We start from the raw sequence: 66,110 nt of genomic DNA, 5'->3' as shown, positions 1-66,110 counted from the left end.
CGGATACGTCAATCCAAAATGGATCAGGCAGGTAGGGGTTTCCACATAAAACTTACAGCTTCAGCGCAGCAGGGTCCATGCCCGGTCAAGGACACTAGATGGTACCTTTACCTCACACTGCCCAGTCCTGGCCCACTCCTGGTTCACGAGGATGGGTCACCTTTGTTGAGACACCTATTCACAAGGGTACTCCGCAAAGCTATTGATGCCTGTGGTTTATCTTCCCAGGATTATGCTGCACACTCATTCAGGATTGGCGCCACCACAACAGCGGCGTGCTTGGGTCTGTCGGCGGATAGGATTAAAGAAATGGGCCGGTGGAAATCCGATGCTTATAAAGGTTACATTCGCTAGTATGCGCTCTGCTGCATTACCTCTACTTACCCGTCTTTCTCTTTCCTTTATTCTCAGCCGTTCTCAGAAAAAGTGTTTGGATTTGCGGCCACAGTATAGTCCATTGGGCCCGTGTCGGCTAGCTGCGGCCTCACCCCTAATCTTGGGTTGCCACCTGGAGTGCGAGTTTCCTGGTTTTCAAGACGAGGCATGCGTTGGGAAGAGCTTGTGCCATTGCTGAGGGAGAAAGTCGCCATGTTTGGCCCTCCCGACATCCTTATCCTTCAATTAGGGGAAAATGACCTTGTTAACAGAAGAAGTGTGGACTTGTCGTGGAACATAAAAAGAGATTTGGATGAGATTGCTGCCTTGTGTCCCGGAACAACGGTGTTCTGGTCCTCCTTCCTGAAGAGAGTTGTTTGGCGCGGTGCGCAGAACTATATGGCCATTGAAAAATCCAGGAAACTCTTAAATTGTGCAATAGCCCATTGGGTGCGCTTTATGAATGGCCGAGTCATTTCTCACGACCATATCCGGATTGGCGATCAGGCCTTGTACCGGAATGATGGGGTTCATCTTTCAGACCAAGGGAATGACATTTGCTTAAATAGCAGCAGCAGCAGCATCAGGGATTGGTTACAGCTGTGAGGGTATTGGCGGCGAGCCTTTTGGGCTCGGGTGGCAGTTAGGCATTGGAATAATGTGTTGTGGTGTGTCGAAGGGCTAGGTGTGGCCATCGCCTGCGCCTTCAATTTGGGGTATTCCATTAAAGGAATCCGGCGGTCGTGTATTCTGTCCGATGCCTGCGTGGCGGGAGGCCATGGCACGACCCTCGGTGACATCAGGGGAGAGCTTATAGTTGGATTAGCATCAACAGGCTCCACCTACTGGTGAATAAACCCCCCTGTTTTAGACTCACCCCTCTCTGAGGGGGTGGAGTCAGCTGACGTAATCCAATGCCTAAGCCAATACCTTTTCACTTGCTGTAATCAATAAAGTTGTGGCCTTTTCTTGCCCATTAACCTTATATCACGTGTCCTTGTGTTTTCATTCCACTACGCGGGGATCGGGTCCTCGAACCACAACTGAGAGCTACATTTGACCTGAGACTTAGGTTCCCCATACTAATATTTTGTAAAGCATATAAATAATACTGCATAAATATTTTAATAATAACAATAAATAATAGCAATAACAATAAAAGGGACATTCAGTAATTAGGCGCAGTGTCTTAAAAGAGATGTAACCATCCTTCAAGTTATGTGAAATGTGAATGAACTGTGGGTGAACTAAAGTCAAGTTCTGGACACAGGGAGCCTGGTCCTGTCAACTGAGTCCCACCAACTATTGACCACCATGCAAACAGGGCGGAGGGGGGATGTAGACTATTGAGGGAGGGAGTTGTAGCATTTTGTTAATGCATGATGTAACTTCAGAAGCCAGCAGGACACTGGGAAAACAATTTCCTTCCCTATCATTATCAAAATTATTGGTTTGCATTGTCTTATGCAAAAGATATCCAGAGATCAACAATGAACATCTGAAAAGAGATATTAGAGCCTTGTGTTGTTCAGAACTGGATCGAGGCATTGACAGAGCTCTATCGTATTGTTGTTTCAGCGTGTTTCCACCAGCTGACTCCACCATTATTTTTTAAACAAAAATATGTATACTGTGGGTATCTCTATTCTTCATTCCTTCTCCTGATGCTCTTATTAGACAAATGTTTTGTTCACTCTTCATCTGGTATCTCCATCATCAACTATTTTTTACAACAATTCTGATTTACAGAATTTGAGAATTCTGAAGGTAACTCTTGCATAGTACCACAAAGCTATTGATACCTGCAGCTGAATAGATAAAAACAAAGATATTGAAAATAGAAAAAGAGTACTAAAAGCTTATACTTCTCACTCATGCTTAGAGTATAAATCAGTGAATGTTCTGATCAGGGAAACTGACAAAAAAAGGAGCTATTACGTCAATGACCAAGATACTAATGCAGAGATTCCCTAACAGCAACAAAATCATCCGCCATTCAAGTGACTATGTAGCAAAACAGATAAAAGCCATATATAATGCTGTAGGTGGAAGCATGAAAATCTGTATTTGGAGGGCATCCTTTGTCAATGGGATTATACAGGTGGTGGTGTTGCTGCTCATACTGGTGTGTCATACTGTAGGCAATACACATTCTATTAACTGCAGTACACTTGACGATCCCCTCCCTATACCTCATAAACTTCACCAGCCAGGAGACCTTGTCATCGGTGAGATTGTTTCTCAAGTCTACTTTCACTATAATAGCCTGTCTTTCAAGGAACAGCCTATACATGTATTGATTGATGAACCTATGTAAGGAAACATTTCTTTCTTCGTCTGTAATAAGTTCATGTGACATTCACCATTATGCAGCTTTGTGATTAAGTAACTATTTTTACTTTGTGTGAAAAAGTGGTATCCCCACAGTATTTGGACTACTGTTTATTTTTGCTTTCTGCATTATGTTCCTGTTAAGTAATCACGAATAGCCTTTCCACCAGTCACTCCACAGAAATAAATAGATAGTGTACATTTCTGTAGGACTTCTGCAGAATAACAACATAGTAGGTTGTGCTCTTGTTATATTATGTTACTCCTGTTCTTTCCACATTTTGTTTCCTCTCATCCTTTGCCACTATATATACCCTCTTCCCTGCACTTCCAATCTTCTGATTCTTTCAATATTTGATTTCATATTATAATTTAGAAATGCCGCCATGTTTCATTCCTCCAATTGTTTCCAGCCTATTCCCATTTTACAAAAGGGCAAACCTGACTTTGTTTCTACAACTTAAAATGCTCTGGAGGGGAAACATGCAATCAAAAGCGACTTACTAATGGATGTGCAAACATGACCCCATTTGTTATTCATACTTTTAAATTTAAAAGTGCATTATTAAAGTGCTACTTTTTAGTTCATCTTGATGATATTGTTTCTGTGCCAAGGAAATTACTCCAATAGCTGCAGGGAGCAGTTTCCAAAGCACTTTTACTATTCCAAAATATTGCAAAAATTTAGTTCTTGCTATTTTAGATACAGTGTCTTACTTTCTTAATTTCACCAAGTTACATTTCTTCAAACTATAATACCTTATGGTTTTAAGCTGATACTTGAAAGCATGTAGATGAGTACAATATATTTGTTATTGTCATAGTTGTTTCATGGTTGTTTTTCTTTTTACTCTAAGTCTTATTTTATATTTGATGTTAGCCACCCTGAGCCCAGCCCGGGGAGGGCAGGGTATAAATAAATTATTATTATTATTATTATTATTATTATTATTATTATTATTATTATTATTATTACAGATCTGTGCCTAAGAACTTTCAGCACATCCTGGCCTTAGCATTTGCTGTCAAAGAGATCAATGAGAATCCCAACATTTTATCAAACATTTCCCTGGGATTTCACATCCTCAATAGCTACTACTCTACAAAGATGACCTACAAAGCCACTCTGAGCCTGCTTTCGTCACAACATAGGTTTGCCCCCAACTTCAATTGTCACAAGAAGAGCAATCTGATAGCTCTTATTGGAGGATGCATCTCTGAAATTTCTACCAATGTGGCCATAATTTCAGCCATTCACAAGACTCCACAGGTCAGCTGTGTGCATGGGGCATAAAGCTTTCATATTTGTTACACATCATCTTGATTTCAGTCAAACATTCCCTGTGATATTTTGCTTAGAAAGCTAATTGAATGCATACTAGAAGGCAGTACAATCAGGTGAATTCAATGCTTTTTGGATAACAGTCCCAGATCAGGCCAAAAATTAATGTTGGGGCCCCATATCATCAACCACAGTTAAATTTAATGAAGGCAAAATATTGTATCTAGGGGTGAGCTCCCATTGCTCTGTCCCAGCTCCTGCCAACCTAGCAGTTTGAAAGCTCGCCAGTGCAAGTAGATAAATAGGTACTGCTGCGGCAGGAAGGTAAATGGTGTTTCCTTGCACTCTGGCACTAATCACAGTCCTCCGTGCACCAGTAGCAGTTTAGTCATGAAGGCCACATGACCCGGAAAACTGAAAGCGAGATGAGCGCTGCACCCCATAGTCGCCTTTGACTGGACTTAACCATCCAGGGGTCCTTTACCTTTACCTTTTATGGTACCTGCTTTGGCAGCAGTAAATGTGAAAGGGATCTCCAGGTTAAAATTGATTTCAAGCTAAAATATATAGCCGAAGAAAGTCTCCAGCAGCAGTAAACAGAAACATAGTTTCTAATTCATAGAAAGTACCTTGAATTTGTCCCTGACAAATGCAGGGTGGATAAAACAGGTGCTGTTTCAGCTGTGATTTTACCCCACTACACACAGTATCTCACAAGTCTTTTCTCTAGGGGTGTGTGGCTTACTGTTTCCGGGTCTTGGTTCTGAACTATAAAATGGATGTAAACAAACTGGAAGCAGTGCAGGAAAGGTTGGCATTGCTCTCAGAAATAAGTACTTCAAGGAAAAAAATTCTATAGGAAGTCTGCAGAAAATTAGACTAAGGGAGAACATTATAGCATTCTTCAAATATTCGTAGTACCACAAAGGACAGAAAAAGAATATTGGGATGAATTTATTAATAGTAAAGTTAATCGATAGAATCAATTAGCAGAGGGAGGCCTTCAGACAGTGGCTATAGTTCTTGCATCAAACAGGGTGGCATAAAAGAACACCACACATTATGACTGTATGATTTGAAATATATATTTTTATTTCAGCTCACTTATGGATCATTTTTGACAACAGAGGATGACAAAAGACTATTCCCTTTTCTGTACCAGATGGTACCAAATGAAGCTCACCAGCACAAAGGAGTTGTGAAGTTACTTCAACATTTCAGATGGACATGGATTGGGCTCATGGCTGTGGATGATGACAAAGGGGACAAGTTTTTACAGAAAATAGTGCCAATGCTTTCTCAGAATGGTATCTGTTATGCCTTCATTGTAAGACTACCAAAATACTCTTACGTAGATGAGTATATTGATATGCTTATAAAGCAATGGGAAAGCTATTTAACTGTCATCGAAAGAAATGTCAATGTATTGCTCATATATGGAGAATATCCATCCTTTCGAGTTTTGAGAATATTGCTGTTTCTCGCACCCTTCTTGCCAATGCCTCCTATTAATAAAGTGTGGATTATTACATCCCAATGGGATTTTGCATCACTATCTGTTCAAAAGATATGGGATATACAAACTTTTCATGGTTCCATTTCCTTCACAATTCACTCAAATCAGCCCAAAGGATTCCAAAAGTTCATTCAGATGGTTAGACCTTCCTGGTTTAAAGGAGATGGTTTTATTCAGGACTTCTGGGAACAGGCATTCAGCTGTTCATTAAATGTGTCTAAATGGGAAGAGAAGGAAAAAATCTGCACTGGAGAGGAGAATCTACAGAACCTTTCTGGAATTCTGTTTGAAATGAAGATGACTGGCCACAGCTACAATGTCTACAATGCTGTCTATTCTGTGGCACATACTTTTCATGCTATGTATAAATCCCATTCCAAACACAGAAGATTGGAAGAAAGAGACAGACTTTTTTTTCAGAATGTGCAACCATGGCAGGTAATTGCAAATAAACACTTGTAAAAGAAGTCCAGCTTTTCCTGCAAAATGAAAGAGGATTTTAAGTCTACATAAAACAACTCCACCCAAACTGTTCAACGTTATCTTTTCTTTTTTGTAAATTCAAATAGAAATATTAAGTCGCCCCATGTATTAACCCCAAAATGAATAGGACTTCCTTTGTGAAGCTCCTTGAAATGATTTCAATGGCGTGTGTTTTTGTAGCTTTGTTTATAATCCCTTTTTATCTAGGTCCATCAACTTCTAAAGAGGGTCTCATTTAACAACAGTGCTGGAGACATTGTGCACTTTGATGACAATGGAGAACTAGTTTCAGGTTTTGATATTACAAACTGGCTAATGTTCCCTAATGGCTCAGTGGTTAGAGTAAAAATTGGAAGACTGGAACCTCAGGCTCCCCAGGGCACAAAGTTATCTATTAATGATGAACAAATTGTGTGGCATCATAGCTTTAATCAGGTGAGACTGCAGATGCTCAAACATTTTAAAAGTTCAATTTCAACCTATTCAACTTTCTAGATGTAGTTCCTTCCCTTTTTTGTAAAAATCCATATTATATTATATTATATTATATTATATTATATTATATATGTCATAATAAATTTGCCTAAAAGGGGGGGGGATATATGGAAATAATTCTTTTTTTGAAAGAGTGAGGTCAGTTTCTGTCAAACAAATATGCAAAAACAACAGTGTGTTAGTACAAACTGTGACTATACATCTAACTCATTTTACCTTGAGCCTGATGGTTAGGGCTCAGGCAGGATAAGAAAGAATTTTTTTTTAATGTACTGAACTGGTGAGGGAAATGTTGAGGGACTGCAGCTGAGCTGAGGAAGGGATTAGAGGACAAAATTAAAGACACATCATAGGCTGACATATGGGGTAAAAGATCTATGAGATCAGCCTAAGGGTGCTGAGAATTGTAGAGCTGTGAGGGGCAAATCAAGCTCCCCAGGATCCTTTAGGAGAAATTTTGTGATTAAAAGTATTTTAAATGTATGTTAAATGATGACTCCATGCAGCAGTATAATCTCAGGTCTGAGATGAGCCCTTTCATCCCAACCCATTAATCATGACCACATTGACCCTCCATCACCCTCTACATCTACATCCTGGGAGCTGACTACAGGTACACATCAGGATTCTGAATCATGTGGGGATCCAATACAGGTAGAGAAGGCTCCCCAATGCAGACATTCAGCCCTCAGCATGTGGAGAGTAGTAAGAAGTGAACGCTACAGAATGATTGAGTAGGAGTCTCCTGCCAAGCTATTCCAATCACATGGAGGTGAATTACTGAAGAGGCTAATGTTTTATTGCCAATTTATTATTCTTTGCAGGTGCTGCCCTTGTCTGTGTGCAACGAAAATTGCAATCCTGGCTACAGCAGGAAAAAGAAAGAAGGAGAGAAATTTTGCTGCTATGATTGTGCTCTGTGTCCAGAAGGGATGATCTCTCATGAGAAGGGTAGGAGATATAATGTAAAGATATGAAGAAATGTTCATAATTATTTGAGAATGATTATTCCTTGAATATATGTGAAGTGGTTTCACAACGGCATTTCAAAACAGAATCCACCTAAAAAAAATTAAAGTGTGTGTAACAGCATCAGATAGTCAATAGGACAAATCTGCTCCAAATGATAATGATGATGAGGGTGCTGTTAAATGTGAATAGTATTCCTATATCAGTGTAATATAGGTTATTATTATAACCACATTACAGATGAGGACTAAGACAGAATATCTGCTCACCTGGGGCCCTGGGTGGGCAGCCTTTGATACATTACACGGCCATAGTGGGTCCAGGGGCCCCACCATCTTTGGCACAGTCTTAGCCAAACCTACTCTTTCCTGTCATCAATAAAAGTTGTGGCCTAATTCAACCCAATACCAGCCTCAGTGTCCATTCTTGTGGCCCTTCCTACACCTGCCGTGGTTATCATTCACCTGTGACAGTAAAGACAAGAGTACAGGACAAACCACAAACACTTTTGGAAGCACAAAAGCTTATAATAATGAATTATTGCTTGTTCTATGCCAGTCGTTTCTCTTAGAGTTGGTCAAATAAAAGGAAAGGAAACAAAAGGAAACACTTTCACGTTATAGGATGACATTACTTCAGACTGGAGCCTATGAAGCCAGGAAGCTTACTGGCAGTGGTTCTCCAGGATGTCAAGCAGGAGTCTTTTCCAGGGTCCCTTTGCATACAAAGTAGATACTCTACCATTGAGTTTCAGCTCTCTCTCCCCACCCCCCATTTTACAAGTTTGAACTAAAAAAATCTAAGCAGCTTTTCCCTTTTCCCCCGCAGACATGGATGCCTGTGTCAAATGTCCAAAAGAACAGTATCCCAACAAGGACCAAAGTCAATGCACTCCCAAGGTTGTAAACTACCTCTGTTACAAAGAGGATTTAGGGATCATCTTAACTATATTGGCGATTTCTTTCTGTTTGATCACAAGTTTAGTACTTGGAATTTTTATGAAGTACAAGGACACTCCCATAGTCAAAGCCAACAACCGAATGCTCACCTACATCCTCCTCATCTCCCTTCTCCTTTGCTTCCTCTGTGCTTTGCTCTTCATTGGACAGCCTGGAAAGGTGACTTGTCTTCTCCGACAAACAGCTTTTGGCATTGTCTTCTCTGTGGCCCTTTCCTCTGTGTTGGCAAAGACTATCACTGTGGTTCTGGCATTCATGGCAACCAAACCAGGATCTAGAATGAGGAAATGGGTGGGGAAAGGACTAGCAAATTCTATTGTCCTTACCTGCTCCCTCATTCAATCAGGAATTTGTACTCTTTGGTTAAGTACATCTCCCCCATTTCCTGATAAAGACGTGCACTCACTGAAAGGGCAAATCATTGTGGAATGTAATGAGGGCTTACCTTCTATGTTTTATTGTGTTTTGAGCTATATGGGCATTCTGGCCATTGTCAGCTTTATTGTGGCTTTCTTAGCCAGGAAGTTACCCGATAGTTTCAATGAAGCCAAATTTATCACTTTCAGCATGTTGGTGTTTTGCAGTGTGTGGTTATCCTTTGTTCCAACCTACCTGAGCACCAAAGGAAAATACATGGTGGCCGTGGAGATCTTCTCCATCTTGTCTTCTGGTGCTGGATTACTGGGTTGCATCTTTTCCCCAAAATGCTACATTATTCTGCTGAGGCCTCAGCTGAACAACAAGGAGCAACTAATAATAAGAAAAGGTGATAGAATATAAGTCTGTGTCTTTATTCTTCATATATATTCAATTATATATATGTAATTGGGAATGCCGATGCTAGGGATCTTAACTAAGCATCCCTTCTCAGATTCCTATGAATAGAGTTATGCCGACATTTGGTTCCTCTATTGTACCTTCTACCATGGTTTTGCTCTAACACAGTATACAGTACTCCACTGACTCCTTCCTACCCCCATACCTCAGGAGAAATTGAGTCACAATGTGTGGCATTTACCAACTATGGGTGAAAAAAATGCTTTGCCTGTTCTCATTTTTCTGTGGCTATTTGTAAAGTGATGCTTCTGTAAGCATTCTGGCAGTGGTTTATATTTTTACCAGATATCATGTTCTTAAGAAGTTTCTGTCCATTTCCACATGCATAGAGTGAATTGGAAAAGTACTACAATATAATATAATGTAATGAGGGGTCCAATGCTACATCTTTTCTTTTGCTGTCTTTTGTCTTGTCTTGGGCTATATGAATTCCCTGGCTTCATCACGGTTTCCCTTCCTAGGAAATTCATTGCAATCAGATTGATCATTTTTCAGCTTATTGATCTTTTGTTGTGCTTGAATTTATATTCTTCCAATACTAGGTACACTCATTCTGTTTTGCATATTACACACATTCTAACAACAATGACTAGGCACGTCATTAATTGCAAACCTAGCTCCATGGTCACTTATTGAAAAAAATAGAAAACAAAGAGTATTATATTGATTTGAGTTCTTTGGAAGCTGGAAGTTGTATATAAATATGAAGTAATTACTATTATAAATTATTTCTTATTATAGTGAGGGAAGTTTCCCATTATGAAATATTGATGATGAATCTGGAAACAACTTACCTTCTACTCTGGGTCAAACTGCTAAAATATTAATTAATTGTGCTGTGTTTCAACTTTCCGCCTTCTCTCTTGAAATTAACATAAATGAATCTGCTGCTTTATGAGAATCTAGCAGCCTTACTAGACCATAAGCTTAACATGAGTCAACATTATAAAATTCAAAAGCAGAAATATAGTGTCCAGTGTAATAACATCACTCTATCACTTGGTCAGGCCCCATCTGCAGAACTGAGCCCAGTTCTGGGCACCACATTTTAAGAAGGATATTGTCAAGTTGAAAGGTGTGGAGAGGACAGGAACCAAGATGATAAAGTGTCGACCTCATGAATAGAAAGGGAAAGGAATATTGACATATATATACATAAATAAATTAGGATTGAGATAATAAGGAAATACAGAAAGATATAATGAGAATGAAATGAAGTGTTGTGAGGTCGGTGGAAGTCTTTGTTTTATCAACTTTGGTTATGTAACGATGAATACGGTGTTGGGAATATGTCTGTTTTTCTTCTTATTTCTTTGTCCTTTTTCTTCTTTTCATTTCTTTTTTCTTTTTCTTTTCTTTCATCCTTTGTTTCGTGTTTTAACCTGTAAGATTTGGAATTGTTTCTGTTTTGTTTTGGCGTATTGTTATAGTTTGTTAATATCAATAAATATTACTTTATTTTTTTTAAAAAAAAGATGATAAAGTGTCTGAAAACCAAACCTTATGAGGAACAATGGGAGTTGGGTATGCTTAGCCTAGAGAACAGAAGACTGAGAGGAGGATATGATAGCCACCTTTAAATATCTGAAAGGCTGTCTTGTGGATGATGGAGCAAACTTGTTTCCTGCTGCTCCAGAGGGCAGGACCTGAACCATTGGGTTCGAATTACAAGAAAGGAGAATTCAACCCAACATTAGAAAGAACCTTCTGACAGTAAGAGCTGTCTGATACTTTGTTCCACTATTGTGGAAAATGGTGGTCGTTCCTTCATTGGAGCTTCTTAAACAGAAATTGGATAGCCATCTGTGAGGGTTAATTTAACTGTGATTCCTGCCTTGAAGGGGCTTGGACCCTTGGAGTCTCTTCTACAATTCTATGATTCAACAATAATTTGGTTCTACCTGACTTTCCTCATTCAGAGAAAACCAATTGCCCATGACTGCAAGCTTTTAATCATACCAATATCATACCAAAATGATTTTATAGTAGTCCCACTTCCTTCATCCAGGAAACATAAGGATTGGTGCTAAAATTCACCAAGAGATTCCTGCATTACAGGCGGTTGGATTCTAGATGACCCTTGTGATCCCTTCCAACTCTACAGTTCTACAATTTCATTATTTTGTGCACCACTAACTGTTTATCATATGTCAAAGGAGAAAATAATAGTTGTAATATTCAGGGCAGTGGGACTCCTAGCAGTTTCAGAATGCACAAGGCAACTTGAAATGACAATAGCACACAAGGGAAATGATAATAATCCCTATCATTGTCAGAATTACTGGTAACTATCCTCTGACACAGCAGACATCCAGAGCCCAACCTGCATATGAAGAGAGGCATAAGAAACCATCAACAAAGTTGTATATTAGACATAAGCAGGACTCTGTCATTCTTTTGGGTTTTCATTTCCTCTTTACATGTTAGGATATTTTTTCAGCAGCTGATTAAGCCCTAGTTTTTTAAATAATAATAGTTTTTTAAATAATAATAATAATAAATAAATTCCATGAGTATCCTTGTCCAATTAACTTTCCAATTCAAAGTTTCTTACTGTAAAAAACCTCCTTGGCTAGATACAAAAACATATACATATGCAGGCATCCACACACATGTTGTTGAATCATAATATAGCTTATATTATTTAATATCTTATGCTGCTTTGGATAAGTGGATTGGAAAACTTTAAGAGTATACTTTTTTCCCCTTTGCAGACCAAAGCAAACTTATTGGTATACGTACCTGAACAGATGAGGGTTTAGAAATAAACATACTTCTCAGTGAGTCTTGGAGGATAAACTGAGTAGATAAAGAGAATACCTTGATCAGGGACACTGATGGACAAGGCACCGTTATTAGTTCTGAGAACAGGGTGCTGCTTCACAGATTCTCAAAGAAGTCCTTCTGCTTAATCAGCATAGAGACAGAAGTATCCATCATTCAAGGGAAGCTGTAGCAAAACAGATAACAGCTACATATAATGTTGTAAATGGAAACATGAGAACCTATGTTTGGAAGGAATGTTATGCTCACAAGCTCATGATGGTGATGCTTTTGCTACTTGTACTGCTGTGCCCTACTGTGTGCCAGGCACATTCTATTAATTGCAGCATCTATGATGATCCCTTACCTATACCTCATGCATTTTACCAGCCAGGTGAACTTGTTATCGGTGAAATTGTTTCCCAGGTCTTCTTCCTCTACAATAACCTCTCTTTCACAGAACCGCCAACACAGATCTTGATTGATGAACCAGTGTAAGGCAGCATTTATTTTCTCTTGCTTCTGTAATATATTAAGAGAATAATAGTAGAGAACACATAATTGTGCAATCCTGCATTTTTGTTATGCTTTCTATATTAAATTGTTGGGCAGAAACCACTAGTATGTTTTCCTCCACCATCACCATTGAAATGAATGACTACTGTGTATTTTTTTCTTTCTTTTAATATATCTTTATTGATTTTGAGAATATAGCTATAAAAAGTCAATAAGATGTACAAATCAATCAAAAGACTATTAAAAACCCCATAACCGTAACTGTGACTGTGTGAAGTACAGAGGTTGCTTACATCATATTCATCTTCAATATTAAAGGATTGATGAGTAAGAGCTTACATCAAAGTGAAATCAGATCAGAAGCCAGCAACAGTAACAGCAAAATCAGTTGAATGCCTACAATCCATTTCTATAGTGTTTGTGCAGGATAACAACACTGTATATTATATTTATTATTTAGTTACTGCCCCATTTCTCTTTTTTCCATATTTTGTTTCCTCGTTCTTAATCTCAAATGATGCACTCTCTTATGCCCTTCCAATCATCTGTTTTTAGAATCATTTATTTCAGATTATTATATTTTAGAAATAACAGCATGTTTCACTCTTCCTGTTGTTTTAACACTTTCATTTGAAAAGTAAAGCAGGCTGGACAGGGAACCACAACCTGACTCTAAAAAGGGTATGCATGTAATACCTGTATTTGTAAACATAGTTAATATTTATCATACTTTTCAATTCAAAAACACACAGGCACAACATTATAGGGGTCTACATTTTTTAAAAAAGTTATTTGTGAATTGGCTGCCAAGTACCATGCACTAGTTAGTCTGAGATATATAGTATATATAGTGATTTGCTTTCAAATATACGTTAGTTTTTTGAAGCCTGTAAAGCTCCCTTTTGTACTTTTCACTTGAAATATCTTCTCTGTTTTCATCTGTTTGTGACAGATGTTCTTCTATTGTATTTATGCATCACAGATAATAAAAATGCACTGTTGTCAGTTGCTTCAACAAGGTCCATATTACTGTATATTTCTTGCTTCACTGTATTGCATAAGATAACAAGAATATCACTGGAAATAAGAGTTTCACTCTCCTCTAGGTCCTGTTCTCTAAACTAGAACTAAAATCAGCTCTAAAACATTCTTTAAAGAAACTGTTAAAAACATTCTAAAAACAATTAAAATCATTCTCAGCCAGTGACCTCAGTATCTCCAGGAACAGTTTTTTTAAAGTCATGAAATGCTTGGGTAAACAGGAATGTTTTTCAGTTGTTGATGGAAGACAGTGATGGGAGAGAGAGAGATAGACCTCACTAGGAAGACATTCCACAGATGGGCAACCACCATGGAAAACCCTTGGTCAGGATCACTTCCAAATGCATTGCACTCAGTTTCATCACCACTAAAGCCACCATAGACTCTGAGATGGTTGAAGGAACTCTTTTTAGGTATTTGGGTTTCAAGCTATTTAGGGTTTCATATGATAATATGAACACATTGAATTTGGTCTAGTAGCTCACTGACAACCCATGTCCATTGGAAGGCTAGCAGTCACAAGTTGTTTGCAGGCTTTTTCAATGGTGTTTCAAATATACACAATCTCACTTTAATACACAGTGCCTTTGAATGTAACCCCCATGTAAATTGGGAATTGCCTGTACTGCTTGCTGGCAGTCACCTTACAGGAAGGAACAGAACCAATCAGGTATCTTAATTTTTACTTCAATATTTCACCTTCTTGAGTATTATGTTACAGCTCATTCTTGAAAGTGTATTGATGAAGACTATAAATCTGCTTTCATTATTGATGATTTGTTAAATAGCTGCAACTCTTTTTTACAGTTCAGTGCCCAAGAACTACCAGCACATCCTGGCCTTAGCATTTGCTGTCAAAGAGATCAATGAGAATCCAAACATCTTGTCAAATGCCTCGCTGGGGTTTCACATCCTCAATAGTTACTACACTGCAAAGATGACCTATAAGGCTGCCCTCAGCCTGCATTCCACACAACAGAGGTTTGTCCCCAACTTCAAGTGTCACAATCAGAACAAGCTGATCACCATCATTGGCGGATGCATCTCTGAAATCTCTGCCAATGTGGCCATCATCTCAGCAATTCACAAGACTCCACAGGTAAATAAGGTGGTACAGAAAATTCACAACTGTGGCACACCATCATGATTTCAGCAAATCCTTTGATAAATGATATTAAGGTTTTATAACAGTTAAATGACAAAAGAATCCAGAGGACTCACAGCACACTGAAAGACAAGAATAAAAGGTCCCCCCCTTTTTAAAGACACATAGTACAAATTATCAATACAGAGGCAAATGTGGAAGAATAAAATCTGAACACTAACTATTGTAGCACAACTGTGTTATACAAAGTTAATTCCTGTATCATTTAAACTGTAGAATTGTCAGCAGCAAAGGGGGGGGGGAGAAAAAGAAGGGAAAACTATATTTCCATTTAAAATTAGGACAATCATCTTAACTGTGTGCAATTAAGCAATTGAACCAGTGCAATTTTTCTCTAACAAAACTTTTACAATGAATTTACCCCAAAATAATGCACCTGTGTTTTATTTTCACCAATACATATGAATTCATTGATGCATTGAGTCCTTGTGTTTCAGCGTCCGGCATTGTGATGTATCACAGGGAACTGTTATGTTCATAATGCTATTTAGCATCTCTGTGAAACTTTTGGTAGAGCTTAGGATGTTTGGGGAAAGCTGTCAAAGAATCCTAGAATCTTATAGTTGGAATGGACCCCAAGGATCATCTAATTCAACCCCCTGCAACACAGGGATCTCAGCTAAAGCATCCATGACAGGTGGCCATCCAATCTCTGTTTTAAAAACCTCCAAGGAAGAAGGGTCCACAACCTTATGTGGGAGTCTGTTCCACTGCTGAACAGCTCTTACTGTCAGAAAGTTTTTTCCTAATGTTTGGTCGGAATCTCCCTTCTTGCAACTTGTAGCCATTGGTTCGAGCTTTACCCTCCAGAGCAGGAGAATGCTTCCCCCTCCATGCTCCCCCCTCCATGTGACAGCCCTTCAGATATTTGAAGATGGCTATCATATCTCCTCTCAGTCTCCTCCTTTCCAGACTAAACATACCCAGCTCCTTCAAGCACTCCTCATAAGGCTTTCCAGACCCTTGATCATCTTGGTTGCCTTCCTCTGCACATGTTCGAGCTTGTCAACATTCTTCTTAAATTTTGTTGCCCAGAATTGGACACAGTATTCCAAGTGTGGTCTGACTAAGGCAGAATTGACTGCTACTATTACCGGTACTTCCCTTGATCTGGACACTATTCTTCTGTTGATGCAGCCTAGAATTGCATTAGCTTTATTTCCTGCTGCATCACACTGTTGACTCATTTTAAGTTGTGATCCACCAAGACCCCTAGATTCTTTTCACATGTACTGCTAATAAGCTAGGTGTCCGCCATCTGGTTCTTCCTGCCTAAGTGCAGAACCTGACATTTGTCCCTATTGAAATTCATTTTGTTAGCTTGCATCCTGTTTTCCAATCTGTTAAGGTCATTTTGAATTCTGATTCTGTCCTCTGTGGCATTAGCTACCCCCCCCCCCCAGTTTGATTCAATGATTCAATGGCTCATAATTCTGAGATACAATATTCTCTTTTATTTAAAATGAGAAATGTTTACTTTTTTATTTCAGCTCACTTATGGATCATTTTCAGCATTACAGAATGACAAAATGCTATTCCCATTTTTGTACCAGATGGTCCCAAATGAGGCTCATCAGCACATAGGAGTTATCCGGCTATTTCAGCATTTCAAATGGACTTGGGTTGGACTGTTAGCTGTAGATGATGACAAAGGGGATAGGTTTTTACAAACAGTGGTCCCAATTCTTTCCCAAAATGGCAACTGTTATGCCTTCATAATAAGAGTACCAAAATGGAATTATGTGGATGAGATGATAGACTTGCTTATACAGCAGCAGAAAAACTATGAAATTCTCATGGAGAGAAAATGCAATGTAATGTATGTATATGGAGAACCTCCATCCTTTCAGATTTTGAGAATGTTGTTGTTTCTAGCACCCTTCTTAGCATTGCCACCTCTAGGAAAAGTTTGGGTTGTAACTTCCCACTGGGATTTTGCATCACACTCTGTACAAAAGGTATGGGATATACAGGCATTCCATGGCACCATATCTTTCACAGTTCACTCAAATCAGCCATTAGGATTCCAAACGTTCACAGACATGATACAACCTTCCTGGGCCAAAGGAGATGGTTTCATCCAGGACTTCTGGGAACAAGCATTCAGCTGTTCACTAATGATGTCTAAGCAGCAAGAGAAGGATGGGAAGAAAACCTGCACTGGGGAAGAGAATCTGGAAAGCCTTTCTGGAGTTCTGTTTGAAATGAATATGACTGGACACAGCTACAATGTCTACAATGCTGTCTATGCAATGGCACATGCTTTAAATAAAATCAGTTCCCAACATCGAAGCTTCAGAGGGAGTCTGAAACTTCAGGATGTGCAACCATGGCAGGTAATTTCAAGTCAACACTTAAAATAGAAAAGAAGTAAAGTTTATGATTCAGAGGTAAAGGGATCTCTACAGTAAAAAAATTCACCAAATTTCCACACTGATTTACATAAGCAATAGCTCCCTGATTATGAAATAGTAATTTATTATTTATAATGGGCCATGCACATGAAGCTAAATGGACAGGAGAGATAGGTGGAAGTATAAAGTCCCAAAAGTGGAGGCGAATGAATTCTTTGTTAGATAATTCTTTGTTAGAAATAGAACTTTGTTAGAAGAGACTTTTCTGAAGCTCATGAAATAAATGTTACATGTGGTCAGAAGTAAGATATTTCAGGAGTCACAGGGCATGTTTGTACCTTGGGTTTTTACCTTTCTTACAGATAGCAAGTCAGGTCCAATTTCAAGACTGCAACACATTGATGACATCAACTCCAACTATTTATTTTTGTGGCAACATAACACCTATATTTGACCACTTCTTTGATTATGCAAAGATTCATTTTTCCAACAAATAGGAATCTGCAGGGTTAACTTCGCCCAAACAGTTGGACCAATTTAGCAGTCCCTTTCTTACATCCAAAGTAACATGGCTGTGCAGAATCTCAAAAAGTTTTTTAATCTAACCTTGGTCTCATTCTAATAATCTCAATACCTTGTCATTCATATTCTAGGTGCATCACTTTCTAAGGTGGATCACATTCAATAACAGTGCTGGAGACACTGTGCGCTTTGATGACAATGGTGAATTAGTTACAGGTTTTGATGTTACAAACTGGGTGACATTCCCCAATGGCTCACTGGTTAGAGTGAAAGTTGGAAGACTCCAACCTCAGGCTCCTTCAGGCAAAGAATTAACCCTTAATGATGAGCAAATTGTCTGGCATAAAAGTTTTAATCAGGTGAGACATAGCAAAAAATATTTAAATAATCAAATGAGAAATTTTTTATTTTTGGCCAGTTCATATTTCTATCTGGTTTTCAGGCTCTGAACAATGCTGATTAAAATTATTATAAAATAAATCACATACCCCTTAAATGTCACATCACTCCAAGTGAGCTCCCAGTAGATTTTTTTTATATAGTAGAGAACCCTGCCTCCTCAACAACATCACTTCCTGTTTTGCGAATAAATGCTTTCACGTAAGCCATGTTCAATAATTTTGAAAACGATTATGGAGGTGATAAACTTTGCCTGATCTTTATGACAAGGTTTCATGTTCCAATCTGAGCTTGGTGAAGGCAAAATTCGCTGTCTTCTCTCAGTCATACTTTCATGCCAAGAGATGAGCTATTTTCAAGACCCACGCTCTTAGTGCAAATCATCCTTCATGCTTCTTTAAAGGTGTTGCCTGTTTCTGTGTGCAATGACAACTGCTTCCCAGGCTACAGCAAAAAAAAGAAGGAGGGAGAGAAATTTTGCTGCTATGATTGTGCTCCATGTCCAGAAGGGATGATCTCTCACCAGAAGGGTAGGAGAAATAATGAACAGAAATATCAAGGAGGTTCTGTGATGCATCATCTTTTTATTTACTTGTTTAGATTATATGTTCCTTGAAACTATAAAAAAGATTTTAGCTGGTTTGCCAGCCATCCCATCATCCAAAGCAGAAGGAAATGTGCCCATCTTGAACATGACCAGTTAAGAACAGCCAACCTATATTATCCCTGCCCCAAAATGCAATGACAGCTACTCTTACTTGAAATTAGCAAAGCTATATTTATTCAACCAAATAGGTTCAGCAGCCTGCAAAGGGTAAATAGGTCAAGTTTTTAAGATGCATGAGCAAGGAAAGTTGTTCATAACCAAACAGAAGCTATGAAGATCCCCCAAGAGTTGAAATGCCCCTTGTACAGAGCTTTTAAAGATGAGACAGAGCAAGCTCACTCGTGGAAATCCCTTGTCGTCAGTTCTGCTGAATGTGTGCTCCATTAGGTGTGTGTCAAGAGGTGGATTCCCTCTGATCCCACCTACAAAGTTGGTGTCTGGCTCCTGGCATAAAGGTGGTTTTCTACCCTTTGTCTCCAGCTATGCTGCCACCTCATCCTGTTGGCTAGTTGGCTAGCTGAAGTAGCTAGAGCTAACTATTGTGGAAATATGTATTTTTATTTGCCTGCATAAGTCAAGTTTTCAGCAGCCATATAAATGTAGAAATAGAAAGTGCCTCACAGCTGATAAATATATCTTCCTTTTTTAAAGATGCCGATGCGTGTGTCAATTGTCCAGAAGAACAGTGTCCCAACAAGGAACAAACCAAATGCATTCCAAAGGATGTAAACTACCTCTCTTACAAAGAAGATTTAGGGATCATCTTAACTATATTGGCGATTTCTTTCTGCTTGATCACAAGTTTAGTACTTGGAATTTTTATGAAGTACAAGGACACTCCCATAGTCAAAGCCAACAACCGAACCCTCACCTACACCCTCCTCATCTCCCTTCTCCTTTGCTTCCTCTGCTCCTTGCTCTTCATTGGACATCCTGGAAAGCTCATCTGCCTTCTCCGACAAACAGCCTTTGGTATCATATTCTCTGTGGCCCTTTCTTCTGTGTTGGCAAAGACCATCACTGTGATTCTGGCTTTCATGGCAACCAAACCAGGATCTGGAATGAGGAGATGGGTGGGGAAAAGAATGGCAGATTCTATTGTCCTTTCCTCTTCCTTGATTCAAGTTGGCATTTGTACTCTTTGGTTAAGTACCTCCCCTCCTTTCCCAGATATGGACATGTACTCATTGGATAGGGAAATCATAGTGGAATGTAATGATGGTTCTGCTTTCATGTTTTACTGTGTCTTGGGCTACATGGGCTCACTGGCCATTGTCAGCTTTGTTGTGGCTTTCCTGGCTAGGAAGTTGCCCGACAGTTTCAATGAAGCCAAGTTCATCACTTTCAGCATGTTGGTGTTTTGCACTGTTTGGTTATCATTTGTTCCAACCTATCTAAGCACCAAAGGGAAATATATGGTGGCTGTAGAGGTCTTTTCCATCTTGTCTTCGAGTGCTGGGTTACTGGGCTGCATCTTCTTACCTAAATGCTACATCATTCTGCTCAGGCCTGAGCTGAACAATCGGGATCAATTAATAAGAAGAAAATAAAAAGAAGAAGAAATACATATATTTTTGTTCATATATGTATTCCCTTGGAAATGCTTATGCTAGGTGTATTTGTAATTCCTCTAAAAACTAGCAAGGTTGGTGGGTCTCCCACATCAGCTACCATTGTAGCTGGAAATGAACCTTCCAAAAAACCTTAGTAGGACCACTGTCATTCACACCATGGAGTTACACAGACCTCCTGGGCTCAGAACTCCTGTTGCCTATTCTGTTCCTTGCTCCTAGATACATATACTCAGTCAATTTATATGCTGTAAGCTCCATGGGGCTGTGATTTCGTCTGCTGTATCTTGCACACTGTTATTACTGCATTAATAAATTCTTTTTAACAATGACAAAATAATATTAATATCAATAACTGTGGCAGACAATAATTGCATTTGTTCTGCTAAAGGAACTGAAGGAGGTTATTGATTTGTTTTGTTCTTTTACTTGTTTTTATTATGTATTTTGTGTTTTTGATCTTAAATTTTATGTTACGAACCATCTTTAGATCTACATATGAAGGGTGATATACACATTTAATAAACAAAACAAAACAATATATAATATACTTTTTTACATGAAAACACTCACTCTCAGATTTGCCAGGCTATAACTCACTATTGAAACACACTTATACCAAATTTGAATGGCTGTTGTGTGAACTCAATTCTAAGCAGAAGCATCCTGCTCCAATAAGGCCATGTGCCATGTATTTCTAAATCTCCCTAAAGGATAAAGAAAAATAGTTGTAGAATTGGGAGGAGGCACTTCCTTGCAGTTTTGTGGTATATGATGTAAAGCCTCTCCTCCTTACAGAGGGGAGGAGTTGTGGGCAGGAGCCATTTCCTGCATTGGCAGAGGGCGTTCCAGCCCCTCCCCAGCTGGCTTGCCTGCTGTGCCACGCCCCCAGGTAGCCAAGCAATCAGATGGAGGCTTGGGGGCGGGGTTTAGCTGCTCAAATGCGGCCGCAGCACTTCCTTTTCATTCTGCTGCTGGTTTTTGTCGGATCACCCACCCACCCTCCCTTTAGTTCATTGCTTGGTTCTTGATATTGCTACGGACCTGTGGTTGGTCACCTTGGTTGCCCAAGGGGCCTGGTAGGAATTTTTATCCGACTGGCAAATTGGCACCGGCCACTTGGTTTTTTGCCTACCTTATAGCAAATTGTCACAACTTTTAGGTATTGGTGGTTAGGCACTGGAATATGTTTGTGTATTGGAGGGCTGGGTGTGGCCATTGCCTCCCCCTCCACTTTATGGTTATTCCGGTAAAGGAATCCGGCGGTTGTGGATCCTGTCCGATGCCCTTGCTGGTGGCTAGGGCCATGGCACAACCCCCGGTGACATCAGGAGGAGCTTTCAGTTGTATTTGCATCAACAAGCTGCTCCCACTGGTGGTTAACCCTTGTTAGACTCACCCCCCCCCCCCGAGAGAGTGGAGTCACACTCTGTTGTTTTATCCAATGCCTAAGCCAATACCTCTCACATGCTGTAATCAATAAAGTTGTGGCCTTTTTTAGCCCATTAACCTAATATACTGTGACCATGTGTCTTTCTTATCCCCAAGCAGGTGGCACGTCTTTGAATCACAACTTCAAATGCCAATAGCACTCTGGGGAAGTGATCATCATCCCATCATTGTTCAAATTACTGTTTTGCATCCTCTGACAGAATAGATTTTGAGAGGCCAATAACAAGATCAACGATCAGCATCTTAAAAGGCTATATAATCTTCATATGGTTCACAACTGAATCCTAGCACAGGAAGAGCTTTGCTAATCTTTTGTGTGACTGTTTCCACTTCATATGTCAACCTATAAGCCCAGCAGCTGATTCAACTATAACTTTTTAGAATAAAATTCAAAAAATGTATTCTAGAGTATCTCTGTTTCTCATCCCTTTTTCGTCACCACATGATTTTCCATTTTTCCACTTCTTCCTGTGAAAAACTGGACCTCATTAATTAGGCATGTGAAAAGGGAGCAATTATTAACTTTGCTACCAGGTTACTCGTGCAGTGATAATCTAAGAATTGCGTACCAACAGAATCATCTACTATTCAAAGGAGGCTGTAACAAAATTTACAAAACCAACACGTTGCGCTGCACAATAAATCGTGTTGATAGAAATCCAGTAGTTGGAAACACAGAGATCTATGCTGGGATGGAAAACATTTTCAACAGGATCTGGGTGATGGTGATGTTGCTACTTGTACTCCTGTGCCAGAGTGTATGCATGACAAATTTGATTAATTGCACCGTGTTTGATGATCGTCTCCTGATTCCTCATGGATTTTATCAACCAGGAGACCTCCTCATTGGAGGGATTGTATCTCAGGTCTTATTCCTCTATAATAACCTTTCTTTCATGGAACAGCCTGCAAAGATCTTGATTAATGAACCCATGTAACGCATCATCTTCTCTCTCTCTCTCTCTCTCTCTCTCTCTCTCTCTCTCTCTCTGTCTCCTCTGCCCCTTTCTTTATCTCTCTGCCTGTAATATAGGCTCTTCCTGAGCCCATAGTGACTCAGAATGCAACATTAAGAAAAACTGTGCTAAAGTAAAATCGTTCAGCTTTTAGTGTGAGTGTATCTTGCCAAGGCTATTCCCATTTTATACAAGGATAAGCTCAGAATTAGTGAATGATCTAGATCTCTATTGAGAATATGTTTGTGTTATTTGTGTTTGGAAATACAATCTGGTCTTGCACATACTATTTGAATTTGAAAGTGTGCACACAAATTATTGTACAGATACATGGTTTATAAAATATTATTTTGGAATTGGCCCTATGCTGGGTCTGTATAGATTATATTTAAAATATAGGTGAATTCATGGAAGCTTGTAGGCTCTCCTTTGTACTTTCCACTTGCGATATCTTTTCTCATTTCACCTCCTTTGGGTATATGCACTTAACTGAATTAAAATATATCTGATCCCTGATATCATAAATGATCCAAATAAGTTGCTTGATTTACTTATTATTATGTATATTTAATGTTTGATTTAACCTGCTGCTAATGACCGCTCCCCGCTTAAAAACGGGGGGCGCCCTTTGCGTGGACGCGTGCAGCCCCTGGATCTCGAGCGGCTCCAATAGCTTAGGCTTGGCCTTGCCTTCCTCAGGTGGGGTACCTGGAGGTCTCCGCCTACCTCAGTCATTTGCCCAATCCCACCTGGGGGAAGCGTTGCCAAGGAGACCAGTCCAGGTAGGGGAGGGATTACCTGCCCACACAATAGAGGGAGGATCTTACCTGGGAATCCTCACTTGGCTCCAGAGCTTCTCCCACCCTACCCACCCTCAGTTAATGCCTTATTTTGCAGGTTAACTTTTCTTCACAGGTTTCGCAGGTTAACTTTTCTTCACAGGTGTGCGGGCGCTGCTACGTAAGGTCGCTGTTAAAGGGCCGGAAAGGAATTTCCCTGCATTGGCAGGTTTCGCCTTTCCCGTAGCAAAACGTCACAACTTTGGCGGTATCAGGCCTTGGGCGGAATCCTTTAGTCCATCTTCCTCTTTGCGGCGGCGATACCAGGGTTCCCCGTTAAAGGGGTTTCTGAAGGGAGGCTTTGGCCGTGCGCCGAAAGGTTGTCATTGCTCTCCCCTGCGGCGGCGGCGTAACGGGGGCGGCTGTCTCTGCTTGAACATATGTTCTCCAGAGCCGGCCCATCCCCCCCCCACACACTGAAAAACCCTGATGCTCCCTAGATCCCCGGCTGGGGACTGGGGAGGGAGAACGCCCAATGCCTGAGCCAAGGTCTACCCACATTTGAAATTCAATAAAGTTGTGGCCAATTTAATCCCATAGCACGTTGTCTCGAGTCGTTATTCCGCATGACGGGGGGACCGCGGGGGATCTGGGGACTCCGCCTGTCCACGCAAACAGATTTTCAATAATAAATGTACTAAATGAAATAAATGTGTAGGGAGAAGGCAAAAAATACTCCTATTCTGCTCCTAAAAATAAGTGGAGGGAGCGGTTTGATCAACACTGAGATTGTTCCCAAATTTATGCCCTCCTTCATTTCATTCTACTGTAGACTACCACTTCTCCTGAGTAGCTAGTATTTACTGAGTTCTACCCAAAGTAGACTCATTAAAATAAAAAAAAGTCCTATGTGAGTTGTGCCCATTCATTCAATGGGTCTATTCTGATTAATTTTGGTTCCTCCTCGGCAGTTTTATACTACATTTAACTTTTGAAATGATGTTGATAAATGAATATTATAAATTCAACAAATTATTATTGTTGTTGTTGTTATTTGATTAAAGAGCCTGTAACTCTAATTGCAGTTCAGTGCCTAAGAACTACCAGCATATCATGGCTTTCGCATTTGCTGTAAAAGAGATAAATGAGAATCTCAACATTTTATCAAATGTTTCCCTGGGGTTCCACATCCTCAATAGCTACTACACTGCAGGAATGACTTATAAGGCCACACTGAACCTACTTTCCACACAACAGAGGTTTGTCCCCAACTTCAAGTGTCACCACCAGAGCAAGCTGATAGCTCTCATTGGAGGATGTATCTCTGAGATCTCTGCCAACGTAGCCATTATTTCTGCAATCCACAAAATTCCACAGGTAAGTTTTATGCATGAGCGTATGGAGACTCCACAACTGTGCGCATTGTATTGATTTCTGTAAAACAGATGAGAAAACTTCTTGTGATATTTTATTTAGCAATTATTTAGCACATTCTCACCAATAACATAGATGAAACAGGGAAGCACTAATAGGCAGATGACAGAAAACAGGGAGTGATAGTGGCCAGAGCAATTTAAACCCCCAATTTGCCATGCTTGGAGAGGGGTGTTGGATGGAACAGAGGTTTCTTCCAGCTAGGTGTTGGTTAGACTAGAAAATATGGTGTTTGTTGCATGTGGACAAAGTATTATTATAGGAGGGGGCTATAAAACAATGTGTCTGTTATTTGACCCCATATGAACTCAAATTTATCTATAGTTTATTTCAATATAACTGTTACATGAAAATCTCATACCAGCTAGGTTCTACATTTTGGAGGTGTGATAAAACTAAAGCAGTCTTAAGTTAGTATTGTTATCATATTGCAAAACTCACAGAATATAATACCCAAAATGAGACAATTATTAAAATACTTGTCTTCAGGTAAAGGTAGGACAGCCACCTGCTGTGGATGTTTTAATTCTAAATTTCCTGCATCACACAGGATATAAGACTATAAGCAGAGCCACATGAAAAACTTTCATTCTATGAGTTACCATTCTTTTGAAATCTATCCTAGTACATAACTCAGGCAAAGTACCATATAGCTGGAATCATGCTATAGTAGTCCCAATCTTTAAGAGAGGCCACCCAAACGTACCCTCCAATTATAGGCCAATTAGCCTGCTTTCAATAGTTGGGAAGTTGTATGCTCGTTTCCTCAGTAGCAAACTGACAACTTTTCTAAATGAACACTATATACTATCTGAAGCCCAGGCAGCCTTTCGTGAGAACCATTCAACATCAGACCACTGTCTAATGTTGTCCTCCCTAGCCGAGAAGTATACCAGGCCTCTACAGGGTAAACTCTTCGTGGCTTCATGGATCTGAAATCAGCGTTCAATTCCATCCCCAGATCCCAGCTATGGTCCAAATTAAATCTGATATTGCAGGACAAACGACTCCTCTTTCTTATAAAAGCCCTGTACAATGGAACCAAACTGCAGGTCCTATGCGGTCGGCAGGGACAGTTATCGAACAGTATTCTGGAGGTCCGTTCTTAACCTGAAACTGTTCTTAACATGAAACACCACTTTAGCTAATGGGGCCTCCTGCTGCCACTGCGCCACCGCTGCATGATTTCTGTTCTCATCCTGAAGCAAAGTTCTTAACCCGAGGTACTATTTTTGGGTTAGCGGAATCTGTAACCTGAAGCGTCTGTATCCGAAGTACCACTGTACTCAGATTCTTTTTCACAAAGGGTGGCAAGTATGTCCCAGCAGCCTTAAGGGTTTTCAATTCAAAATCCATTTCCCAACTCCTGTACGCTGCAAATGTCTGGCATAATAGGAACCTGCCTAAGCTAGACCGCTTTCAGGCAAAATTTCTACGATCTCTGCTGCAAGTACCCGACTGTGTCTCCAACTCCATACTTCTGTTAGAAGCTGGTGAATGCCCAATTTCAACTAAAGCATGGTGGGCTGCCCTAAAACATTGGCTCAGGATTGTAGTGTTTGATCTAGGGAAGGGTCTGTATCAACACCTGACCAATGAGGAGTTTGTCAGCAATTGGCAGAAAACCATGGCTAAAAAAGCCACCTCTATTGGTCTGTCACCCCCCCCAACTCTATTACCTGGGTTATGACGGTGCCCTAGAGACGTTAAAGCAAAGATTATGGGATAATACACACAGTGACTTGAAATCCTGATCACACAGAGTCTGTAGTCCGTTGGCAGTAGGAATACAATAAGGGCATGTCTTGAAGTTAACACCTTACATTAAAAACCTGGCAGTACCAAATTAGCGAAGGTTATTCACCAAAGCCAGACTAAACATCTTTCCTTCTGCAGTCTTGGATGGCAGGTTGAGAGGAGTTCCCTACCAGGACAGACTTTGCTCGTGTGCTCAAGACATCAATTCTATAAAACATATTTTGCTGCACTGTGCGAAATACAAGCAAGCCAGGGCTGAACTGATATTACCCTTGCTGGTACCTTTCCTGGGAAAATAAGAGGTTCACTATGTCAGGTTCCTATTGGAAGACTGGACAAACACTAGAACATTAGCAGTGGCGAAGTTTTTATCGGTAGTTGCAAGAACCAACCATCCCTATCTTTGAGTCTGAACAAAATGCTTGTTTAACCTGGTGGTAGGCTGTCTGAATTATGTATTGCTTTGTAATGATTTGTTGGGTCTCTGGACCGTAATAAAGATGGATGATATATTTTATTTCAGCTTACTTATGGATCATTTTTGCCTGTAAAAAGTATCAGAATGCAATTCCCATTTTTATACCAGATGGTTCCAAATGAAGCTCATCAGCACATGGGAGTTGTTCTGTTACTTCAGCATTTCAGATGGACATGGGTTGGGCTCTTGGCTGTGGCAGATGACAAAGGGGACCAGTTTTTACAGACTATGGTGCCAATGCTTTCTCAGAATGGCATCTGTTCTGCCTTCATAGATAGAATACCAAAACGGGCATATTTTGATGAGTTGATCAACTTGATGATAAAGCACTGGGTAAGTTATGTAATCGTCAGTGACAAAAAAGCGAATGCATTATTTGTATATGGAGAACCACCATCTTTTCAGATTTTGAGAGTATTACTGTTTCTAGCACCTTTCTTGTCACTTCCACCTCTGTGTAAAGTATGGATTATTACATCCCACTGGGATTTTGCATCACTGTCTGTTCAGAAGATATGGGATATACAAACCTTCCATGGTGCCATATCATTCACAGTTCACTCAAAACAGCCCCAAGGATTCCCAAAGTTTATTCAGATGATTAGACCTTCCTGGGTTAAAGGAGATGGTTTTGTCCAGGACTTCTGGGAACAGGCATTCAGCTGTTCATTAAAAGTGTACAATGGACTAGGGGAGAGAAAGAAAGTGTGCACTGGAGAAGAGAAACTGGAGAGCCTTTCTGGAATTTTGTTTGAAGGGAAGATGACTGGTCACAGCTACAATGTCTACAATGCTGTCTATGCTGTGGCACATGCTTTAAATAAAATCAGTTCCCAACATCGAAGCTTCAGAGGGAGTCTGAAACTTCAGGATGTGCAACCATGGCAGGTAATTGCAGCTTAAAGAACAATACAGTTAAGATTATGATGCAGAAGTAAAGGTAAGTTCTCCTCATTTTTCTTTTTGTCAATCTATTTGGATAATTCCTTCTAACCCCAATGTGAAGTAGTGAATTATTCATTATTTTAATTCATCACTACTCATGTGTATGGAGCCCTGTCAGGGAAAAAGGCGAAAGATTATGATAATGATGATAGACAGAAATATGCCATCAAATACATTATCCCAAAAACAGTTTGACAACTCTTTGTGTAGTTCTTGGAAATGTTTTTTAAAAATTATTTTTATTTATGATTTTCAGGTTTAAACATTTCAATAATTTTGCAGTCATTTTAACATTTCAGACTTGACTTCCTTCCCCCACTTTCTGTGGTTCCTTAAATTTATTTTTATTAACTTCTACATATCCAAATTAACTTAATTTGTTCATTTATTCTTCTACTTTAAATATATATTCTTATGAAACAGCAGGTTATTACGATAATCCTGCCAATGTTCTTTTCTGTGTACAATTTGTCTGTAAATATTCAATAAACCATTTCCATCCTTTTATAAAAAGTTTGTTATCTTGATTTCCTATTTTTCCAGTAAATTTTGCCATTTCTGCATATTGCATAAGTTTTTGTTCATTCTTCCTTTGCTGGGAGTTCTACTTCTTTCTGTTTTGGAGCAAGTAACATTCTTGCCACTGTAGTAGCATACATGAATACATTTCTGTACAGTTTGGGTAGTTCTGTCCCTTTAATTCCCAAAAGGAAAGCTTCTAGGTTTTTTACAAATGTTATTTTAAACATCCTTTTCAATTCATTATATATTATTTCTTGGAAATGATTTCAAGACTTTGTTGTCTCTTTGTTCACATTCTTTTCATTTTAGGTTCATCACATTCTAAGGAGGATTGCATTCAACAACAGTGAAGGAGATACTGTGTCTTTTGATGAAAATGGCGAATTAGTTACAAGTTTTGATATTACGAACTGGCTGATGTTCCCCAATGGCTCTGTGGTTCGAGTGAAAGTTGGAAGGCTGGAACCTCAGGCACCTCAAGGCAAACAGTTAGCTATCAATGATGATCAAATTGTGTGGCATCAAAGCTTTAACCAGGTGAGAAACATCTATAAGTGCTTGGTTACAAGTGAGAGCCAACTGACTCACGTCACAGTGCAGAACCAAAAAAGCACTCACCTTTTGGTCCCTTGCTCTGGTGCGGCCAGTGCAGGGAGCAAAATTGGGGCATTCAGGATTGGAATCAGAAGGAATGGCTGTCCCAGTTAGCTCAGAACACTTGAGGGATCTGGGGAACTACAGCAAAAGAGGCCCATTCTTGTGTTGCTGCCCTCTGGACCTCTTGTGGAGGGAGCAAATGAGGGGCATCAGATGATGATTGCAGGCTCTGGGTCAGTTCATATAGGAAGATGTTGTCCTAGAGGTCTTGAGTCATTTAAGGCTTTGTAGGTCAAAACTAGCACTTTGAATTGGGCCTGGAAACAAATTGGCAGGCAGTGCAGGCAGACCAGGATCTATGTAATATGCCCAAACCATATTGCCCAAGTGAGCAGTTTTTGTGCCAAAACTTGGCCTAAACCCCAAATGAAATGGATCTAGAAAATCAGTTTCCTCCCAGATTGCCTGGATCTGGTCCATAACTACCCACTCAAGAACCTTGCCCAAGAAGGGGAGATTGGCCACTGGCCGGTAACTACTTAGATTTTCCTAATTCAGGGAGGGCTTCGTAAGGTGGAACCATTGCCTCTCAGAAGGAGGCATTAATTACTTCCCTAGCCCAGCCAGCTGTCCCTTCTCTGCTAGTATTTATAAGCCATGAAGAGCAACGGGTCACAGTACAAGTGGTTATCCTGACTAATCCAAACATGTTGTACACATCCTCAGATATTTTGCAGACCTGCTGTTCTCAAAACACATCACTAATAGTATTCAATGCATATGAACAGGTGCTGCCGCTTTCCATTTGCAATGAGAACTGCTACCCAGGCTACAGCAGGAAAAAGAAGGAGGGAGAGAAATTTTGCTGCTATGATTGTGCTCCATGTCCAGAAGGGATGATCTCTCACCAGAAGGGTAGGAGAAATAATGAACAGAAATATCAAGGAAGTTCTGTGTTGCATCATCTTTTTATTTACTTGTTTAGATTATATGTTCCTTGAAATTATAGAAAGGTTTTGGCTGGTTTGCCAGCCATCCCATCATCCAAAGCAGAAGGAAATGTGCCCATCTTGAACATGCCCAGTTAAGAACTGCCAACCTATATTACCCCTGCCCCAAAATGCAATGTCAGCTACTCTTACTTGAAATTAACAAAGCTATATTTATTCAACCAAATAGGTTCAGCAGCCTGCAAAGGGTAAATAGGTCAAGTTTTTAAGATGCATGAGCAAGGAAAGTTGTTCATAACTAAACAGAAGCTATGAAGATCCCCCAAGAGTTGAAATGCCCCTTGTACAGAGCTTTTAAAGATGAGACAGAGCAAGCTCACTCGTGGAAATCCCTTTTTGTCAGTTCTGCTGAATGTGTGCTCCATTAGGTGTGTGTCAAGAGGTGGATTCCCTCTGATCCCACCTACAAAGTTGGTGTCTGGCTCCTGGCATAAAGGTGGTTTTCTACCCTTTGTCTCCAGCTATGCTGCCACCTCATCCTGTTGGCTAGTTGGCTAGCTGAAGTAGCTAGAGCTAACTATTGTGGAAATATGTATTTTTATTTGCCTGCATAAGTCAAGTTTTCATCAGCCATATAAATGTAGAAATAGAAAGTGCCTCACAGCTGATAAATATATCTTCCTTTTTTAAAGATGCCGATGCCTGTGTCAATTGTCCAGAAGAACAGTGTCCCAACAAGGAACAAACTAAATGCATTCCAAAGGATGTAAACTACCTCTCTTACAAAGAAGATTTAGGGATCATCTTAACTATATTGGCAATTTCTTTCTGCTTGATCACAAGTTTAGTACTTGGAATTTTTATGAAGTACAAGGACACTCCCATAGTCAAAGCCAACAACCGAACCCTCACCTACACCCTCCTCATCTCCCTCCTCCTTTGCTTCCTCTGCTCCTTGCTCTTCATTGGACATCCTGGAAAGCTCATCTGCCTTCTCCGACAAACAGCCTTTGGTATCATATTCTCTGTGGCCCTTTCTTCTGTGTTGGCAAAGACCATCACTGTGGTTCTGGCTTTCATGGCAACCAAACCAGGATCTGGAATGAGGAGATGGGTGGGAAAAAGAATGGCAGATTCTATTGTCCTTTCCTCTTCCTTGATTCAAGTTGGCATTTGTACTCTTTGGTTAAGTACCTCCCCTCCTTTCCCAGATATGGACATGTACTCATTGGATAGGGAAATCATAGTGGAATGTAATGACGGTTCTGCTTTCATGTTTTACTGTGTCTTGGGCTACATGGGCTCACTGGCCATTGTCAGCTTTGTTGTGGCTTTCCTGGCTAGGAAGTTGCCTGACAGTTTCAATGAAGCCAAGTTCATCACTTTCAGCATGTTGGTGTTTTGCACTGTTTGGTTATCATTTGTTCCAACCTATCTAAGCACCAAAGGGAAATATATGGTGGCTGTAGAGGTCTTTTCCATCTTGTCCTCCAGTGCTGGGTTACTGGGCTGCATCTTCTTCCCTAAATGCTACATCATTCTGCTCAGGCCTGAGCTGAACAATCGGGATCAATTAATAAGAAGAAGAAAATAAAAAGAAGAATAAATACATTTCTTTCTGCTCATATATGTAGTCCTTTGGAAATGCTTATGTGTTGGGTTGAAATAACGACAGACAGGTAGCGAGTGTCTGTTAGGATATTTCCGTTCCACCTTAAAAAGGAGCAGGATGTTTGTGTCACAGCCTGCGTATTTCCTGTCTCACAGGATGTTTCTGTTGTCTGTTCCTTTCGTTTTCTTCTTGTTGCCTGAGCAGCCGGAGCAGGCGGTCATGGACTTTTTGTTCTGACCAACGCTGAATAAAATGTAAATATGCTCTCCTGCTGTGCATCTTTTGCTGTGTGAATTCTGCTGATAGAGTGTGCACAAGTCCAAGAATGTGGCTATCTTTTCTTGAGGCTTCGTGCCGCTGATTGCTGATATTGCCCGACTATGGGAGGTCGATGGATCGTCCGGCACTGAGCTTGGGGGCTCAGATGGACTTTATCTCCCTGGCAGTATCCCAACAGTGTCATCTGGGAGGCATCTCTCGAACATGAGTCGGGGAGTCCCTTTTATTGAATATTACAGCATTGCACATATGTGCTTGTCGCTGATTGGTTAACACAAGTACAAAGCAAAGGGTTGCATATAGGCATTAATCATCGATAGATTAAAGGCTGGGAAAAAGAATACCGAACTAGACAGGCATGAAAACCTCCTAATTAAATTATAACCAATGATTAATATAATAGGACTTAAAACAATTACTAATGATTGATATAGGAAACTTAAAGGAACATGGTAATCACGTTCCGTAGATGTGATCAACTATGCATTAAGAACAGGTCAAAGTACAATGTTTTTCCTGAACTCAATGTGAACTGAACATTCTGGTGAGTGAATGTCTTAGTATTAGAACGGTTTGTGCAGCATCATGTGCAGAAGCGAAGCTTAGAAGCAAGACTTCCCATCAGGCCACAGTCTCAGAGCATCCCATCATTCCCCCCTTTCTTTTTTATTTAAAGGTGAGTGGGACAAAAATATTTCAGGACACATGGTTTGCCAGCGCATGCCTGAAATAAGTCCGTCCACATCTCCCTAATGTTTACTGCTGGTGCTGCCATTTCGCAAAGTAGGCAGCAATGACTTTATTGGGTGGCTGAGGAGGATGGAAACACTGAGACCAAAGGCGTATGAGACCAGGGATGCATTGGATGAAGCAGCATAGCAAAATTAATATACATACTATGATAATAGCATATTGAAAAAGATTACGAAGCCAGTTCAAATTTGGCAACCAGGCAGTGAGCCACTGGGTAAATGAATCCCAGAGGCCAGAAAGTCCAACGTCCTGTTTGATGTGATGTGTGAGATTTTGCAAATGAGAGATTTGCTTTTGAATAGCCTTGGAATTGTCAGTAATATTAAAACAACACATGTCATCCACTTGTTCACAACCATAATGATGAAGCATTAGCAAATAATCTATCACGGCACGATTCTGTAAGAGTCCATGCTGGAGTTCACTCTGTTCTTTATTCAAAAGGTGAAGAGCTTGTGAGGTAAAGTTCAGTGCTTTTGCTGCGGAGCAAGCTAAAGAGTTAATATTCCTGCTATTCCGTACAGCCAATCCAGGGACTCCTAAGAGAGAGACAGCTAGAGAAATGTATTCAGATCTGCTAGGGAGAGAAACAGAATCATCACAATCATTAGTCAATTCCACAGAGCGGCGATATCGAGACCGAGACAAATGAAGCTTTTTGGGTAAAATGATAGACAAGCGGCTTAAGCAGCAAGGTGTGCCATGGCTAATATTTGCTGGAATATAATTGAATGTGTAGCCTGGACACGACCAGAACCAGCCTTCAGGCAGTTCTGTATATTTATACACATAGGAAATATTTACATAATCAGAGCAGTTAAAATTATCCTTGCCCATTTTCACACAGTTGGTTTTTGTGCAATTGACCATACGGGCGCAAGTGACATTAAAAGAGGCCACGTATGGGGTCAATAAATCAATGGCCAGAGATGGACGTCGGCGAACTTGGTTACCCCAGTTATGGTAACCGGAATAACCAAGGGTGCGGAGAGAATCATTTTGGGGTAAGGATGAATAAAACCAGGTATCATTTTGCAAATCGAGAGGGTCATGGCAAACAGGGATAAGACAGGAACCAAGGATTTCACCTATGGATACCTGTTGAGTTAGGCAAAAGGAAGAAACATTGAGGGTTTTTGCAAAAGATTCCCACACTTTTATTGGCGTGGAATCGCCGCTATTAGGAGCGGAAGCAGAAAGGGGCAAAAACAAAACACTGAAAATGAGCACTATCATGGAATTTATATTAAGGCACGAAATGAGGCACAGAAGCAAATTATCAGGGCTTGCTTCCAGGTGCTGTTCCTTCCTAAACTGTTCAGCTTGAAGTGATAGTGATTTTATTTGGCCCCACGTCACTGGGGCGTTACGATTTCCCCGTCTGCGAGTCCTGGGGGGCTGGACGCCGCATCCCGGGTGATCTGGAGTTGACGGTCGAACTGCGGTATTGAATTCTGCAGGGTCTGTTGCCATGCCATGGTAGAGGCGGACGCATGGTAGAGGCGGACTTCCCATCAGGCCACATTCTCAGAGCATCCCATCACTTATGTTAGGGATATCTGTAATTCCAGTACAAGTGCTTCCTTAGTCAAAATTTTCTGAAGAAATTCTTGGCCACAGCCCACCTCAAAGTACTCCCTATATTGATTCAGGCAGAGAAAAAGAGATACCGTATTTTTTGCACCATAACACTCACTTTTTTCCTCCTAGAAAGTAAGGGGAAATGTCTGTGCGTGTTATGGAGCGAATGCCTACGGATGGCGGGGGGATCTGCTGCAGTCGTGAGGAGAGGATCCATGGTTCCTCTTCCCTCCTCTGTGGCTCGCTTTGAAACAGCAAAGCAGGAGAAGAGCCGCTGAGTGGGGAGGAGAGAGGGACAGGGAGCCTGCTTGCTTTAAAGGAGCAAAGCGGGAGAGGAGAGGAGCCTTCTCCGCTTATACCCCTCTTCTGCATTATTAGCAGCATCCTTCTCCACACACCGCTCGCGTGCTCCTTGTTCCTTGAGCGCTTTTCCTTCCCTCCACACCTAAAACGTGGTTACAAAGCACGGATCCACATGGATCCTCAGGATTTTTGCATTGGGCTACCCCAAACTCACCGTCAGATCACATGTCTGTGGCCACAGCATGAACCACAAAAATCATACATCCACTGTTTCGTTATAATATTTTTTTTTCTTGAATAAAATATTTTTTTCTATAATATTTTTTTTCTTGTTTTCCTCCTCTAAAAACTATGTGCATGTTATGGTCGGGTGCGTGTTATAGAGCGTAAAATACGATACCTGATTATGATAAAGGGTTGGTGGTCTACTCCTTCTGTCTGCCTTCTCCTATTCTTAGTAATGTGAAGACATTACCAGCACACCGGCACTAGGGGGGTGGGCACGGTTCCCACTAGTGTTGATAAACTGTGAAATTCTGCACCATAATCTCTGATGGGAAACATGGGTCTTACAGACTGTTGCAGGGGAAGGAGACGAGAGCCAGTTCAACCACCACAGCTGGAATCCTTTTATTTTTATTTTAAATGTAAGGGCTTGTAGGCACTATATGATTTTCTACATTATTTTTAGGTTCTGTCCCTGTGAAGTATCCCTCTGTGGTGCTAAATCAGAGTCAAGAGGCATTGCATACCCTCCAAGTGTCCAGATTTTCCAGGCATGGTCCTGGAATTAAGAAAGCCACCCTGACTTCTGATTTGAACTTGGAATGTCCCTATTTCCTCCACCAGTGCTGCCAATGCTGAGCTCAGGAAGGAGGATGAGGCGGTGCTTGTCTCAAGTGGCAGCGGAGGTGAGGGAAAATCCTGTAGCCTTTCCATGGCCTCTCCATGGCCGCAGCTGCTGGCTTCCTCCCTTGGGCAGTTTGTAGCGGCTGCTGGAGAGTGGGTGAGGAGGAGGAGAGGCTGCCACTATCAAGGCCCAAAACCATATGATGCACTGGCTCTGAAGGGCAGGCAGAGGGAAGGGCCACCCTGGTCAGGAAGAAAGAGGGAGCAGAAAAATGCTTTGTGTGTCTGCGTCTAATCTTGCCCCCTTTTGAAAAGTGTTGATTGGTATGGTGGAGGGCATGTGTGCTGTGTCATGTTGATGCAATGGTGGCAGCCCTCACCCTTCTTCTGATAGGAACTGCTCTGTGGTGGGAAAACAAAAATGGAGGTCGGAGAATATCAGTTGGGGGGAGTGAGAAATGTCCCTATTTTCATCTGAGGAATCTTGAAAGGTATGGCATCGTGGAGAATGAAAATGGTGCTGATGTGGCTGATCCCAGCACTTCTCCTCTCAATGCTCCTTAAAAGGAATTATGGGGTGCATCTAATAACTAGCAAGGTGGGTTGGTGTTCCACATTAGCTACCATTGTAGCTGGAAATGAACTTTGCCCGAAAACGTAGTAGGGCCACTGTCATTCACACCATGGAGTTACACAGACCATGAAAACAAGTTTGCAATGGGCCCAGAACTCCAGTTGCTTACTCTGTTCCTTGCTCCTAGACACATATACTCAGTCAGTTTATATGCTGTAAGCTCCATGGGGCTGAGATTTTGTCTGCTGTATCTTGCACACTGTTATTACTGCGTGAATGAATTCTTTTTTTAATGACAAAATAATATAAACAGACAATAGTTGCAATTGTTCTGCTAAAGGAACTGGAGGAGGTTATTGATTTTTTTTAGTTCTTTTTCTTGTTTTTATTATTTATTTTGTGGTTTTGATCTTAAATTTTATGTTGTGAACCACCTTGAGATCTATGTATGAAGGGTGATATACATATTTAATAAACAAAACAAAACAATATATAATATACTGTTTTACATGAAAACACTCACCCTCAGATTTGCCAGGCAATAACTCTGCATTAAACGCACTAATACAAAATCTGAGTGGCTAGTGTGTGAACTTAGTTCTGGGCAGAAGCAACCTGCACCAATAAGGCCATGTGCCATGTATTTCTACATCTCCCTAAAATATAAGGAAAAATAGTTGTAGGATTAGGAGGAGGCTATTCCTTGCAGTTTTGTGGTATATTATGTAACTTCAAATGCCAATAGCACTCTGGGGAAGTGATCATCATCCCATCATTGTTCAAATTACTGTTTTGCATCCTCTGACAGAATAGATTTTCAGAGGCCAATAACAAGACCAACATTCAGCATCTTAAAAGCTATTTAATCTTCATATGGTTCACAACTGAATCCTAGCAAAGGAAGAGCTTTGCTAATCTTTTGTGTGACTGTTTCCACTTCATATGTCAACCTATAACCCCAGCAGCTGATTCAACTATACTTTTTTAGAATAAAATTCAAGAAATGTATTCTAGAGTATCTCTGCTTCTCATCCCTTTTTTGTCGGCTGATGATTTTCCACTTGTCCATTTCTTCCTGTTAAAAACTGGACCTCATTAATTAGGCATGTGAAAAGGGAGCAATTATTAACTTTGCTACCAGGTTACTGGTGCAGAGCTAATCTAAGAATTGCAGCTATAAAACTGTGTGTACCAACAGAATCATTACCATTCAAGGGAGGCTGTAACAAAATTTACAATACCAACACGTTGTGCTGCACAATAAATCGTGTTGATAGAAATCCAATAGTTGGAAACACAGAGATCTATGCTGGGATGGAAAACATTTTCAACAGGATCTGGGTGATGGTGATGTTGCTACTTGTACTCCTGTGCCAAAGTGTATGCATGACAAATCTGATTAATTGCACCATGTTTGATGATCGTCTCCTGATTCCTCATGGATTTTATCAACCAGGAGACTTCCTCATTGGAGGGATTGTATCTCAGGTCTTATTCCTCTATAATAACCTTTCTTTCATGGAACAGCCTGCAAAGATTTTGATTAATGAACCCATGTAAAGCATCATCTTCTCTCTCTCTTTCCCTTTCTCTCTCTCTCCCTGTAATATGTTTAGTCCATAGTGACTCAGAATGCATCATTAAGTAAAACTGTGCTTAAGTAAAATTATTTAGTTTTTGGTATGAGCATAGCTTGCCCAGTCTATTCCCGTCTTGTACAATGATAAACTCGGAATTAGTGAAGGATCTAAATCTCTATTGAGAGTATGTTTGTGATATTTGTGTTTGGAAATACAATATGGCCTTGCACATACTTTTTGAATTTAAAAGTGTGCACACAAATTATTGTACAGGTACATGGTTTGTAAAATATTATTTTGGAATTGGCCCTCAGTCATAACAAACTGGGTCAGTATAGGTGATATTTTAAATATAGGTGAGTTCATTCTTGTAGGCTCTCCTTTGTTCTTTCCACCTGCAGGATCGTTTCTCATTTCACTTGAGAGCCAGTGTGGTATAGTGGATAAGAGCGGTAGTCTCGTAATCTGGGGAACTGGGTTCATGTCTCCACTCCTCCACATGCAGCTTCTGGGTGACCTTGGGCTAGTCACACTTCTTTGAAGTCTCTCAGCCCCACTCACCTCACAGAGTGTTTGTTGTAGGGAAGGAAGGGAAAGGAGAATGTTAGCCGCTTTAAGATTCCTTAAAGGGAGTGAAAGGCGGGATATCAAATCCAAACTTCTCTTCTTCTTCTCTTCGGCTTCGGCTGGGGAGGGCGGGATATAAATAAAATTTATTATTATTATTATTATTATTATTATTATTCTTTCTTTGGGTATATGCACTGCAACTGAATTAAAATATATCTGGTCCCTGATATCATAAATGATCCAGATCACTTGCTTGATCTGTTGCTTACTTATTATTATGTATATTTAATGTTTGATTTAACCTGCTGCTAAACAGATTTTCAATAATAAATGCAGTAAATGAAATAAATGTGTATGGAGAAGGCAAAAAATACTCCTATTCTGCTCCTTAAAAAAAGTGGAGGGGGCAGTTTGATCAACAATGAGATTGTCCCCAATTTTTTCCCCCCTTCATTTCATTATACTGTAGACTACCACTTCTCCTGAGTAGTTAGTATTTACTGAGTTCTACTCAAAGCAGACTCATTAAAATGAAAAAAGTCCTATGTTAGTTTTGCTCATTAAGTCAATGGTCTATTCTGACTAATTCTGGTTCCTACCCAACAATTTTTTTGCTACATTTAACTTTTGAAATGATGCCAATAAATGATTATTATAAATTCAACAAATTATTATTGTTGTTGTTGTTTGATTAAAGAGCCTATAACTCTAATTGCAGTTCAGTGCCCAAGAACTACCAGCATGTCATGGCTTTCGCATTTGCTGTAAAAGAGATAAATGAGAATCTCAACATTTTATCAAATGTTTCCCTGGGGTTCCACATCCTCAATAGCTACTACACTGCAGGAATGACTTATAAGGCCACACTGAACCTGCTTTCCACACAACAGAGGTTTGTCCCCAACTTCAAGTGTCACCACCAGAGCAAGCTGATAGCTCTCGTTGGAGGATGTATCTCTGAGATCTCTGCCAACGTAGCCATTATTTCTGCAATCCACAAAATTCCACAGGTAAGTTTTATGCATGAGCGTATGGAGACTCCACAACTGTGCGCATTGTATTGATTTCTGTAAAACAGATGAGAAAACTTCTTGTGATATTTTATTTAGCAATTATTTAGCACATTCTCACCAATAACATAGATGAAACAGGGAAGCACTAATAGGCAGATGACAGAAAACAGGGAGTGATAGTGGCCAGAGCAATTTAAACCCCCAATTTGCCATGCTTGGAGAGGGGTGTTGGATGGAACAGAGATTTCTTCCAGCTAGGTGTTGGTTAGACTAGAAAATATGGTGTTTGTTGCATGTGGACAAAGTATTATTATAGGAGGGGGCTATAAAACAATGTGTCTGTTATCTGACCCCATATGAACTCAAATTTATCTATAGTTTATTTCAAAACAACTGTTACATGCAGGCATGTCCAAAGTCCATCCTGGGGGCCTAATCCGACCCACCGCTTGGTTTAATCCGGCCTTTGTGACAGTTTATTTGCCGTGGTAAAATCCTATAAAAAGCTCTACAACTTTGGTTGGCCCTCTCGCAAGTATACTTCATCAAATCTGGCCCTCTTTGAAAAAAATTTGGACATCCCTGGTTACATGGAAAATCTCATACTACCTAGGTTCCACATTTTGGAGGTGTGACAAAACTAAAGCATTCTAAAGTCAGTATTGTTATCATATTGCAAAACTCACAGAATATAATCCCCAAAATGAGACAATTATTAAAGTTCTTGTCCTCAGGTAAAGGTAGGACAGCCACGTCTAAATTTCCTGCATCACACAGGAAATTAGACTATAAGCAGAGCAACATGAAACACTTTGATTCAATTATTTACCATTCTTTTGATATATTTCCTGAAAAGGTATTATATATTTTATTTCAGCTCACTTATGGATCATTTTTGCCTGTAAAATGTATCAGAATGCAATTCCCATTTTTATACCAGATGGTTCCAAATGAAGCTCATCAGCACATGGGAGTTGTTCTGTTACTTCAGCATTTCAGATGGACATGGGTTGGGCTCTTGGCTGTGGCAGATGACAAAGGGGACCAGTTTTTACAGACTATGGTGCCAATGCTTTCTCAGAATGGCATCTGTTCTGCCTTCATAGATAGAATACCAAAACGGGCATATTTTGATGAGTTGATCAACTTGATGATAAAGCGCTGGGAAAATTATGTAATCATCAGTGACAAAAAAGTGAATGCATTATTTGTATATGGAGAACCACCATCTTTTCAGATTTTGAGAGTATTACTGTTTCTAGCACCTTTCTTGTCACTTCCACCTCTGTGTAAAGTATGGATTATTACATCCCACTGGGATTTTGCATCACTGTCTGTTCAGAAGATATGGGATATACAAACCTTCCATGGTGCCATATCATTCACAGTTCACTCAAAACAGCCCCAAGGATTCCCAAAGTTTATTCAGATGATTAGACCTTCCTGGGTTAAAGGAGATGGTTTTGTCCAGGACTTCTGGGAACAGGCATTCAGCTGTTCATTAAAAGTGTACAATGGACTAGGGGAGAGAAAGAAAGTGTGCACTGGAGAAGAGAAACTGGAGAGCCTTTCTGGAATTTTGTTTGAAGGGAAGATGACTGGTCACAGCTACAATGTCTACAATGCTGTCTATGCTGTGGCACATGCTTTAAATAAAATCAGTTCCCAACATCGAAGCTTCAGAGGGTGTCTGAAACTTCAGGATGTGCAACCATGGCAGGTAATTGCAGCTTAAAGAACAATACAGTTAAGATTATGATGCAGAAGTAAAGGTAAGTTGTCTTCATTTTTCTTTTTGTCAATCTATTTTGATAATTCCTTCCAACCCCATTTGATACAGTGATTTATTCATTATTTTAATTCATTGCTACTCATGTTTATGGAGCTCTGTCAGGGAAAAAGGCGAAAGGTGGTGGTGGTGATAGACAGATAGAAATATGTCATCAAATAAACTATTAAAAAATGTGTTTGACAAGTCTTTGGAAATGATTTCAAGAATTTGCTGTCTCTTTGTCCACATTCTTTTCATTTTAGGTCCATCACATTCTAAGGAGGATTGCATTCAACAACAGTGAAGGAGATACTGTGTCTTTTGATGAAAATGGCGAATTAGTTACAAGTTTTGATATTACAAACTGGCTGATGTTCCCCAATGGCTCTGTGGTTCGAGTGAAAGTTGGAAGGCTGGAACCTCAGGCACCTCAAGGCAAACAGTTAGCTATTAATGATGATCAAATTGTGTGGAATCAAGGCTTTAACCAGGTAAGAAACATCTATAAGTGCTTAGTTACAAGAGCCAACTGACTCATGCCACAGTGCAAAACAAAACAAAAAAACTAATTCAGGGAGGGCTTCTTAACACGGAACAATCGCCTCTCAGAAGGAGGCTTTAATTGCCTCCCTAGCCCAGCTGGCTGTCCCTTCTCTGATAGTATTTATAAGCCATGAGGAACAACGGGTTACAGTGTAAGTGGTTTCCTGACTGATCCAAACATGTTGTCCACATCCTCAGGATGTTCTCAAAACACATCACCACTAATAGTATTTCATGCATATGAACAGGTGCTGCCGCTTTCTGTTTGCAATGAGAACTGTTACCCAGGCTATAGCAGAAAAAAGAAAGAGGGGGAGAAATTTTGCTGCTATGATTGTGCTCCATGCCCAGAAGGAATGATCTCTCACCAGAAGGGTAGGAGACATATGTACAGAGATATCAAGGAATTTCCATAAAGGTGGTAATGGTGCTGGTGATGATTACTATTATTATTGATTGTGCATCCATTGAATATATATGACTTTGGTTCACATTAAGAACTTCAAAAATCATTTTAACGTGTGTGTGTGTGTGTGTGTGTGTGTGTGTGTGTGTAACAGATTGATAGTGAAATTGATCGGATAATATATGAAAGTAGTTCAAGGAAACAAAAGGGTCCATTCTTACTATTTTTTTATAAATAAATCCTTTAAACAGAAGTTAGTGTGAGGTCATGTCCATGACAGATTAGCACCTGGTTCATTTGTGGTAGAAGTCTTGGCAAACTGTGAAGGAGTATTCCCTCTTCCCCTTTCTAACCTGTTCTGCACACCCTTCTCTTAATGCAACATAGACTCAGCAATAGGAGAAGAGCAGCAATTAGTCAACATGATTTTATGTGCCCAAGATGCAGCACGGAACAAATCAACTTAGTAGAAGAGCTTCAGAATTGTTTAAACACATTTCAGGGACAAGGCTGTGGGTCAATATTACCCCTTTTTTCTCATATGTCCATTTTCTGTGGAGGTAATTGCATGTTTTAAGATAAAAAATGGTGGTATCCGCTCCAATGTAAATCTAGGTTCCAAAGGATTTAGGGCTGGATTTCAGACCACTAGCCTGGAAGGTAGATCGGTTTTCTTTGTGCATCCCTGTTTTAGTCAGAGCTTTCCCATAATATTCAAACCACTGCATGCCCAATCCTGAGCCCAGGATAAGTATTTACTTTGGAGAAAAGAGTTATTTCACTCCTTTTCATTCTCCCCTCCTTAATGGGGATTGTATCGCCTTAGTTCAGAAGTAAGAATATGCTAAGGTATAATGCTGCCACATACCCAATAACTGTGCTGTGATTTATGTCTGTAATTTCTCGGTTTTCTTACAACAAATGAATGTTTTGATTTAGCCTAGTCAGGAGCTACGTTCTCAAGTTATACAACCATTTATCAGACGCTGTTCCATGACATCTCTCACAAAAGATCCTCCTCCTGTCTAGGAGGCCAGTAAATGGGAATGCTGGTGGCAGGTGCACACATGAAGGTTCCCAACACACATGCGTACAACATTTGTCAACACCTGCAAACATTTAATGTGTGTGTGTGTGTGTGTGTGTGTGTGTGTATGTAAAGGTATAGATGTTGGGCTACCCTTAGAAATACTTAAACTGTTCTTCCTTTTTTCAGACATGGATGCTTGTGTGAATTGTCCCGAAGATCAGTATCCCAACAAAGACCAAACTCAGTGCATTCCCAAAATTATAAGCTACCTCTCTTACAGAGAAGATTTAGCAATCACCTTAACTAGCTTGGCTATTATTTTCTCTTTTGTCACAATTGTAGTACTTGGAATTTTTATAATACACAAGGACACTCCCATTGTAAAAGCCAACAACCGGACCCTCACCTACATCCTCCTCATCTCCCTCCTCCTTTGCTTCCTCTGTTCTTTGCTCTTCATTGGACAACCTGGAAAGGCAACCTGCCTTCTACGTCAAACCACTTTTGGCATTGTCTTCTCTGCGGCCCTTTCTTCTGTGTTGGCAAAGACCATCACTGTGGTTGTGGCATTTATGGGAACAAAACCAGGATCCAGGATGAGGAAATGGATGGGGAACAGACTGGCTAATTCTATTGTTCTCTCCTGCTCTTTTATTCAGGCTGCCATTTGTACTCTTTGGTTAAGTTCTGCTCCTCCATTCCCAGGTAGAGACATGCATTCAGTGAAAGGTGAAATCATACTAGAATGTAATGAGGGTTCTGTTTCCATGTTTTACTGTGTCCTGGGCTATATGGGTTTCCTAGCCATTGTCAGCTTCATTGTGGCTTTTCTTGCCAGGAAGTTGCCAGACAGTTTCAATGAAACCAAATTTATCACTTTCAGCATGTTGGTGTTTTGCAGTGTGTGGTTATCCTTTATTCCAACCTACCTGAGCAGCAAAGGAAAGTACATGGTGGCTGTGGAGATCTTCTCCATCTTGTCATCCAGTGCTGGATTATTGGGTTGTATCTTTTTCCCTAAATGCTATGTCATTGTACTCAGGCCCGAGCTTAACAGCAGAGAGCAACTCGTCAGAAAAAGGAAATGAAATAATATATCCATATCATTAATCTGTTCCTTTATTAATAGAAATTATGGTGTTGAAGGGATTTCAGGAGAATTTGAGCATAGTTTCTTAGGAAAATAACTCTCTTCACATTCCCATGAGTGGACTTGAACCAGGCATATACTATCTCAAGAGGGTTGCCTATCTTGTTTCTCTCTTCTTAAACACCCACATATTGTCTGCTTCTCCAAATGCCCTTCTGGGTCCAGAATGAGGTTGCATCTATTAGTACATTCCTAATGAGAGAATTCCACTTCACCTGACCTCCTTCCTATGTGGCTACTCATAAAAATGTAGACACTACTAACATGATCGGGTTTGTGTTTTTTACCACCAGGAATTTTTAGAAAAAAGAAAAGGAGTAAATTTTGTTAGTATTTTCCACACAACAACAGCAACCCAAAAAAAATACACAAAACACAAAAACAAACATGAAAAACAAATCCAAATCTTACAAATTAATAGTATAAACACTAAAAAGGAAAACAAACGTTGACTTCCACCAATCCCACAGCACCTCCTTTACCTCTCATTGTATCTTCCTGTTTTCCTTATCATCTCAATCCTAGCATCTAAATATATATCCCTCTTTCTTATCCTTTCACTTCACAAGGTTATTCCAGACATAGTCAGATTTCTGTCCTCACACCTTGTCTTTTAAGGCATTCGTTTAGGCACTCCCATTCCTTTTTCACCACACTTTTGGTTTTTGTCTTATTATATCTGTCAGTTTGGCTAACTCTAAGTATTCTGAAAGCTTACATAACCATTCTCCCCTAGTGGGTAACTGATTCCCTTTCCAATACTTAGCCACCAAAATTCTTGCTGCAAATGTCACGTATAAGAAAAAAATAGTTTTATCTTTTGGGATATTGCCGTTTAATATTCCAAAAAGGAATGCCTCTGGCCTTTACTATATGATAGTCTTAATATTTTCTTTATTTCTTCATGGATCCATGATCCGTACCACCAGGAATCTTAGGAGTCCCTGCCAGCTTCATTAAACATTATATTTCCTTCAATTTTACAAAATGTTTGGATAGAAATACTGTAGAAGAATTAATGGAAGCCTATTCTACCTTTGAAGGATATGTTGCTGTCACTTGCTACCATATCCAATGTTAGAGTTTTCCTTTGGCGATACAGACTGCATCACGATTTGGGCCTCTTTCATTTGCAAGTGGAGCACTCAATGAGCCCAGTTCCTCTTTGGAGCTAGCAGTGTGAGGTTTGTGGAACAATGTATAAGTAGTGGGATGATACAAAGAATTAGAACTTTAAATAGCCTATAATTCCTAAGACTCCATGTGGGCACAGAAAAGAATTACCTTTCCTTGAAACTAGTTTAAACTGTTTTACAGCTGTTTCCTTTTTGTAGGAACTGTATAATTTAACACAAACAATTGAAACATGGTGGTTATACCCAGGCCCATACAGAGCTTCTTTGAGGCCCAGGGTAGGAATCTTGTTCTTGGCATGATAGCGTAAGTCCGGCAGGCCCCCAAAGGGACTCACCTGCTGAATTAGCCCTCAAGGCCTGGGGCAAGTGTACCTAGCTGCACACTACATCCTGCATGGACCTGGCTATACCTGAGCTCAGCTTCACAAATGGTCAAGCTCAGAAACAGCTTTCAGTGCTTTTTGAAAATATTGAAGAAAGCCATGGTTTGTTGCCATACAATTATCACAGAGAGCAACACTGCTGAACAGAGTACTCCATGCAAGACTTGCTCCATTACAATTCAAACTCTGCAGAGGCAAGAACTCCTAAGCGATAGCCACTCCAACCTGTGGGCAGCTAGATGACCTTTCTGGGCTTTTTGTTTGTTTGTTATGAAAAGGGGGGGAAGGCATGGGGCACTGCTGCATGCTTGGACTGCCTGCTAGTTGCTTTTAAAAAATGAAGTTTTAAAAATTGTACTTCTACATTGAATTTTAAGGATTTCCCCTTTTAAATACACACAGAAACAGGTGAGATAGACTTAGTCTATTCCCACTGTAATACAGGAATGGACCAGACTTCAATGAGTCTGTCCATCCCCACTCATAGGTGAGTCATAGTGTTTTTGTCATGCTTTCCTTAATGTAGATGTGGCTGAGGCATGCTTGTTAGCCTCCTTCCTCTCATTGTACACAGTTAGCAATGTGAGGTTTGTGGGGAAATGAACAACTATGGGGGTGACCAGCAAAAATTATAATTCCTAATATACCTTGTGAGCATAAAACAATTATCTTTTTAAAAATAAAGATAAAAATGTTAAACTGCCATATAGAATATGTTTGTTAGAGTGTGGTGCTGATAACACCAAGGTCGCAGATTCAATCCTCATACAGGACAGCTGCATATTTAGACTATATTGCATTAATGCATACTTTTAATTACAAATAATAATGACAATAATAAATGGGACAAGTAAAAGTTAGAAGTTAGCTCTTAAAGGATATATACCCATCATCATTATAAAACTGAGTCTCAAATTCCCCAGCTTTTAAGGTCAGGCCTTCCAATTAATCTAAATGTGAGTGATCCATGTGTAACTTAAATCTGGTCAAGGACAAAAACAGCCTACAACTTTCTGGCTAAGCATCACTTATCACCCCTTAAAGAAAATATTGTCACTCCTAGTTGATTTGCCATTAATGATGCAACTCCAAAGGACATCAACACACTTGGGAAATCATAATTGCACACATAATTGTCAAAACTGCTGGCTTCTATCCCCTTACACAATGGATATGCAGATGGCAGCAAAATGAGCATTTGAAAAAGGACATGAAACCCTGATGTTGTTCAGAATTGGATCTAGGCATAGACAGAGGTCTGCCATTTTTCTTGCATGATCATTTCTCCTTTCCATCTTAGAATATGTCATCCACCAGTTGATTTTGCAATTATTTTCCCACAAAAATTAGAATGTGACTACCCTTTTTCTTCATCCTATGTACATACCCATTTAATTTGCTCTTCCCAGATACTTACTGGGCAGACCTCTTTGTCTAGATATGAATTAGCGCACACACACACACACACACACACAGCTACCCACACTTCTGCACCATAACTCTGCCTCACTGTAACAAACCACACATTTTTTAAAAAATAAATAAATCATAGTTTTACGTGTTTCTTGTCAACTTAGAGGCTTTCATATAATCAAGGAGTATGTAAATTTTGTTAAATGATTAAATAAATTCATTTGCACAAAATCATAGATAATTTTCAGAGTTATATTTTTGCTTTCTTTGCACTCCAAGGAAGTATTACTGATACTTGTAGATGAACAAATTTTAATTGCCTCATCCTTAGGGGGGGAAATAAGTAAATAAATAGACTACACTGTTCAGAAATATGGGGCACATATTCCCTAAGATGTGTAACATCACATTCTGTCACCAGACGCTGTACCAAAACAGATAATAGCCACACAGAGTGCTGTGGTTCAAACATGGGAATCTATCCTGGATGGCTGATATTTTTCAATAAGATCATGTTGGTGGTGCTGCTGCTGCAGCTGGTGCTGCTGTCTCACATTGTATGCAAAACACATTCTATTAACTGCAGCATTTTTGATGATCCTCTCCCCATTCCTCATAACTTTTACCAACCGGGTGACCTCATCATTGGGGGCATTGTTTCCCAGGTCTTCTTCAACTACAATAATCTCTCTTTTAAGGAAGAGCCAAAACAGATCTTGATTGATGAAGCAATGTAAGTCATTATTTCTTTCTCTCATTGTGTAATACATTCAGCTCATAATAACAGAATATGCCGTAATGCTACACTGTGTTCCGTTAAGAATTGATTTAATCTCTAGTGTGATCATAGTGGCAGCTGAGCCACTTTCCTGATCCTTCCTTAATCATTTTTTTCGCCTTACCTTTAGTCAGGAGGTTGTGGACTCTCCTTCCTTGGAGGTTTATAAGCAGAGGTTGGGTGGTCATCTGTCATTGATGCTTTAGCTGGGATTCCTGCCTTGCAGGGAGTTGGACTAGGTGACCCTTGGGGTCCCTTCCACTTCTACAGTTCTATGATTCTATGAAACCACTCGAAGGGTTTCTCCACAAGCTCCACTAAATGAATGGATTTCCATTGTGTATCTGCTGATTAACCACATGGTGGATTGTGTGTGTTAGTTTTTGCCACATCTGTTCTTCCCTCACTTTGCTCTCATCTTTTGACTCCTTGTCTGTCCCTTCTCATGCACTTTCAGAATTTTGGCATTTTTAATCAAGCTTTCAGATTGTTTTAGAAACTCCACTGTTTTTCCTTCTTCCCACTCACCCCTATGCCTGCAGTTTGTATAGTCAAGTTCTGATTTATTGTTGAAACTTAAAGCTCACTGAAGAGGGATCCTCAATCAAATCTAGCTTCCACATATTGTGAAAGTTAGAGGGTGTGTATGCTGTGGGCATTTGCAAACACTATTGTTCCCAACTGTTTTCACGAGGGCTCTTTTTCAGCCAGAGCTCACTGGAACTCAGTTCCAGCATCTCTCTGGTGGATGCCATTGCCATTATAAGAGGAGTTCTGGCACCTCTTTTTCTAGAAAAAATAGCACTGGTCTTCATGCTTTTAAACTCAAAAGTGCAGAAGTTAAATATTATAGAGATATGTGGTTTTAAAAAGAATTTTGGGAATTGGCCTTCAGGCACCATGCATTGTGCTACTTTTGTGGGAGAATCCTTAGTCTCTACTTTGCACTTCCAACTTCAGTATCATATCTCATTTCATATCCTTATGGCTGTCATTGAAGGGCAAGAAGGGGAGAGAAATTTAATTAAGTTCACATTTAAAGAGGAACCTAACTAGTTTGCACTTTCCAAATTAAAAACAATATGTGAACTGAAACATAGATAGCCCTCAAAATTCCTATTTACCTGAATTTTGCAGTGCAGTTCTCCAATGAAATAATATGTACAAAAGTTCATATAAAGGGGTAAAGAATGCATAAAAATGCATATATTAGAGAAAATAACATAAAAATGTATTATATTAAGGAATATTGATTTGCAAACATGTAGCAAAATTGCATACTTATCATATGATAAATTTGCACTAAAATGAGGATCAATTTTCATGAGACGTTTTGTAGATTAAAATTGCAAACTATGGAAAAGTAGAGAATGGAATTTAAGATTGGAAAAATAAGAAGCTTATTCAACCACCCCTACTGAAAAGTTTAGGAAAAAGTCCCACATATATCATTCAGAGACTAATAAAATACAAAACGTTTTATAGCACTCATGATTTATAGTTAGTCATGCTAATTAATTTCAGTGGGTCTGCACTGAGCGTGACTAATGTTGACTGCAAGCCAACAAATATTTGCAGTTTGGGCTGACGTTGCTCTTCGTTGGTATATAGGGAAATTCACAAAATTAAGTCCAGAAAACAGTTTTTTAAGCTCCAGAATTAATCTGAAAACTCCCCTCCATTTTTCATGAAAGGCCTATCTATTCAGGTGCTAATTTTTCTTCAGCCTATTATCTTTTAGGGTTTTAAAGGTACATCTTGATTTTGAAAGTATGGCAATGAATATCAATGAAGTGCACTAAAACAATTTTGTTATTGCTGCTGTGTTTGTTTTATTAAACAGACTGTAACTCTGCTTACAGTTCAGTGCCTAAGAACTACCAGCACATTCTGGCCTTAGCATTTGCTGTCAAAGAGATAAATGAGAATCCCAACATCTTATCAAATATATCTCTGGGGTTCCACATCCTCAATAGCTACTTCACTGCAAGGATGACCTACAAAGCCACTCTTAGCCTCTTTTCTACACAACGTAAGTTTGTCCCCAACTTCAGGTGTCACAACCAGAACAATCTGATAGCTGTCATTGGAGCATGTTTCTCTGAGATCTCTACTAATATAGCTGTCATTTCAGCAAGCAAAAAGACTCCACAGGTAAGCTGTATTCCTGGGGGTACAGGGATTTCACAATTGTGACAAACCATGTGGAATGCAGGAAAGCACTTTGCAAAGTTGCTCCTGATTTTGGTAACCAGTTGGTTAGATGCAAACTTGATAATGATACCATTGATGGATTTACAGTTCATTACAAAACAGTACTCAAGGAGTGCTCATCAATTATTTCTCTTCAAATGGAGGGTGGTGTTGAATAGTATGTAGCAGGGCTTGGTGTTTGGTCCAGTACACTTGAAGATTCAGATTTCAGATGTTATAAAACAGAGAGATTAATAACATATCAGAAGACATAAAGTTGAAATCTATATGTAAAGGTGGTATATGTACTGGGTTGTTGCAGTAATGGACTAGATGAGGGCCAGTAAACCGAAGCTTAATCCAGACAAGACTGAGATGATGCTACTCAGTGGTTATTCTGTCTGGCTGTGTGGTGTACTGCCTGGTCTAGATGAGATAATGCCCATTCTGAAAAAGTGGATCTAAATAAAGGTTGGTTTATGGAAAGTTGAAGTGCTGGATGTTATTAAGGAGTAAAGGTTTTACATTAGTTTTTAAATCTGGCAGACAGAGAATTGGAAGTCTTTTTTCTTCTTGTTTTCAGTTTTTATGTTTAAAAAATGTTTGATGTTGATTTCTATATACTGTTTTTTCCCCAAGCTTTAATAAAAATAGCTTTTTTGTTTAAAAAGGTACAATATTATCTTTAACGGAAAAATCATTTTAATTTTTATTTCAGCTTACAATAATGTGTTTCTGCTCCTGGGTGGTTATGATGTATGGTTGATTGTTATGCAGCCCATTCTAGGGGGAGACCACACTCCCTCTGAAAGAATGGGTCCATAGTTTGGTGGTTGTCCTTGATCCATTGTTGTTACTAAAGGCTCAGTGGCCAAGGTACTGAAGGGTGCCATTCAACAGCTTTGGTTGGTGGTCCAGCTGTAAAAAAAAACAACCCATATGGCTATGGGGAACCTGGCTGCAGTTGTAGGCCAGGCACACTAATATGCCTAAGGATCTAAATTGTATTTCATTACAATAAGCCCAGGTGACCAGTGCTATGATTTGACAATATAGCTATTTTCCTCATCTGAAAACAATCCCTTTAATTTTTATTTCAGCTCACGTATGGAACACTTTTGCCATCATGGGATGAGAGAATAATTTCTCCTTTTTTGTCCCGTATGGTCCCAAATGAAGCCCATCAGTACATGGGAGCTGTCCGATTATTTCAGCATTTTGGATGGACATGGGTTGGGCTCTTGGCTGTGGACAATGACAAAGGGGAACGATTCTTACAGACAATAGTGCCCATGCTTTCTCAGAATGGCATCTGCTATGCCTTCATCATAAGATTGCCTAAATGGAATTATGTGGATGAGTTGATGCAGTTGCTTGTACAGCGCTGGGAAACTTATGGAATTATTACTGAGGAAAACACCAATGTATTATTTGTATATGGAGAAAATCCATCCTTTCAAGTTTTGAGAATATTGCTGTTTCTACGACCAATTATGGAATCGCCTCCTCTGGGGAAAGTATGGATTATTACATCACACTGGGATTTCACATCACTGTCAGTTCAAAAGACATGGGACATGCAAACTTTCCATGGTTCCATATCCTTCACTGCTCACTCCAATCAGCCACCAGGTTTCCAAAATTTCATTCAGAAGATAGGACCTTCCTGGGCAAAAGGAGATGGTTTTATCCGGGACTTCTGGGAGCAGGCATTCAGCTGTACATTAAGAATGTATAAGGGGCCAGAAGAGGAGGAGATCTGTACTGGAGAAGAGAAACTGGACAACATTACTGGAATTTTGTTTGAAATGAACATGACAGGCCACAGCTATAGTGTCTACAATGCTGTCTATGTTCTGGCACATGCTTTGAATGCCATGTTTGAATCTATCTCCAAACACAGAAGAAAAGTAGACACTAGGAGAATGGTATTTCGGGATGTGCAACTATGGCAGGTAATCCCCACTAGCACCACCCACATGAGGCTAGGTTTTCATTCAGAGATAAAATGAATGCTGATGAAATAAGACTATTACACCAAAATTGCTTTGTTTTGCTTTTTGTTGTTATTGGCGTTTATACATATATTGTGGATAAGCAGTATGAAACTCATTACAAAACAGTGAAACCCACATATACAATAATGGAAAGAAATGACATCTAGATTGATGATGCCTCCACCTATACTTTCAAAGGAAAAAATGTGTATGGGCATTGTTTGTGAAGCTCATTGAAATAAATTTAAGACCTAGTTGGCCTTTTCTTCAAATTCTCTTTGTTTCTAGATCCATCAATTTTTAAGGCACACCATATACAATAACAGTGTTGGAGAAACTGTGTGCTTTGATGAAAATGGGGAACTAGATACTGTTTTAGATGTTACAAATTGGATAATGTTCCACAATGGCTCAGTGGTTAGAGGAAAAGTTGGAAGACTGGAACCTCATGCTCCTCCGGGCAAAGAGTTAACCATTGATGATGACCAAATTGTATGGCATCAACACTTTAATCAGGTGAGACATAGTGGCAATTATTTGAATATATCAGAGGGGAAATGCCGTAGACCTGTGGTGCCAGCCACGGCAGAGCTCAGTGGAGGGAGAAGCCAGCCAACCAGCCAAGACGTGGGGGGTACTTGCCTGGAGGCAGAGTCCATATACAGTGGTACCTCTGGTTACATACGCTTCAGGTTACATACGCTTCAGGTTACAGACTCCGCTAACCCAGAAATATTACCTCGGGTTAAGAACTTTGCTTCAGGATGAGAACAGAAATTGTGCTCCGGCTGCACAGTGGCAACAGGAGGCCCCATTAGCTAAAGTGGTGCTTCAGGTTAAGAACAGTTTCAGGTTAAGAACGAACCTCCGGAACAAATTAAGTACTTAACCCGAGGTACCACTGTACAAGGTCCAGTCCAGTCCTAAGGACAGGAATATCTCAGTTCATGTAGTCAGACGATTCAGGGGTCAAGAAAGCTGAGGGTTCAAAGTCACGATAAGCAAGAAGCAGCAAGATCTGGCCAAGAACAGTGAATGTTGTTTCCAGCAACTGACTGAGGCTGGAAACCCTGCTTAAAAAAGCTGGAGCCATCTGGTTCTCATCAGGAGCAAGAAGGCTGATCAGCAGCAGGTGGAGTCACTTTGCTGTCTGCTCCTTCAGGTTGCTGCTCAGCAGGTAAAGCTGACTCTTGGCCCATGACAGAAAATGTCCATTAGCTCTGTTTATCATTCCACCTGATCATCGCATTCTGAATTATGCTTGGTAGTATCCTTGCCAACCTTTTTTTAAAAAGCAAGCAGACAAACCATCAAACAAACACCCTATAGTTCTTTCCCATCTTTTTAAAGAAGCAATAGTGATACTGCATTTGTCTAATTCATATGCATTAGTCTGTGGTTCTGAGGGAGCTCACAGTTTATTACTGACCTCATTATTTTTTTTCCTCTTTTAATAAAGGGATAATTAACAAAATGGCACAAAGTCATGACACTTAATCACTGCTTTAAAACCTGCTGCAAGTTAATTGCTATACTTTTTAAAACATTGCATTGCAATCTATCTTTATTCCTAATAAAACTTCACAGAATATTTTCTTACTTCTTGGACATTTATCTTGCTAGACTTTTCTGTGTTCTGGGTCTGAGGGCAGCAATTCTTTTTCAGTGGTCACCCTCAGAGTTGGATCACTTCTCTTCATAACCAATGTGCTTAATGAAATTTAATTATGGTTCTCTAGGGAGAGAACAGCTTTGTGTAGGTTTAGACGAGATGAATTTACTTTTTTTGTATCAAATCATTTATGTAGAAAAGAAACTATATCAGTTTCTGCAATCTAAAGCTTGCCTCATCTTTCAGATGAAATTTCCTTCCAAACTGAAGTTGGGAGAAATTTGCTATCATCTCTAATGTCATAATTTAATGTCAGTACCCACTATTTGAAGTTCTACCATTCTATAAAAAACAACACTCTTTTTTTGCTAACATCTATTATGTTTCTATGTAGGTGCTACCCCTTTCTATATGTAATAAGAACTGCTATCCTGGCTTCAATAGGAGAAAGAAGGAGGGAGCGAAATTTTGCTGTTATGATTGTGTTCCGTGTCCAGAAGGGATGTTCTCTAACCAAAAGGGTAAGAGACATAATTTCCATAAGATAATATTATTTATTTCTAGAAGCCTCATACCTGATTTTGCTCAGGAATTCCAAGTAACAAAAAATCAATGTAGTTTTGAAATCAGCGGTTAAAATCAATGCAGTTGTGATAGTTTCAGTCCAACATCTTACTTCAAAGTGGCATCCAAGCAGAGACAAAACCCATTTTCTTGATCTCAGGAACCATTATGTTAAATGTGGTTATGATATCTTAAAATACACAGCAAAAAAAAACAAAAAAAACATCCTGCTAAAAATGTAGATTTATTTATTTGGAGAATATGTTTCCAGTTAATGTATATGAAAGTAGTTTTTAAAAATAATTTTTAAAAATGAATTAGACATTTTGTAAACAGTATTAAAAAGGCCAGTTGGCAAAAAAACCCGTAACAGCACAAAAGGGTGTATTCTCACTAGATTATAGAAGTGACTTCTTTTACAGTGGTACATTGGTTCTTGAACTTAATCCATTCTGGGATTCCGTTCAAGTCCTGAAACTGTTCAAAAATGAAGGTGCGGCTTCCAGTTGGCTGCAGGAGCTTCCTGCACTCAAGTGGAAGCCACATCGGATGCTCAGCTTCCTAAAAACATTCCCAAACCAGAACATGTACTTCCGGGGTTGTAGCATTTGGGAGCCTATTTGTTTGGCAACTAAGCCGTTCAGGAACCAAGGTTCCACTGTATATGTTGGTAAATAAATGGAAATACTTACAACTACTCTAGCTTTTTGTTTCTTTTCTCAGCCATAGTGTATTGAAATATTCTCTTCTTTCAGACATGGATGGCTGTGTCAAATGTCCAGAAGACCAGTATCCCAACAAGGACCAAACTGAGTGTATTCCCAAGTTTCTAAGCTACCTCTCTTACAAAGAAGATTTAGGGATTGCCTTAACTAGCTTGGCTATTTCTTTCTCTTTCATCACAATTTCAGTGCTCTTAATTTTTATTAAGCACAGGGAAACCCCCATAGTCAAGGCCAACAACCGGACCCTCACCTACATCCTCCTCATCTCCCTCCTCCTTTGCTTCCTCTGCTCTTTTCTGTTCATTGGGAATCCTGGAAGAGTGACCTGCCTTCTACAACAAACTGCTTTTGGCCTTGTTTTCTCCGTGGCTCTTTCCTCTGTGTTGGCAAAGACAATCACTGTAGTTCTGGCATTCATGGCAACCAAACCAGGGGCCAATATGAGGAAATGGGTGGGGAAAGGTGTAGCAAATTCTATTGTCCTTTGTTGTTCCTTCGCTCAGGCTGGTATTTGCACTCTTTGGTTAAGTACTTTCCCTCCATTCCCTGATACAGACATGCACTCATTGCATGGAAAAATCACACTGCAGTGTAATGAGAATTCAGCTACCATGTTTTACTGTGTCTTGGGCTATATGGGTTCCCTGGCCATAATCAGTTTCATTGTGGCTTTTCTTGCCAGGAAGTTACCTGACAGCTTCAATGAAGCCAAGTTCATCACTTTCAGCATGTTGGTGTTTTGCAGCGTGTGGTTATCTTTTGTCCCAACCTACCTGAGCACCAAAGGAAAATACATGGTAGCTGTGGAGATTTTCTCCATCTTATCATCCAGTGCAGGATTACTGGTTGGTATCTTTTTTCCTAAATGTTACATCATTGTGCTGAGGCCAGAGTTGAACAGCAGACAGCACATTATAAGGAAAACCAAGTGAAAGTCATGTCTTTATTTTATATTTATATTTAGAGAGAGCGTGCAAGAGCAAAGGAAAATATTTTTGTGAGGGGAACCTAGCACAGTCTTATGTGGTTTTGCTATTTGATTCATCTTGTATCTACCTGCATTGTGTGCTATCATGAAGGTAAGCCCAGGATATGGTTGAATCTAACAGCTCCTTCCAAGATAAGAGAGGTCCAATACACCTCCCTACCTTCCTCTGTGGCTATTAGGAAACATGGAGGCAATACTAGAATAGTGGAGTCTTTCCTCACTATGTATCATTGACTTCCTATCATCCCTGACAGAAGAGATTAGCCAGCTTTATTATACTTTGTATCTCCTTTATTTTGGAAACATAGGGAAATAAAGTGTTAAGGAATACAGTTAATGGGTTAATTATCCATGAATCAGCAGAGATTACTCTTTCCCCACAATGCACATGCAGATATATTGTGACTCTCTTACCCATGTTTCTATGAGGATTTGGAAAGCCATTTTGTTTATAAAATGACTTAGTTAAAGAATGCTGAGTGTGTCGTGGTAGGTGGTCGCATGAATTGTTGATGGCTATCTGTGGAAACTGTGGATTCAAATGGGGGAAAAGTTTGGAAATAATGATATAATAATAATTTATTATTTATACTTGGCCCATCTGGCTCAGTTTCCCCAGCCACTCTGGGTAAATCCCAGCAGAATATTAAAAACACGATAAAACATCAAACCTTAAAAAGTTCCCTAAACAGGGTTGCATTCAGCAAGCTCTATCAATTGCAGGACTTTGAACTTAGGACTTGGGTGTGGATTTTAACACAGCAAAGACTTTGAAGCATAGAATCATCTATGGGCTATGGTGAGAGCAAATTATTTGGACAATCTGTAAATAGTGTGTGTATGCATAGTGGTGTATGTTGGTCTTGTAAAGACAACTCTGCTAAATAGTTGTTTTCTGTGGTGAATTTAACCACTTGCCTGAGTTTCCCTGCTGGATAGATGCAACAGAAAGAGAGCCCAAGCACACATATTTTATCTTTAAAAGAGCCTGTGCTACTACAGGCTACTCCATCTTGGCCGGCAACAGGATTGCAAAAGATATCAGCCAGTTGCCAATACCCCCCTTGAAGGAGGGGAGAGGTGGTGAGGACCATGTGGGCAGCTACAAGCATTTTTGGAGGATGCAGATTATTTAAACCCATTCCAATCTGGGTTCAGGCCTGGCCATGGTTGCCTTGGTCATTCTGATGGATGGCCTTTGCAGAGAGCAGGACAGGGGAAGTGCAAACTTACTACTGCTTTTTGATCTCTCGTCAGCATTTGTTACCATTGATGATGGGGCCTGGGGTATACAAGACTGGGTAGTGGAGCTATACACAATGCTTACAAAACTCCTAGTAGCTTTTGTCAAGCATGATTCAACTTGAAACGACATCATCCCTCTTGGGAAACTGTAATCACAGCTATCTTTCTCAAAATCACTGGTCTCAATTCTCTTAACACGATAGACAGAGAAACGTCATTAGCAAGCTCCACAACCAAAATATAAAAAAGATATAAAACCTTGTGTTTTTGAGAATTGGATCCAGGCATAGGCAGGAGTGTATCATTCTCTGTTGGGTCTGTTCCCCTTTTTATGTGCAGGTATGTTTTCCACCAGCTGATTCTGAAACATGGTAACCTATTTTGGGAGGCAAAATTTTCTCACCAGGATCATGCTAGTGGTCGTGTTGCTGCTTGCACTGTTGTGTCAAACTGCATCCAAGACACATTCCATTAACTGCAGCATATATGATGATCCCCTCCCTACTCCTCATAACTTTTTTAAGCCAGGTGATATAATCATTGGGGAGATTGTTTCCCAGGTGTTCTTAAACTACGATAACCTCTCTTTCACAGAACAGCCTATGCAGACATTGATTGATGAACCTATGTAAGTCATAATTTCTTTACTCTCTCTCATTCTATGTTCAGGCCACACTAAATGAGAAGATATCATAATGCAACACTGTGTTGTAAGAATATGTTAACTTTATTCCATGAGAAAAGGGGAACCTGCAAACTTCCAACTGTAAATCATGGGATGAGGTGGGGGGGTAGAAAGTAATTTGAGAATTTGGCCTGCAGCCACCATACAAATAATCAGTTATCAGCACTTGGGAAGAAATGTTGCAAATAATTCGGAGGCAGTGGCAATCACCCTTTTTGTCCCCAAATTTAGCAGGATGCTTTGCAGGACCTAGATTTGGTTTGAAACAATGTGGAGGGAGCCTGATTGATCTTGAATATTTCTTGAATCTCTATTAATAATCTGTCCTCATATGCAAGCTTCATTCAAATGCAACACATACCCCAAATCTACATACATTAAGTTAGATTCCCTAATCTCATTAAGCCCCAGTTAGTCATGTCCATTAATTTCAAATGACCTACTATGGCTGATTTTGTATGGAATCAGCATGAAGATAAACACACACAGAGAGAGAGACACTTTGGATTGTTGTGTTTGCCAGTGAGGGCATGTGATTGAATGTGGAGAATAGGTTTGTGGAACAATATATTAACATCCAGAATGATCCCAATGCATTTAAAGAACCTGGCTATTCAGGGGGAATATGTCTACTTCAGATGTCATTTTTTTGAAAAAAATCTATTGTCTTCTATGGTCCCTTGTTTTGCCTCAAACTTGCAAGGATTCAGAAGATGATGAAGATAACAGATCCTTGTTGTCATTGCTGTGGTCGTTTTGTTAAACAGCTGCAATCCTTATTACAGTTCAGTGCCTAAGAACTACCAGCATATTCTGGCTTTAGCATTTGCTGTCAAAGAGATCAATGAGAATCCCACAATCTTGCCAAACATCACTCTTGGCTTCCACATCCTCAATAGTTACTTCAATGCAAGGATGACCTACAAGGCCACTCTGAGCCTCCTTTCCACACAACAAAGGTTTGTCCCCAACTTCAGCTGCCACAACCATAACAATATGATAGCACTCATTGGAGAATGTTTCTTTGAGATCTCTGCTAACATTGCAGTGATTTTGGCAAGCAAGAAGACTCCTCAGGTATGTTTAGTGCATGAAGGCATGGAGATTTCACAATTGTGATATACCCCCCTGATTTCAGAAACACATTACATAAAGTTTCTTTTGATGATTTGGTGAGAAAATTGGTTAAATGCTTGATGGTGATTCCAATAGGTGGACTTACAGTACAAAAGGATACTAAAGGAGTGATTATCAACTACTCCTCTTTAAATGAAGTGAGGTTTTGAGTTGTGTGGTGCAGGGTTCTGTCTTGCACGAGGAAGACTTCAGCATTTTCTTCAAATACTTACATGAAGAGCTGGAAGGAATCCCAATGCCATCCACTTGGGAAGAATGGTTAAGACCTCAGTAGGCAAGAATAAAATTGAAATTCTGCTGATGAAGTATTGGATTTTCTGAATTGTTATCTGGTTGCAATAATAGACCGGATAAGGGCCAAAAAAGAAAAGATTGATTCAGACAATAATGTGTTTCTGCTACTAGGTGGGCATGTGGCATGGCTGATTGATATGCAGCCCACTCTTAAAGAGACCCCACTCTGCCTCTGAAAGAGTAGGTCCATAGTTTGGTGCTCATCCTTGATCAGGATTCAGGCCTCATCATGGGACTGAAACTGCCTTGGTTGCGCTGGTTGATGATCTCTAGCGGGCTAGGGACGAAGGTTGAAGCTGTTTCCTATTTCTGCTGTATATATCAGCAGCTTTTGAGACCATCGATCATGACATCCTTCTGGACCGTCTTGAGGAGCTGGGAGCTGGGGGCACTGTTTATACAGTGGTTCCGCTCCTTTCTCCTGAGCCTCATATAGATATTAAAAAGCATGGGGGAGAGGATGGAACCCTGAGGCACCCCACAAGTGAGAACCCAGGGGTCTGAACACTCATCCCCCAACACCACTTTCTATTATTATTATTATTATTATTATTATTATTATTATTATTATTATTATCCATTGTTGTTACTAAAGGCTCAGTGGCATAGGTACTGAAGAGTGCCATTCAACAGTTTTGGTTAGTGGTCCAGCTATAAAAACCCATGGGGCCAGTTGTAGACCAGGCACACTTATATGCCTAAGGAAGGAGTATTTAATTACAATAAGACCTGGTGACCAGTGCTAGTGCTATGATTCTACAATGTAGCTCTTTTTCTCATCTGAAAATAATTCCTTTAATTTTTATTTCAGCTCACTTATGGAACATTTTTGCCATCACAGGATGAGAGAATAAGTTCCCCTTTCTTGTACCATATGGTCCCAAACGAAGCCCACCAGTACATGGGAGCTGTCCGGTTATTTCAGCATTTTGGATGGACATGGGTTGGGCTCTTGGCTGTGGACAATGACAAAGGGGACAGATTCCTACAGACAATGCTGCCTTTGCTTTCTGAGAATGGCATCTGCTATGCTTTTATTATAAGATTACCACGATGGAGCTACGTAGAAGAGCTGATACAGTTGCTTCTACAACACTGGAAAAGTTATGCAATTATCATTCAGAGAAAAGCCAACACATTTTTTGTACATGGAGAAAACCCATCCTTTCGAGTTTTGAGAATATTGCTATTTCTAGCACGCTTCACTGAGTTGCCTCCGCTGGAGAAAGTATGGATTATTACATCTCACTGGGATTTCACATCAATGTCTCTTCAAAAGAATTGGGAAATGCAAACTTTCCATGGCTCCTTATCCTTCACTGTTCACTCAGATCAGCCACTAGGATTCCAAAACTTCATTCAAACATTAAATCCTTCCTGGTCGAAAGAAGATGGTTTTATCCAGGACTTTTGGGAACAGGCCTTCAGCTGTTCATTAAAAATGCTCATGGAGGATGACGAGAGTGCCTGTAGTGGAGAGGAAAAGCTGGAGAGCATTCCTGGAATATTATTTGAAATGAAAATGACAGGTCACAGCTACAGTATCTACAATGCTGTATATGCTGTTGCACATGCTTTGCAAGCCATTTACAAATCAACCTCAAAGCGTAGAAGTTTGGATAAAAGGAACAGATTGCTATTACAGAATGTGCAACCGTGGCAGGTAATGATAATTCAGTGTTTGATTGTTTTTTTTTTAAAAAAAGTAAGCTAGCTTTTAATACAGAGGTAAAAGGAACTGTTTCAGGAAACAGTGTACTAAAGTTGTTTTCAGGTTATTGTTCTTGTATATGTTAATCCAGCTCCAATTATAGAACGTTATTTGGAAGTGGGAAGTGGGTATTTCTGGATTTGCAACTGTCTTTAGATAGGAATGAAAATCCAATATTTATTTATTTATTTATTAGAAAGCAGGCAAACAAGCAGAGATTAAAGGCTCCATATGTCTCCATTAAACAAAAATTCACTCAGGTTCTTTCGTTGTATTTTATGAATCCATATTGATCAATAGTGTTGCTCTCATTATGATGTAGTCCATTTCAAAATTATTTGCAGTAAGAAATTCACATCAAAACAAATGGAAGGAAATGACAGCTTGGTGGATAGGTCCCCACATGTAGAGAGGAATTCAACCCAGTGCTAAATTGGAGTGTGCACAAGGTCATCTCCCTCCTACCCCCTCTTCTCTCTCTGCATTTTCTGTAAAGATGTTTGACGGACTCCTCCAACCTGTGATGGCTTGTGAGCGCTCTCCGCAAGAAATGACTCTGCTCACTCAGGGATACATATATACATCCTTTATTTTACATCTGTACAAGCAGGACACATAATCATGCATCTGAATCCTCCGGCTCAGATTCTTGGAGTGCCTTACGGCCGCCCCTTCTCCAGTAGAAAAGGCGTGAAATTCTCATGTGATGTCTCTGTCCCCTCCTCTTTAACACTCTCCTTTCCTGGGCAGATGGAACAGGCATTGCTTCACTGTCCGTGCCAGAGCTTCCTGTGCGGTGTTGAGGCTCCGGTCCAACATCTGTGAGTCATTCCTCCTCCTCACTTTCCCTTCTTTCCTCCACCATCACTTCCTGCCCCCCCTTCTTCTGCCTGTTTCTCCTCTTCCCCTTCATTCTCCATCAATACCATGACACAACCCTCCAGAGAAAATTTAGGAGGTGCAGCTGAGTGAAGATGGTCCCATTGCAAAAGCAGATCTCTCTCTCAATTACTTTCCTACTGTAAAAAATAGTAGCTGTAAGATGGCTCTTTGTGAATCTCATTGAAATCATTTAAAACATAGTTATCCTATTCTTCATATTCATTTTGAATCTAGGTTCATCATTTTCTAAGAAGCATCATATTCAATAACAGTATTGGAGACACGATCCACTTTAATGAAAATAGAGAATTAGTTGCAGGCTTTGATATTACAAACTGGATGATGTTCCCCAATGGCTCAGTGGTCAGAGTAAAAGTTGGAAGCCTAGAACCTCAGGCTCCTCTAGGTGATGAATTGACAATGAATTATGACCAGATTGTGTGGCATCAAAGCTTTAATCAGGTAAGACATAATATTATTATCATTAATCTTTTATTAAATTTTTGTAGCTCCCCTCATCCATAGAAATCAGGACAGTTCACAGAATAAAAATACAAGATAAATACACAAAATGGATAATAAAACCAAAAACTAAACTAAACAATAACACCCCTTTCTATTATTATATAATAATAATAATGTAATTATTTTGAACTGTGTAAAAGTAATCTGTAGCTATGTCCAGTTGCTGGTGAGACAAAATCTACATATAGTGAACTTGTAAATTACCATATGTACCTCTTCCCTTAAGAAAGGGGTATTCTGCTTACACCTTGGTATGTCCTTGCATTCTCTCCAAGATCATCTGCAAGTTTCTCTTCTGGGGAATGTTTGGATATTTAAGAAAGAAAATGTCAATTAAGTCAATTCAGCATTCTGTCATCTCTTAAGGTACGGAATTGTGTTTGACAGCATTCTTTTCCCCCCTTTCCCCCCTCTTTTGCTGCTGCTGCTGCTATTTTAAATTCCTTCTTTATGAGGATTAATCTATATTTTCAAAGTAGTCCATGTGTGTTTTTTTCTGAGTTCATGCTTGCATATCTTTAAATAAATGAATAAACCAGGAAACTGTTCAAAAATTATCATGCATTTCCATTATTTATCCTTCAAAAAAGTTACAGAATCTCTTGTTACATCATTAACCAGGTCTTATCTTCAAAGGGACTTTATAACCTTCTTGGTTATTTTTACATCCTGGGAATGAGGGCAGATATAACTTAAATGGTCACTTCCAGAGTTGTAACATTACTGTCAGTCATAAAACTCCAATGTATACTCAAATGTAATTACCGGTATGTTTAGTTGTGAATATAGCAGCTGTGAAGAGATTTGTTCATATGCTCTTGATTTTGTTTGAAAATTATATATTTAGAGGGGAAAACAAGCTCAAATGGAGAAACATACATATTCCCATCTCCTTATCCCCCCCCCCCTTGAATATAAAGCCTACCCTCACTATTCAGCAAAGTGGTGTGATGTCAAAAGACAGCTCAGGCAACTCCATCAGATTCTGTGATTTGACATTCCCTCACTGTTGAGGCAGGCCTTCAAAAGTCTTGGAAATTCCATTCCAAACTGAAATTGAGAAAATTTGATGGCATGTCAAATGAGTTTGTTCAGTGCTAGCAAGTCTGCTCACCTTATTTGGTGTGTGGAGTTGCAGCCAGGCCCCAGGCCCAGCAGGTAATCCGACCAGGTACGGAGACTTGCACCCTTCTCACTGCCGCTTCGCCCCAGTGGAGCTGGGTGGGACCCCTCTCAGAGGCCGGGCCCCACTAACTAATCAGTGCCAAAGGAGGGCATGACTGTGGGAAATTTAAACCATGGCACCATGGAGAGACAGTCCTCTCACGCCCTTCGCCAGATTGGGTCAGATCAACAGACTCTTTGCAAATCTACCACTCTAAAGAAAAGAACACTCTTATTGCTGATCATCTTTCATGTTTCTATATAGGTTCTGCCTCGTTCTGTGTGCACTGACAGCTGCTATCCGGGCTCTAGCAGGAAAAAGAAGGAAGGAGAGAAATTTTGCTGCTATGACTGTGCTCTGTGTCCCAATGGGATGATCTCTGACAAGAAGGGTATTGAGAGACCAATTGATATTAATAAGCTTAAGTATTTATTATTGATATATTCACAGTGAAAATGAGATTCTTCACTTGCTCCAGTGGGTGAGAGGATAGTGCCCAAAGAGAGAGACCAAAATTCTTTTTAAAATACTTCTTTTAAATAAACCATCAGGAGACCAGCGAATGCATTTCGGCTGAAGAAATATATCAGCATAATAAAAACAAAGAACAATCAACAATATATTAAACATGGATTAATATAGTGGAAGGCAGAAATAATAAGCCATCTAGGCAAAGGGAATCTCCCCCCAAAACAGACATTCAGGCCTACTTCAATCATGAAAAAGAATATACTGATCAAAGTTCTCTTCCATTCTACACTGCCTGGTGTTATTAACTTTTTCATCCTTTATCATTCACCACCCAAGTTGACCTCATTAATACAGAGAACATAGATTCATTGAATATCTATGAAGATAGTTTGTATTAAAGATTCTTAAAAATATTTTTAAAAAGAAAACAGAGAGAGGCATTTAGACAGTGAATGGGAAAGTGTGATTGAGGGAAAGAGATGATACTATTGTGTTGTCAGGTAAAAAGTGCAAGAAGATGAAAGGATGAATTGCTACTAACTTCTATAGTTAATTAGACATCTGCAAATATAACTATTGTTGCATTTTTATGTGTTAAATGCTTAAAATATTGAAACACCTCTTCCATTTCGCAGATATGGATGCCTGTGTCAAATGTCCAGAAGAAAAATATCCCAACAAGCACCAAACTAAATGCATTGCAAAATTGGTAACATATCTCTCTTATAAAGAAGAATTGGGGATCATCTTAGCTAGCTTGGCTATTTCTTTCTCTTTGACCACATGTTCAGTACTTGGAATTTTTATGAAGCACAAGGACACTCCCATAGTGAAAGCCAACAACCGGACCCTCACCTACATCCTCCTCGTCTCCCTTCTCCTTTGCTTCCTCTGTTCTTTGCTCTTCATTGGACAACCTGGAAAGGCAACCTGCCTTCTACGTCAAACCACTTTTGGCATTGTCTTCTCTGTGGCCCTTTCTTCTGTGTTGGCAAAGACCATCACTGTGGTTGTGGCATTTATGGGAACAAAACCAGGATCCAGGATGAGGAAATGGGTGGGGAAAAGATTGGCTAATTCTATTCTTCTCTCCTGCTCTTTTATTCAGGCTGCCATTTGTACTCTTTGGTTAAGTTCTGCTCCTCCATTCCCAGGTAGAGACATGCATTCAGTGAAAGGTGAAATCATACTGGAATGTAAGGAGGGTTCTGTTTCCATGTTTTACTGTGTCTTGAGCTATATGGGTTCCCTGGCCATAATCAGCTTCATTGTGGCTTTTCTTGCCAGGAAGTTACCTGACAGCTTTAATGAGGCCAAGTTCATCACTTTCAGCATGTTGGTGTTTTGCAGTGTGTGGTTATCCTTTATTCCAACCTACCTGAGTACCAAAGGAAAAAACACGGTGGCTGTGGAGATCTTCTCCATCTTATGTTCCAGTGCTGGGTTACTGGGTTGCATCTTTTCCCCAAAATGTTACATCATTGTGCTGAGGCCTGAGCTGAACAACAAGGAACAACTCACAAGGAAAATAAAATGAAATTTAAATGTGCATCTCTCTTTCTTTGTATTTATACTGAAGGGGTGGGGGAGAAAGTCTTGTCATGGTTCCTATGAGATTACAAGCAAGGGTGCAAACATCTCTGCAAATCTCATTGTGGTTTCCAGTGCTGTGCCTGGCCTAGAGTAAATGGATCCTTTCCAGTTGATGCAGCCTAATGTGGAAAGGATACATGCAGTGATGCATCTGAACACATGCCTTCTGGACCTTTGACCGTCCTTGACTAATTAAACAAGCTGAAGTGGGGTGGCTGGGTATATCCAGGGTGTTGGGAGCACATCAATGAATGACAGGGTGGTGCAACCTGCAACTGAAGAAGTGGTGATGCAACTCATCCTTAAAAAGCTGACTCTGGACCAAATGGTGTTTAACATCTGCTTGCCACTTCCCATTATTCCTTGGGTGGGGCAGTGATTGAGAGGGTACTAAGAGAAGAACTTAATGTGTTTCTGAATTACATTGATTATTTGAATACACTTAAATCTGGATTTTAAAATGGCTTGTCGAGTAGGTACCTGCATTGCCAAATAAGTGGCTGTTTTCACTGAGTAATACTGGGAAAGTGTTATCCAACCCCC

The 66,110-nt window shown here is 39.9% G+C and overlaps 6 protein-coding genes across 6 annotated transcripts; all 6 read left to right on the top strand.

The window, feature by feature from the left end:
• Positions 1-2,317: 2,317 nt before the first annotated feature.
• On the top strand, positions 2,318-9,190 carry LOC128398796 (vomeronasal type-2 receptor 26-like). The gene is made up of 6 exons (XM_053360049.1): positions 2,318-2,688; positions 3,799-3,976; positions 5,088-5,942; positions 6,195-6,422; positions 7,307-7,433; positions 8,280-9,190. The coding sequence occupies exons 1-6, from the start codon at positions 2,318-2,320 to the stop codon at positions 9,188-9,190; spliced, it is 2,670 nt and encodes an 889-aa protein (XP_053216024.1).
• Positions 9,191-14,504: 5,314 nt separating this feature from the next.
• Positions 14,505-20,164, top strand: LOC128398794 (vomeronasal type-2 receptor 26-like). The gene is made up of 5 exons (XM_053360048.1): positions 14,505-14,666; positions 16,223-17,068; positions 17,740-17,967; positions 18,411-18,537; positions 19,266-20,164. The coding sequence occupies exons 1-5, from the start codon at positions 14,505-14,507 to the stop codon at positions 20,162-20,164; spliced, it is 2,262 nt and encodes a 753-aa protein (XP_053216023.1).
• Positions 20,165-24,485: 4,321 nt separating this feature from the next.
• LOC128398793 (vomeronasal type-2 receptor 26-like) lies at positions 24,486-31,650 on the top strand. Its single transcript, XM_053360047.1, has 5 exons — positions 24,486-24,749; positions 27,151-27,930; positions 28,819-29,046; positions 29,895-30,021; positions 30,749-31,650. Exons 1-5 carry the CDS (start codon positions 24,486-24,488, stop codon positions 31,648-31,650), a joined length of 2,301 nt encoding a protein of 766 aa, XP_053216022.1.
• A 5,767-nt stretch (positions 31,651-37,417) lies between these two features.
• LOC128398792 (vomeronasal type-2 receptor 26-like) lies at positions 37,418-44,008 on the top strand. The gene is made up of 6 exons (XM_053360046.1): positions 37,418-37,563; positions 38,876-39,167; positions 40,111-40,890; positions 41,205-41,432; positions 41,733-41,859; positions 43,107-44,008. Exons 1-6 carry the CDS (start codon positions 37,418-37,420, stop codon positions 44,006-44,008), a joined length of 2,475 nt encoding a protein of 824 aa, XP_053216021.1.
• A 3,506-nt stretch (positions 44,009-47,514) lies between these two features.
• On the top strand, positions 47,515-55,803 carry LOC128398791 (vomeronasal type-2 receptor 26-like). Its single transcript, XM_053360045.1, has 6 exons — positions 47,515-47,735; positions 49,643-49,934; positions 51,074-51,928; positions 52,259-52,486; positions 53,977-54,103; positions 54,902-55,803. The coding sequence occupies exons 1-6, from the start codon at positions 47,515-47,517 to the stop codon at positions 55,801-55,803; spliced, it is 2,625 nt and encodes an 874-aa protein (XP_053216020.1).
• A 141-nt stretch (positions 55,804-55,944) lies between these two features.
• On the top strand, positions 55,945-65,511 carry LOC128398790 (vomeronasal type-2 receptor 26-like). The gene is made up of 7 exons (XM_053360044.1): positions 55,945-55,950; positions 57,629-57,732; positions 58,557-58,866; positions 60,032-60,883; positions 62,048-62,275; positions 63,768-63,894; positions 64,610-65,511. The coding sequence occupies exons 1-7, from the start codon at positions 55,945-55,947 to the stop codon at positions 65,509-65,511; spliced, it is 2,529 nt and encodes an 842-aa protein (XP_053216019.1).
• Positions 65,512-66,110: the final 599 nt, after the last annotated feature.

Source organism: Podarcis raffonei, chromosome 13, assembly GCF_027172205.1.
Source record: "Podarcis raffonei isolate rPodRaf1 chromosome 13, rPodRaf1.pri, whole genome shotgun sequence".
Taxonomy (NCBI): domain Eukaryota; kingdom Metazoa; phylum Chordata; class Lepidosauria; order Squamata; family Lacertidae; genus Podarcis; species Podarcis raffonei.
Note: the sequence above shows the minus strand (reverse complement) of the source record. Positions and strands in the feature narration are given on the sequence as shown.

Coding starts and splice junctions, on each gene's coding strand:
- LOC128398796 (XM_053360049.1), top strand. CDS start 2,318: ATGACCAAGATACTAATGCAGAGATTCCCTAACAGCAACAAAATCATC. Junction 2,689..3,798: donor GTATTGATTGATGAACCTAT/GTAAGGAAACAT, acceptor CATCCTCAATAG/CTACTACTCTACAAAGATGA. Junction 3,977..5,087: donor CCATTCACAAGACTCCACAG/GTCAGCTGTGTG, acceptor TTTTTATTTCAG/CTCACTTATGGATCATTTTT.
- LOC128398794 (XM_053360048.1), top strand. CDS start 14,505: ATGACCTATAAGGCTGCCCTCAGCCTGCATTCCACACAACAGAGGTTT. Junction 14,667..16,222: donor CAATTCACAAGACTCCACAG/GTAAATAAGGTG, acceptor TTTTTATTTCAG/CTCACTTATGGATCATTTTC. Junction 17,968..18,410: donor GGCATAAAAGTTTTAATCAG/GTGAGACATAGC, acceptor GCTTCTTTAAAG/GTGTTGCCTGTTTCTGTGTG.
- LOC128398793 (XM_053360047.1), top strand. CDS start 24,486: ATGGCTTTCGCATTTGCTGTAAAAGAGATAAATGAGAATCTCAACATT. Junction 24,750..27,150: donor CAATCCACAAAATTCCACAG/GTAAGTTTTATG, acceptor TTTTTATACCAG/ATGGTTCCAAATGAAGCTCA. Junction 27,931..28,818: donor AGGATGTGCAACCATGGCAG/GTAATTGCAGCT, acceptor TTTTCATTTTAG/GTTCATCACATTCTAAGGAG.
- LOC128398792 (XM_053360046.1), top strand. CDS start 37,418: ATGTTTGATGATCGTCTCCTGATTCCTCATGGATTTTATCAACCAGGA. Junction 41,433..41,732: donor GGAATCAAGGCTTTAACCAG/GTAAGAAACATC, acceptor GCATATGAACAG/GTGCTGCCGCTTTCTGTTTG. Junction 41,860..43,106: donor AATGATCTCTCACCAGAAGG/GTAGGAGACATA, acceptor TCCTTTTTTCAG/ACATGGATGCTTGTGTGAAT.
- LOC128398791 (XM_053360045.1), top strand. CDS start 47,515: ATGTTGGTGGTGCTGCTGCTGCAGCTGGTGCTGCTGTCTCACATTGTA. Junction 52,487..53,976: donor GGCATCAACACTTTAATCAG/GTGAGACATAGT, acceptor GTTTCTATGTAG/GTGCTACCCCTTTCTATATG. Junction 54,104..54,901: donor GATGTTCTCTAACCAAAAGG/GTAAGAGACATA, acceptor CTCTTCTTTCAG/ACATGGATGGCTGTGTCAAA.
- LOC128398790 (XM_053360044.1), top strand. Junction 57,733..58,556: donor ACATTGATTGATGAACCTAT/GTAAGTCATAAT, acceptor TTTGTTAAACAG/CTGCAATCCTTATTACAGTT. Junction 62,276..63,767: donor GGCATCAAAGCTTTAATCAG/GTAAGACATAAT, acceptor GTTTCTATATAG/GTTCTGCCTCGTTCTGTGTG.